Source organism: Bidens hawaiensis, unplaced genomic scaffold (assembly GCF_021521415.1).
Source record: "Bidens hawaiensis isolate Kalapana, Puna unplaced genomic scaffold, B.hawaiensis_p1.1 tig00008036_1, whole genome shotgun sequence".
NCBI classification, from domain to species: domain Eukaryota; kingdom Viridiplantae; phylum Streptophyta; class Magnoliopsida; order Asterales; family Asteraceae; genus Bidens; species Bidens hawaiensis.
In genome coordinates, this window is record NW_027491563.1 from 324,990 (window position 1) to 397,078 (window position 72,089).

The following is a 72,089-nucleotide window of genomic DNA, read 5'->3' on the forward strand; positions in this document are numbered from 1 at the left end:
AAAACCCACAAAAGATAAAATAAAATATTATCCAAAATGCATAGAACAATCTTGTCATAAGAGCATACTACTCGTTTATAATTATATGAATCTCATCATTCAAATAAAAGAAATAAAGTATAAAAACAACTATCTCATGAAATAAATTAAAAACACAAGTCTTAAGTTTATAACTACAGGTTGTGGTCTGCTACTACACTTTGAAGCTGAAAATAGATTTAGAATATATTCATATTAATTAATCGAATTAAATATTAAATATAGATAACTAAATATATGCATTATAAAATATATAACAAAAACTAAAATATATTATCCAATCTTACGGTCCGGTCTGGTTTTATTCGAACGGTTTTTTGTGTAAACCGTAAACCAAACCGTTCATTACGATTTGAAAAATTTCAAACCGACCGACCGAAAGTTAATAACAAAAACCAACCGCGAAACCAAACCGACGACCGGTTTGGGCAGTTTCACGGTTTAAAACCGAACCATGAACACCCCTACTTCATATCCCTAGCTAATTGTAATCCTGCTATTAAGGCTTCATATTCAGCCTCATTATTAGTAGCCTGAAATTCACAAGATATAGATAAAGGTATAATGTCCCCCTATGGCGATTTTAGCAGGATACCTAGACCTGTTCCTCTTATGTTAGAGGCTCCATCTCTATGCAAAGTCCAGCTCTCCTTGACGAGTCTACCTAGACCTGTCCTTGGTTCATACAAAATTTCGTATGCACTAAGTTTCACAGCGCACTTTGCCATCCTACCCGAAATTTCTGGTTTTCTCAAAACAGCCTTAATAGTATAGTTAGTTTTTACATGAATAACATTATTTTCAAAGTAATGTCTTAATATAGTAGAAGCCATTATAAGTGCCAAAATTAATTTTTCAAGATAAGAGTACCTGGATTCAGCATCTAGTAGGCTTTTACTTACATAATATATCGGATGTGGTTGGCCTTCGTGATCTTTCACTAGGACCGCGCTTATTGCACTCCCCGAAACGGCTAAGTACAGAGATAGTGGTTCACCATCAACTGGCTTCATCAAGAGTGGTGCTGAGGAAAAGTATTCTTTCAGAGATACCAACGCCCTTTCTTGCTTATCTCCCCATTCGAACTTCCGATTCTTCCTCAGGATGTCGTAGAAGTCTTTGCACTTCTCTGAAGATCTTGAGATAAACCTGTTGAGAGCTGCTATTCTTCCAGTTACCCTTTAGTCATATTTGTTACTTCTTGGCAATTTGATATCTAGGATAGCTTTGATCTGCTCGGGGCTTTCTTCTATTCCCCTTTTATTGACCATGTACCCTAGGAATTTTCCTGCTTTAACTCCAAAGTGGCACTTGGCAGGATTCAACTTCATGTTGTACTTATCCAAGATATCAAATGATGTTGCCAAGTCTTTGAGGTGATCTTCAGCTCTTCTTGATTTCACCACCATGTCGTCTATGTAGACTTCCATCGTGTCCCCCAATTAGTCTTTGAACATCATGTTCACTAGCCTTTGGGGTGTTGCACCTGCATTTTTTAGTCCAAAAGGCATTGCAATATAACAATATATACCTATGGGAGTCATGAAGGCTGTGTCTTCTTGGTCTGATGGTTCCATTTGAAATTTGTTGAAATCCCGAGGACGCGTCCATGAAGGTTAGTATCTCATGACCAGCAGTTGCATCTATCGTTGAATCGATATGTGGGAGTGGAAAGGGGTCTTTCGGGCAGGCCTTATTCAAGTCTGTGAAGTCCACACACACTCTCCATTTCCCGTTCTTCTTCTGGACTACAACTAGATTGGCCAACCATCTAGGATAATGGACCTTTCTTATCATCTTGGTTTTGAGTAATTTCTCCATTTCTTCTTGTATGATGATGTTTCTTTCAGGAGCAAACTTTCTTCGCTTTTGATGCACCGGACTGAAAGAGTTATCTATACCAAATTTATGAGTAATAATAAATTTAGAGATACCTGTCATATCCTCATGTTTCCAGGCAAAGGTAGAAGCTCTTTTCTTTAAGAAGGATATCAATCCTTGTTCGATATCCTCAGGCATGCTTGATCCCAACATAACTTTGATCTCAGTATCATGAGGATCCAAGGATACTTCCTTCACATCTTGATCCCTATCTTGCAAGACCTCCCCTGGTTGCTTCTGTAATTGCTAAGCTGGAGTAGGCTTTGAGGCCGACTTCATTGATAATGCATAACAATCTTTGGCGTCTTGTTGGTCACTTTCAATCTTGATAACCCCCTAAGGACTTGGAAGTTTTACACACTGATGATAAGTTGAGGGTACTGCCTTCATGTCATGGATCCAAGGCCTGCCTAAGATCTCATTACAACAAGATAATGAGTCAATAACACAAAATTTTTATAAAGAGTTTATTCCCTCTATGTACACTGGAAGTTTAATATCTCCCATTGTATTCTTCGTCTCCCCACTGAATCCTACGAGGACTGAGGATCTCGAGATAATCTCAGATTCTGAGATAATCCACTTTCTTCAAAGCATCAAGTTGGATGATGTTCACAGAGCTCCCGCCATCAATAAGTATCCTGCGCACAAAACAGTTAGCTACACATAAAGTTATTACCAAACCATCATGGTAGGGATCCTGAAGATCACATCGATCCTCCTATTCGAAGGATATAGTATTTTGGGTGGTCAACGTGGAGGTACGGAGAGGTCTTTCTCCATTATCCATCTTTGTCTCTTTGGACTGCTTCTTGGTCGCTGAGTATGAAGTTCCACAGATGTTTGATCCTCCCAAGATAAAGGCAACGACCTTTTCTCCGGGTGGTGGAGAAGGTGCCATTTCAGGTATTTTGGCTGGATCCTGACTGTGACATTTGAACCAAAACAAGATACACCTCAGTACGTATTTACCGATTAAGCAAATAAACGCCTTTTGCGTAACAAACGAACGATTAACCGAACGGGTCGGGTTATGACCCAGATATCTCGGGGGGCCATCTATAAGTGATATACGATCTATAAAAGCTAAAATATTAGAAATATGGTCTTAGTTTGATAGCAAACAAGTTAAACAAAAACATGCTCGTTTAACTACCCGCTATAGATTTAAACGCGAAAGATAGTTACAAACCAAGCATTGTATCATCCGTTAAGCCGAAAAAGACTTACTAAACACTTATTTGAAATGTTTAAGCGATCCGTGAAAATATTTTTGATTTTTACAAACATATAGTATGTTTTTATAATTTTACACAAAACTAGCCGAAAAACACTCGTTTTCGCGCTGTTTAATGCACCCGATAAGTTTTTCGCGCCAAAAACCGAACCCGAACTAAATTTGGACTGGGCTTTTCGTATTTGGGCTTGAGAAATCAGAAACTTGAGCCAAAATGGGCCCAAGGTGGGCCCATGTGAATCCCGATCGCAACAGCAGCCCCCCCTTATAGTTCTTTCACATATAAACTAGATACAAGATATTTCTAACATCATTTTCTTGAAAACTCTGGACACAAGTTCTTCTCCTGCCAAAACCAGAGAGAAACAAGGTAAAGAGGTCTTAAATAATCGATTTTCGGCTTGTTTAAACTCGTTTAATACCATAAAAACATGTCTTGATTACTAAAAATCATTCCTAACCGTTTAAAAAATCCTAAAAATGGTCCATAAACATGTTTTGATCATAAACATGGTAAGGAACCTGTTTTGATAGTTTTTTTGGCCATAAACACGGATTAAAGGGTTGAAACGGCGTTTTTACGGTTCAAAAGTTCGTTTTTTACCTAGCTTTCTTAGAAGCACAAGAACCTGAAAACTTGATTAAAAAGTCGGAAACGAGCCAAACCCGCTAAGGTAATGTCGTAACACTCGCTTACAGGATATTTAGGTTATGGTTATTATGTGCATATTGTTACGCCTTGAAATTTTTCAGGAACATTAGGGACCATGTCAATGAGTCCCTGTTCAAATTTGGTAATTTTTCGACCATCCGAGAATATTTGGCGAATTTATTACCGAATTGGGACGTTTATTTGGGAAAAATTGCTAAAATACTTAAAAAATTATGACATTTTTCTGGGAACTCATATTTGATGTATTTTGATCACATATGAATTTTGGGATCATTTGGAGAAGTTTAAAGGTGTTTTGTGTATATGCGTTCGTGTGGATTTTTATAGCCGAATTTGGGCCGAAAAGAATATCGCAACAGCTTTTTACATTCTGGAATTGATACAGGTTGATTTGGGACATGATTTTAGCATTCAGGAATTTTTGTGGAATTTTTGGAAATTTTTTGGGGTAAACGGACGATTTTCAGGCGAAATATAGCTGATAAAATGAATTTCTATAAATTAATAAATCAGTAAATAATTTCCAGAAATATTTTTATAAAAATCTACATATTTTAATTGATAAGTGGTTAAATTTTTATAATTTAATGATTAACGGTTAATTAATTATGCTAATTTGAATATTAAAAAAATTCAGTTTTTATAAAAACCGGCAAGTTTGCGACTAGCGAACCCGCGGGAATATCAAAACACCAACAGTGATCAAAAATCATATTTTTGGACTAATTAAGTGAAAACGAACTTTTCTATGAGAAACCTGGACAATCCGGGCGGATTGTGCACGTTTCTTCTTAAATCAAACTGAATAAACGGAAACGGGCCACGTGGCTAATCCGGGACCCCAGTATGTGATCTTTCTTTATAACTTAATCATTTTATTAACCAATACATTTACCCAATCTTATTTTCCCATCACTGTTTTCTGAACGCGTAAACGAACAACTTGGCCCAGATGGGAAAACGGGAATCTGAGCCAAGTTCAGTTTTAAGTATTAGAAATTGAACAACATCACAACCTAAGCCTATTGCCACTTTCTGGGCGTTCCAGCTACACCCAGATTAGTTATACAGCCCAGTTTAGTATTAAGATTATAATAATATTAAAATATTAATATTATTATTATATTGATTATAGGAACTACTGATAAACGGACCAAACAAACCATGAGCTGATACAGTACTGATTATCTACTAAACCGTGAGTTTCATGACCCCACTTCTAAACTGTTTTACGAACTTTTGGGGTGAAAAGCATGTTTGCTTATATCTATATACTTATCTGAAACATGTGATGATGTGAATTATCTAAGTGCTAACACATGAAAGTCCCCACTAACACAGTGATTAACTTCGAGCCGGTGGCTTGTGAATAGTACTATTGGTTTGACAAACCCAGGCGGGGCCAGCATGGTTGCTGAGACATTATCCCGTTTGCACATGACCATACATACACGAACCAGCTATGTAGTGTTAGACATAGCTACTGGGGCATGTTGTGGGCGGAAGGGGAGCCACAGTGGTTGATTGAGCGTGGGAAATGGATGCACGCAGCACATACAGTCAAGGCTTCACTGTAGCTTAGCATAATTACATCACATACATCATTTACGTACATACATACTTATTTCATCATTACAAGTGTTGACTTGTGAATACTCATTACTGTTTTCTTGAAACTCGTGAAACTCACCAACTCTAGTAGTTGACCCGTTTTAAACTGTTTTTCAGGTGTACCTAAATCGGAATGATTTGGTGATCTGTTACTTGCCTGATGTGTGTAGTTGATGCTATGTGAATAGAAGCAAAGGCGTTAGTAGTAAGAATGTATAGTTAACGAACTAGTTTTGTTTATATCACCTAGACTGTAAAACAACGATAGAACAATGAGTTGTAATATATTGTAAATTAGTTTGTAATGTTTCTTTATAAACAATGTGTTGATACCAGAGGTGTCTGTTACATTCCCGTTTTACGCTTACGCGTTGTGCTAGTCGGGGTGTGACACTGACTCTTGTTCTTCTTCCTTCCAAACAATTCCTTCAGGTATCCTTTGCTGAGTAGCTACCCTATTTCCTTCCGAAGTGCGATACAATCATCAGTGCGATGGCCAAAGTCTTCGTGGTATGCACACCAGTTGGACCTGTCTTTGCCGGATCCGGAATTGTCATTTTTCTTGGGCCATCTAGCCTTGTCATCTAAATCCTGCATGACACATATCATACCACTTATATCAATGTTAAAACAATATTCAGAAAGTTTAGGATATTCTTCATTATCCTCGTCTTCTTCCACAGCGTTGATTCTGGGGCCATCTTGTTTGGAATAAGGCTTAGTCCTGGAGAACTTTTGTCGAGAGTCTGATTTCCTATTGGTAGGCTCGTATTTTGGAATGACCAAACTTCCATGAGTTCTTTTGTCATCCTCCAGCCGTATGTATCTCAAGGCCCTGTTCCTCACTTCGTCGAAATTTCTGCATGGTGTCATGACAAGATCGTCGTAGAACTGAGAGTCCTTCTTTAGCCCCATCTTGAGAGCTTCAATAGCGGCTGCCATGTCGAGGTTGGGGATTTCCAAAGCTTCCCTGCTAAATCTAGTTATGTAATCCCTTAAGGATTCATAATTATGATGAACTATTCTATACAAATCACCCGTTAGTTTCTCAAAAGATCTACTACAAGAACACTAATTATTAAATAAGTTAATCAAATGAGCAAACGAGGTAATAGTATTAGAAGGAATACTCAATAGCCATTTGAGAGCATGTCCCGTTAGTGTTGAGCCGAACCCCTTGCATAGGTAAGCTTCTTTGATGTCGATGAGGATGGGGTTGATCACCATCCTTTCCCTATGTTGGGCCACGTGTTCCTCAGGATCCGTAGTGCCATCATATAGCATCATGCTAGGAGTTTGGAATTTCTTGGGGATCTCCACGTCGCATATAGGCCTGGTGAATTTTGGATAACCTATGACTGCTTGTGGGAACTTCTGCTATTGGGCGTATTATCCCAGGGATATTGGAAATCATATCCTTCATTCTTTGCAATTCTTTCTCTATCTCAGGGGATATCCCCTTTTCCTGCATAGATCCATGGTTAGTGTATAAATTTGCATTAAGTAAATTGTTACCGAGTTCGTGGTTAGGCATCCGGTATCCTTAGCCTTGACGACTAGTATCTCCAGTGAAAGTAGCTTCAGGATATGGTGGCGTCTGCATAGGGATATCATCCCTAACGTGTACTTCAGATGACACTATGGGAGATCCTGACGAGAACAAGTCGGTTGGCATGGTTGGACGAGGCAGCATGTTGATGGAATCTGGCCTCATAGGTCTGGATAGTTCCGAGGATACCGGAGGATAATTTCCCCAGTATCCTGACTGCTGCTGAGACGAAGCCCTTGTTGGTTGTGCCCCCAAGGATCCGTGATTCTGGAGGATAGATGATCCTGGAGAATCAAAATCAAGAGCTCTAGGCATGATTGGAGTGGCCTCATGTCCTGATTTCTTTTTGATCCCTTCAATCTCTTTAAATAACTTCAAGTTGGTTTTTTCTTGCTGCTCCATGTGAGTTCTGACCTGTTTCATCAAAGAAAATATATCACTGTTAGAAATAACCAGGTCTACCCGTGTAGAGGTTCCCGAGTATGGTGGAATTTCTCCTCTGGGCTGAGTGTTTTTCTTCGGAACTGGCGGAGGACTAGGGTTGACACTTGAAGCAGTGGTGACTACTGGAGCAAAAATGGAACTGGTTTTTGGCTGTGAAGACATGGTGAAGGGATGAAAGTGATGGAAAATGAAATAAACGGTTTTGAAGGATTGATGCACCGATTGCCCCACGGTGGGCGCCAAATTGTTTTGGGTAAAAATCAACAAGTGCAATTTCGTAACCAAATTAGTAAGTGAGGTATGGTGCTTGGTTGAAAATGAATGTAAAATGAAGTGACACAAGGATTTGTTGTGAGGAAAAAACCCGTTATATTGAGGATAACAAGAAAAAAACCCCGGACGGTGAAAACTATCACCACCAGTTTATTAATAATCTAAGGAGGTTACAAGTGCTGGAGCTATTTGGATCGTGCTAAAATGAACGATTACTGCTAAGTATCGAGTGCTAGAGTTGTGTGTCAAATGATCCAAGCTTTAGCTCTATTTAAAAAAATTCGGCTAACAATAATTCCTAAAAATCTGGAAATAGTAGACTACTTCAGATTAGCCGTTTGAGCTCTACGACTTCCATTAAGCATGTTTTCTTTGAAGTAGTTGAGTTGTGGTCCGAGTCTTCAGGGGATCATGTGAACGTTATAAGACATGGTAAACATCAAAGAAAGGCGATTGAATCGTTAGTTAGATAATATATTAAGGATACCTGATGCTTGGGAGGATATTGCATCCTGAAGTTATCCTGAATACGTCGCCTGTTTAGGATACTGAAAATCTGATGCCTAACACCAAAAGAACCTGAAACTTTGAGAATAGATCAATCCAAACGGATGAGTAGACCTCAAGTTATGTTAATTTTTAACGTTTAAACGAGTCGAGTCTGACCAGAATCCGAACAGCGAGTCAGAAGTCGGGTTTTAGTCAGAAGCCTTAAAATTTCATTACGAGAAGAAAAGTCTTCTGGACCGAACATTGAATCTGACCAGAAGTATGAGAAAACGTTAAGTCAAACAAGTTGACTATTTTGCCCTTTATCGGGTTTTAAAGAAATTGACTAGTCAACACCCTTCAATCTCAGAAATCTATTGAAGGTTATTGACTAGCGAATGTTTATGAATGAAAACTCAGTTTACAACTTATCCGGAAAGTGAAAGAATAAGGAGATATGGCGAGTCAATGGTCCACACGCATGCAAAGTCAAACGTTTAAGAGTATGTCTTCAACAAAATAACAAAAATCGAGAGTTATTATGATGGACAGAGGGTATGAAGACTGAGAGATGCTTCTTAGGGTTAGTGTAAAGGTTTGTGGCGGTGATTTAAGTGTTGTTTATATAGGAATAGCAAAAACGAACTAATTATGGACTTAACACTCGTTTAAGCAAGTAAATATGGTTTTTATGACAAAATCAATGAAATAAACCGAAAGATTTGATCTTGGTCAGTAAGAAACAAATAGGGACATGTATTTTGGTCATAATATGTTTTCTTGGTCCTTAATTCACTAAGTAATGCTTAAAATACATGATTTTAATACCAAAAACGAGCTAGAAAGTGAATCGGGTTAAGATTTCTGCACAGTGTTCTCACCGTGGCGCGCGACGACGAGGGAGACCCCATCGCGTGGCGCTCCAGGTGGCAAGGGGTACAACTTTCATTTTTAACGAATTTGGTTCTTGTGTTTTGGTTGTTGATCATTCAATGAACTTTTAAAGAAATAAATAGGAATTAAACATTATTTAAAGTACGAGGGCCTAAAGTGAATATAAGAAAACTTAATAACTCATAAATGCAAAGTATTATTAAAGATGAGGATCCGAATAACGTTCATACAATGATAAAATAAAAATAAAACAAATACGGAAAAACCCGAAATATTACATTATGAAACATGCTGATGTTTGAGATTCAACTTGCAATGTCTTTCATTTTATTTAGAGCTGTACTTATTGGATAAAAAAAATGAAATACTAGATAAATTTGCATCTATTGCCTTGAATTACATTCCCAGCCTGTCTCTCATTCACATCTCTATAATTACACTAAAAAACATTGCATTTCTCTCTTCTGTTCAATTAAATAATATTTTTATACCTTTATCATTACAGTTTTCTCCCTCCACCCTATAATTTATTAAAAATCACTACCTTTTCTGTAAATTTACAAAAAAATCACTACATTTTCTCTCCCTACCATTTTGTTTTGTTATGTTCACCATCTCTGATAGCAAGAAGTTTAAATCATTTAAGCATTATGTTGAAAGAGATTTTGTATAGGGCTTGATATGTTGCTCGGGTCCTTTATTCGTTATATGATCATGATTTTGGATGAAGAAGATTATTTTGATTTGGATGAGTATGCACATGAATGTGCAAGGACTCACACACACACAAAGAAATAAAATACACACACTATATTATTATTATTATTATTATTATTATTACATTTGGTTATGTAAATTTGACTGAGTTATGTTGGTGTTATGTTTTGTTGCTTGAAACTAGTACTTCGCATATATTATTATGAAACGAATACATTTGATGGTTGAGATAATGATATCTATTTTAACGGGTATTGACAATTGTACTACATATAAAATATATTATTGAAGATGATCGGGTGAGTTAGTGGCCCGTTAGTGATCCAATTAGCCGTTCAACAAAAAAAAGTTGGCGTTACTCATATGAATATGAGTATCCCTATAACCTTTTGAGCCTTTGGTCTTATTATATTTATCATCTTTGCTAGCAAGATGGTTAACTCTTTTAAGCGTTATGTTGAATCTTTGAGAGAGGTTTGGTTTAGGGGCTAATAAGTAGAACCCAAGTGAATCCAGAAACCACCCGCCTCTTTCCCTAAACCCTACAATATGGCCTTCATTTGTCAATAAATTAAAGGGTGTTCCTTCTTCAACCCCAAATGGCTCAAATGCCCTTTTGCTGGTCTTGAAAGTGAGTGACCGGATCACAGGGCTACCTCCATAGACCACACGACAATAGTACCCGCTAATAGTTACTAAGATCTCCTCAGGATACTGTAGCTTAATCTGAAATTAGTCAATAAGAAATTCCATAAATCAGTTTCCAACTTTGAATATAGTGCAAGGAAATTTAGTGAAAATGTATTTACCTAAGCCGATTACGTTCCACCAAAGCCACCATGTTTTTCAGCCAGAAAGGGTTTACCATTGTTATCATATGTTACATGAATTGAGTCGATGCATCTGCCATATACAATAGTTATTTCTCTTACTCCGGTGTGTACTCCATCATTCCATTCAACTCCTCTATGTCCTCCCCAAGGTCCCAATAGTTAACTACCGTCCTGCAATATTCAATTATAAGTAAGACGAAGTTCATAATTTAGATAAAAAGTTTAAAGATTAAAATAAGTATAAAAAGATAACAAGAGATTAGGAATCAATACCATTATGAACTCAAGAAATTACTTGAAAGAGAAGTCTCTACAAAGAAAGATGTGATAATTGTGTATCTTGCTCTTGCTATTGCACACTAATTATAGACTACATATATAGAGCAATCAAAGCACTACGATGCTAAGCTCCTTATTCCTATTTTGATTCCATATTCCAACAAAGAGGTCATTCACATTTCATAATCACAATTCATTCACATGCATAAAGAATTTTATGCACTAATTCTTTCATCCAAGTTTTTTTTTCTTTTTTTAGGTTCACATATATAGAACATGTTTTTATTTTTTATTTTTTATTTTTATTTTTTTTATTATGATCGCATATGTAGAACATGAACTCTAGTTAGTGGGGAAAAAGTGATAATGCTTTCCCGAAATACCTCTTGGCATTCCCTTCTGCTTTTTCTTTGAATATATGCCATTGCTCTCGTTAGCTTGGCCGGATATTGAACTAAAAGGAATGATGTAGGAAAGTAGATTCATTTCTTATATGCTAGTTGTAACATTATTGTAATTATGAAATAATCACATTCGTATATATATACACGTACACACCATATATTATTGTACTAATGAATATACTAGTATATCATATTGGATATATAAAACGCTATAATGTTAAATGGTATATATGCATGTCTTTAGAAGCGTCTCGATATGTATAGAGGCAGAAAACAAAATGAAAATTCAGGACATTTTTTCAATTTTTTGTTCTTTATCTAGAATTAGAATGGGCAATATATAAACTAAAAATGGTATACTGCCCTTTAACCGTGGGTGTGCACAACCAAACCAAACCAAAAAAAGAAAAAAAATGAGAAAAGAAAGGTAAAAATGTGGAAAAAAAAACCCATTAATTTGTCTACAAGACTTGGGGTTTACCTTTGAACTCTAACCGTCTTTCTTTTGATTTGCCAAAGCAAAACCCAATAAGTTTGTGCAAAAAATGGGTAATTTTGACATATATAAAAGAAGCAAAATGAGAATTGTTTAAATTTACAATTGTAGGAGAAATTGTTACTCTCTAAAACAAGATGTCACAAAGGGTATTACTAAACGTACTCCCTTCTATACTATTTTTACTAAATGCACATCCCCTTTAAACTTATTAATCAATTACTATTAGCTCTTGACAATATTTACGTACATATTAGCCCATACAACATTCTTTTCACTTACTAGTCTTCACTAAATATATCAAATTAAAAACAATTACGCTATTATTAATATTATTATATTATTTTTATTAGTGTTAAAATTGTAAATATTTACAATATGTATTTTTTAATTTTAATAGTATCAAAACACACACACACGTATATATATATATATATATATATATATATATTGTTTTATAAATATAATAATGCATCGAAACTGATAATTATTATTATTGTGATTAAGGACAATAAATACAAAAAGAACGAAAAAAACTTTATAGTTTTTAATTTAATATTTTAAAGTGGACCATAAAATACAAAAAATAATGTCACAATGGAGTAACATGTCAAATAAAATTTTCAACGGAAACGAAGATTTTTGGGAAATAAATAAAAAACTTTATATTTATAGTTTTTACTTTATATTATTTTAAAAGGGAGACCATAAAATACAATAAAATGTTACAGGGGAGTAACATGTCAAAAAAAATTCTTGAAGGAAATAAAAGTTTAGGAAAAGGAGCATGACAAGTATAAGAGGGGGGGGGGGGGTAAGGTACGTTTAGCATATCCTTGCCAAAAATTGTTATTAAAGAAAGGTCAAGCAATCTGACAAAAATCTAGCATGTTACAAGCTTGAATAAGCAATCACACTTAATTATGAACCAATTGCACAATGGAAACACATGAAGTGAATGACTAGACACTTAATTGTGAACCAATTAACAGAATGTTTTGTTGAGGCGAGTATCATGCCTGTTCAAGAACTCACTACAAGAATTTTACCCTATGCTCACAATGTCTATAGTGACGACAAGTACTATCGTTGGCATAAATAGACTTGTAGCGACAACATGCCGTAGCTATAGCGTTTCTCAAAATTGTGACTAGTCAAACTCTATAGCTATGATATGTCATCAATTTAGAGGTTTGGGGAGGTGGGAAAGTTTAGCATAGTAAAGAAGATTGGGGCTGACGACATATCTGTCACACCCCGACCATGACGGAAATGTCGGGGCGCAACCGATTATTCATCGCACACGACACTATTAAGTGACAATATTTAATCAACTCATTTAAATTCATAAAAACACAAAGAGTCACATAACTTGTTCATACAATAACCAAATTCAAATCATAGTAAATAATATAATGTTCGTTTTGCTAATATCCTAATAGTCTCGAAAACGTTTTTTTCTTCAAGTCCTCGAGTCAACCTAAAGTCAAACCTGTAACATTGCATAAATAGATTTTGTCAACACAAAGGTTGGTGAGCCATTTCATAGTTTTTGAACAATAGATATATAATATGAAATTCCACAACTTGTATACAAAACAATAAATAATAGCAACAATTTAGATAAATGAAATCGTTAATAAGAATACATTAACGACACCTTTCTATAAGGGGATACCAAATATACTCAGATTTTGTAAGAAATCGCTAATAAGAATACATTAACGACACCTTTCTATAAGGGGATGCCAGATATACTCGGATTTATGAATCAACCATCCAAAAGCGGTAAACACATTAGCATTCAAGCATATAAGCATATAATCACCAAATCGAGCATTTATTTAAGTAAAGTATACAATAAAGTTTGTGGTTTAAGACTCAAGTATAAATCATTTGGATTTGAATAAGTTTGCAATGTCACCCCCAAAATATAAAGAGTGAAAACGGGGGATGAAAGTACTCACATTCAAGTAATAAACTTGAAAGATTTGATGATTTGGAGATTAACCGGAATGATGAGTTTAACGAACGAAGCCTAAAGGAGAAGAAGTCTTGTATTAGAAAAGTTGTCTTGGAAGTCTTTAAACAAAAATAAATGATAAGAAATGTAAACAATTTAAAGTTTAAGGTTTAAAATGTAAATATTTAAGAAATTATAATAATAGTCCTTTAAAAATGTAAGTTTGCTCGAAACCGGGTTAAAGTATCTAGCCCTTAATTTTATTCAACCTATGTTAAGTAATAAGGTGGGTAAAAATGCAAGAAAGCAAGTCCCTTTATAATATAGATACTAAAACGGGTTTTAACGAGTGTTCGGGTGGTCGGTTCGGGTCTTGGTGACTTGACCAAACCCAAAGTCAACTTTCCCAAAATAATAAATGTACGAGATAACTCAATAAATCTTAAAGAGACTTAACCAAATATGTAGTTCTATTGTTTTAGAACTAACAACGTCCGTTAAGCGAGTGTTCGGTTTAATCGGTCCAAACTTTGTTATAAAATCAAGTTGGATTCAACATTCCGAGTACTTTGTGAAAATAATTAAAATCAGTTTATAAAGTATTTTTAAAGAAATATATAAGCTTTAATAGTTAAAAACACACTTGTGTGTCTTAAGCGAGTAAACTTGGTTTAGTTCGGTTTGGTTCGGTTTTTATCTTGGAATAAGGCCAAGAATGGTTACCACATGTCCAAACATCATAGAACTTGTAAAATAATTTATAAATAATAATACCAAAGTTTTACATACAAAAAGTCAACAACAAAGTCTTTAAACGAAAGTTCGGTTTCCGGTTCGGATCTTGTTTCGGGATAAGACCGAGGTTAGATTCTACAAACCCATAACCATGGAACTAATTAAAATGATTTTAGAAACTCAAATCTTACATAAAACATGTTTATACAACTATTTAAACAAACTAGTAAACAAGAGTTCGGCTTCCGGTTTGGAGCTATTTACGGAATAACCGAGACTAGTCTTTACAAACCCATAACCATGGAACTCAAAATGTAAAATAGAACAAAGATGAGCAGAAGTTAAACAAGTATAACAAGTTTGATAGTTAGATATGGAAAATATATATAATCAAGGACTACTACGAGTCCTCCATGTAGCTTTGTCTTATGGGCCGGACACTTAACCGACCGAGACCGGAGAAATTCCCACCGAAGGTACAAAGGGTGCTATTATATATGTGTTGTATAACAATCTTCAAGTATAAATAAGTGTTAACAAGTTGATTATAATGTAAGACTATGGTCAGTTTGACTTTGGAAAGTTAAACTGCCAAAAAAATATGAAGAACACCTTTGAATGCTTGAGAATTGGATGAGAAAGAGATGAATGAGCAAGGATTAATGAAGGGGATAGGGGTGTATATATAGGGTGGGTTGAAAGGGTCAAGCATGGGGTGTGATATCAAGGTTTGCATGCAAAAGGGGTCAAGACAAGTCACAAAACAACAAAAAAAAACAAAAATGGGGCTGCTGCTGGTCAGCACATCTGTTCGCGTCCGGAAGTTCGTTTTTTATGTATCTTGAGCGTTTTAAGTCCGTTTTCGAATCCGTAAAACGGGTTTTTCAAATTAGACAAGCGGGAATGTTTTAGTAACATAAAATCCAATATTTTATATATTTGAAATGTTCGGGATATAAATCGGGTCGGTTTACAACATAAAAACAAATACAAAATAAATACCATTTGACCCGAAATTGAGGGATGTCACAATATCGTTGGCATAAACAAAATATATTTTTTCTTTGGGAAAATTCCCAATATGTCCTATTATTAGAGAGAAATTTCAAATAAGTCATTATAAAATTCAAATTCCCTCTTTGTCCCTTTAATAACTTGTCGCTGCCTCTACGTTAGAAGTTCTAGACGATATGTTTTTAACTCGTCCCCTCCCCGCCTTATTAGCTCAAAGCTCCTCGCCTCCTCGCCATGTTAGCTCAAAACTCGTCACTTCCCTATTGTGTTGGCTTAAAAATTAAATCTAGTAAATCTTGTTATTTAAAAAATTGTATCTAAACAAGGCACACATAAAATGATTTTGATGGTTATGAGTTTTCTTAATCATATTATTATCCAAAATCGAATATACAAGAACTTAAAAACCAATAAAATTTAAAATATTCAAATATTTTTTAAATTAGTTTAGGATCCATGTTTTTAGTAAAGATAAGGTAGAATTTTTTTTTTATCTAACATAATGAAGAGGCGACGAGTTTTGAGCTAACATGGAGGGTAGACGATTGGTTTTGAGCTAACACGGTGGGGAGGCGAAGGTTTTCAGCTAATATGGTGGAGAGGCGGAAAATTAAGAAACATGCATATCGTCTCGAACTTCTAACGTAAAGACGGCGATGAGTTAAGGGACAGAGGAAATTTGAATTTTGAAGGGACATGTTTAGAATCTATTTCTAAAGATGAGGCATTTTGGGAATTTCCCCCTTTTCTTTTATTCTTTTTCATGCCTTTTTTATATTATGTAAATATAAAAAGCCTTTATATTGTTTTTTCTTTAAATAACTTTTTTAATTCTGATTTGTGACAATGGCTAATCGTCGCTATAAATTTTTATTTTCTTTTTTTCCCCAAATTAAACAATAAGCTTAACGGTGATGTATGCTCCACCCCATACCGACGCCATGTCGTCACCATAGTCTATAGGGTTTGACGGGCCTTAAATCCAAAACATGTCAAAAGCATTCCTTTTAACTGAAACTAGTACTTTGCATATCTTAATATGAAACAAATACATGCAAGGTTTGAGATAATGAGATTCAACTGGTAATGTCATTCATGTTAATTAGAATTGTAACTATTGAATGGACAAGAACGAAATACTAGATAAATTTGCATCTCTTGCAACGAATCTTACTATTCTAATAAAAGGCTACTTTATTTTGTCACTTGTCAAACTCTCATCACTTTTCACTTTTTTAACCCATATTCAATAAAATGGTATTTATTTCGGGTCTACCCGCCCAAATAGTGATTTTCGGATCCATATATTATTCAATCCATTTCTTTTCATTCAACACCCCCCCCCCCAATAACAAACCCTAAGTTCCCAACCCTGCTATTAGTTCGCCCCCGTTCATTCCCACCGCTGCTATCGATTCAGAACGCTACTATCGATTCAGACCTACGGGACCGTTCATCCCCACCGTCGTCTCTTGTTTTCCATTGTTCCTTATTATTATGTAATTTTACAATTCCCTGTTTTAGATCTATCAATTTGCAAGTTTTATTAGTTTTAAATTGTTTTGATGGTTGAATAGTTTTAGGTCAGATATAGGTTAAGTGAACGGCGGCGAAATCTAACTCAATGAAGCATATTAGGATTTTAAGGTTTTAAATATGTAAAATTGTTATTTTGTTCTGTTTAGTAGTTTCTAACTGAGTAGATATTTATTTATTTATTTATTTAATTAAGCTACTAGGTGCCACCGTTAATTTCAAGCAATAATCCTGTAGTTATAAGTACACTCAGATTTGGGACAATGCTGGGTCAACATTTGCTATTACTCCATTGATGTTAGGTGAGTACTTACAATTATTATATTTGTTCTACAACTAAGACGTTATTTCTTTACTTCTTTTTGTCAAAATTAACATTTTTTAGGTTAATCTGTAATTTCGTCTATAATAAGAATATCCCGTTGTTGGCCATTCTAATTGTGTTCAACGAGAGATTTGACTTTGTTTCGGATTAATTTTTGTACACGATTGATTAATTTTGAGGTAGACAAAGTTTACATATATCTAGGGTGAGTAGATTAGGATTTTAAGGTTTTAGAAGATGTAAAATTGTTACTTTGTTGTGTTTAGAAGTTTTCAACTAACTCGATTTATCTTTTTTTTAATTAAGCGAACAGGTTTCTCCATTAATTTCAAACGAAACTTGCAATCACTCACGAATAATCTTTGTTATACGTATGTTCGTTTAAATTTTCCGTTCACAATATTTATACTTTTATGTTTTTTAGTTTTCTGATTTTATAACTTTGTATTCTTTTATATTCTTCACTTAACAGATATGCTAGATGCACAAGATCAGTTTCCATTGGTGAGTTTATTGTTATACTTGCATATAGTGAATGAAAAGTAATCGTCGACGTGGTGCTATTTGTGAATTTCTTTTATTCATGTATATATGTGTCATATAAAAGCACACCTCTCAATAGCAAGCAATGGTGTGAAAAGTGGTTGAGTGTTGTCTGATTGTTTTTGGACTTTTTTGATTAATATAGATTATATATATTATTATGTTTTTTTAAAAAAAATCAACCCGTGTGTCACACGGGCATATAAACTATTGAGAGGTGTGCTTTTTTTTTTGGCATTTTAATATGTCTGTATGTAGGGCTCGGTCTGGTTTGGTTTTGGTTCAAACCGAGCTATTAACCAAAAATTTGGTTTTCGAGCTCCCTTTTTAAAGGAAAAAACAAGAATCTCGTTTAGGGATTTTGAAAATGTTTGGTTTCGGTTTTTAAAGCGGGTTCAGCTGGTGTTTATTTTTCTGCAGTTACTATTTGTACTTGAAAATTTTGGGTCGAAAATAAAAGGGTATAAAATAATGAACTTTGGGCATGATACTTTGGGACTGATTATTTTTGTTAGTTAATGATTAATTCACTATCACATGTTTGCAACTAAATTTTTGGGCATGCCATTTATTGATTTCTTATAAATTACTTAGAATCGACTTTTTTTTTTCACTTTGGTTCGGTTTCAGCCGGCCGGTTCAGTTTTTCCAGTTTTTGGCTGACGGAAAAACCAAATCGAGACTTTGTCTTTTAAAATTTCAAAACCAAAATTGTCGTTTGTTATTGGATTTGGTTATTTTGTTTCAGTTATATCAGTATTCCGGTTAGGTTTGGCTATTTAAGTTTCCTTCAAACCCTATTTGTGTATATGCTATAACATTACTACCTTCTTCACTATCACATGTTTGGAACTAAAATTTTGTGCATACCATTTATTAATTTCTTAAAAATTACTTAAAATCCACCTTTTTTCACTTTGGTTCGGTTTTTCCAGTTTTTGGCTTACGGAAAAACTGAATCGAGACTTTGCCTTTTAAAATAGCATATAAATTTCAAAGATGACAGTTTCCCTTGTAATATGTTTTGCGATGATCATAAACAAAAGCCAAAGTCAATCATTATCTAGGGTTGGTTTGTAGTTACAAGAACCCGTGTTCTCGCATGGACATCTATACGTCACATTGTCAAGAGCTACAAGCAGGTGTGGCTAGAGATTCTGATTCTTGATAAACAAAGTAATTTGATCAATACAACCACAAATGTAGTGTACAAAGAAATTTTTTCTTATTTGTAAAACACTTGCATAATGTTTGTTTTGTAATTCCTGTAATTTTAATGTATGTTTTAATTGTATTAACAATATATAATAATTGTGTTACTGATTGTATTTTGTTTAATATTTAAATATTATAATTTTCATTAATTCTCAATGTAATACACGGGTCTCAAACTAGTTACAATATAATATTATACTTAGGGATCATCATATGCCCCACCTATAACCTTTTTAGCCTTTGCTTATGTTGTGTTCACCATCTCCAATAGCAAGAGGATTAAATCCGTGAAACATCTTATGGAATCTTTGAAAGAGGTTTGGTTTAGCACTTGATAAGTAGAACCGAAGTGAGTCCAGAAACCACCTGCCTCTTCCAATAAACCTGACAATATGGCCTCCATTTGTCAAGAAGTTAAAGGGTGTTCCTTCTTTAACCCCAGATGGCCCAAATGTCCTTTTGTTGGTCTTCAAAGCGAGTGACCGAATCACAGGACTGCCTCCATAGACGACCGGACAATAGTGACTACTAACACTTATCAAAATCTCATCTGGAAATTGCAGTTTAATATGTAATTAATCCATTAGAAATTATTTTAACATAATCCCATATAATTAAGATACACTTAGATTTGGTGAAAACATACCTGAGCAGATTTGGATCCACCAACGCCACCATGTTTTTAGCCAAGAAAGGTTTACCATTGTTATCATATGTTACACGAATTGAGTCGATGCAGCTTCCGTATACAAGAGTTATTTCTCTAACTCCACTATGTACTCCGTCGTCCCATTCGTTTCCACCATTTCCTCCCCATGGTCCCAAAAGTATACTACCATCCTGCAATATTTAAGACCATTTTCATGATTTAGGAAAGAAGGGATTCAAGCAACTCTATAAACATAATAAAGGGATTGGGATTCCATACCATGATGAGCTCAATAAATTGCTGGAAAGAAAAGTCTCTACAAACAAAGATGCAGTGATAATTGTGTGTAATGCTCTTGCTCTTGCTCTTGCACTTGCACACTAACTATAGACTACTTATATAGAGGAAACAAGTGCCCCTGGTTCCATTCCAACAAAGAGGCCATTCACATTTCAAAATCAAAAGCATATATAAAACATGTACTGATTCCCATTCCATGCCAGGTTTTTTTTAGTGGGAAAAAAGGGGAATGCCTTTTAAAAACACTGGTCATAACTTTCTGCATTTTCTTTGAATATATCCCATATCTTGCCAAAGATTGCACCAGAAGGAATAATGTACAAAAGTGCCACCAAATCACCAATACTCAATTTTTCACCGTCTAAAGTCATTTAAATGGAAAAGTAAATTAATTTTTATATATATGTAGCTGTATTGCTGTAACATTATATATTACTATATTGTATTCTTGGATTAAAAAAAACGTGCCTAGGCATGCACAACACAATGCTCTTAGGCTGCTACACGAGTAATTTACATACCCAAGTTGTGCAATATAGTTTTCAATTGGGCTGGCCTTGAGTATTCACGTGGCCTGGCCAAGCCGGAAAAAATATGTCCCTTAAGTCTTAACGTATTAAATAATGTGAACAAATTTGTTTATACGTTGATTAAAGTTATGACATTAATAAACATAGCAATTAGCAAAAATGAGTTTGTGATATACTGAATAGGCTAATAGCTAACTGAGGATTTGTGAAGCTCTCCTAGCATTCTTGATATGAAATTGGTGAATCAACTTTTCGCAGCTTATGCACTCTAATATTCCATTCTCGATAGCTATAATTGCCAACTCGCTAAGTATTTCTTGGGGCATTGTGGATCGTAAATAATATTTCAATAGCTATAATTTTGAAAAAACTCCTTTATGAAGATGCTATCGTGAATGCTGATGTTCGGAGGCGACTTTGTTGTTATCCCGTCTATTCGTTTCTCTTTTTTTTATTCAACCTTTATTGATTAATAAGTAATGAGTCTTTTTCTATTTTCAATGAGCATATAAGTCTTTGAGTAATCTAAAAAAGTGGGTTTTAATGGTGTATGTGTATTATAAAATAGTGAGATTATAAGCATTCGGGGTATCATATATAAATAACGTCGGGAATTTTTAAAAATTTATGTGCCCTAAAAAAAAGCACCCTGGCCGGACGCCCACATCGCACACCCTTAGAGCCGCCCATGACTTATCAATCCGACTGGACAATATATCGTAGAATTGGAGTTCCTATGATACTGTTGGTATTATCCCGGGGAGTTAGTATCAGTTACTAATGTTAAGGATTAAATTTGTAATCTTCAGTTTTAGTAGGTTTAATAAGTAATTTATTTTTATTTTTTTACCAAAGCTTGCATTGATCCGAAAATCATTGTTCCGGTTCAAGAATAATTGTCGGCGTTGTATTTGTATAAATAGGAACAATGCATTGATCAATTTCAGTTCAGTCAGATTCAAAGTTAATGGAATACATATGTTGCAATTCATGGTTTCTTCTCTATAATTCAATTTTGTTTTCAGTAGGAATCGGTTTTGCCATTCAAAAGGGGGGTGACGGCGCAGCTTGCTGGAGGTAATTGGATCCTTTTATTAAATCGAATTCCAGGAAAATTCAATACAACATAATGCTGCTGGAGGTTCAACTGATAATGTACTACGTACTCATTTTATTGAGTCATTGCTCTAGTTTTGACGATTCGACGGCCATGAAAACTTAGTTTCTAGATTTCGGTTTATTGCATAATATAGATGAAAATTCGACAACTTGTCATGCAACAAATTGCAACGCTGCGAGAGATCCTTTATATAGCATACATGTCTGATAAGAAAATAACTTGCAACATGAAACAACACAATGACTCAACTAAATGCGCACATAACAATCTAAAGATACTCAAATGCCCCAACTATGACCTTTTGAGCCCTTGGGTTTCCAATCTTCATCATCTTCGACAACACGGCGGTTATATCTTTTAATCATCATTTGGATCCTTTGGAATAGCTTTGGTTTATGGGTTGATAACCGGAACCCGATTGAATCCAACAACCACCCACTTCTTCCATAAAAACCTACAATGTGGCCTCTTTTAACAGGCATTTGCCATGGCCAAATCCGTAGCAAATTGGTAGCAAACACCCTGTTTGCTACGGATTTGCTACAGATTTGATCCGTAGGTACAAGTTTCGTTTCGTAACTAACTTATTTGCTACGGAATTTTGCTACCAAATCAAAATTTTGCAATGATTTTAGCTACAAAAAGAGACGTAGTTATTGTAGTTACATTAGCTATGAATTTTGCTATAGAAATGTTTTGCTACGGTTTTTTGGCTACGTATTATTTGCTATAGAATTTTGCTACGTTTTTTTAGCTACTAATTATTAGCTATGAAACTTTGCTACAATTTTATAACTATGTAATTTCGCTACGACTTTTTTAGCTACGAAGTTTGCTACGAAATTTTGGCTACACCTTTGGCTACGGATTTCATCTAAAGCTTTTGCTACAGACTAGCTACGAAAATTTGCTATAGTTGCTATGAAATTTAGCTATAGATGTAGCTACATAAATTCACATATAAGCTATATATTTTTCCAATGGAATATTTCAAATTATTTTTTTACACATTATATTCAAATTTATAAAATATCATACTAAAGTTAAAATATCCAAACCATATAGCATAAAATATTCAAATGTAATACAAAGATCTAAATCATTTAAAAATTAATACAATAAAAATTAAAACTTAGTTTACTAACATAAACCCGTATATCTTAACTTGGTGGAAAGTTTTGTAGCTGGTTATGACAACAAATGTAACTCCTCAATTCATTTCAGCTTACAATCTTGCATAGCCTTCGATTTTCTCCAACATAGCATGTTTTCTTTACTTTTTCTCGTTCTGACTGTGCTATTTTCCCCCTTCCAATCCATATATTTTTTCCTTCAAATGTTGAGCCTGCAATTATATTAAATCTGCACATCATCTTTAATAACAACACATAAATGTTCAGTTTTGTATACAAAATAAAAAAAAGCCTCTGTTACAAATATAATTTACTAGTTTGTAAATGTGTTTAACCAATTTGTAAGCTAGCCGTTTTGTTCTGTATTAAGCCTGAAATTAATTATATAAAGTGCTATATACCGTCGATTTCCAATATAAACTGCAAACAAAACTCTTCGTGACGGTTTGAAATTTTTAACACCTACAGACCAAAGGTAAAAATGAAAAAATGGCCATGAAATCAAGCCAAAAGTAAATGAAAAACTGAATCATAAACACTCCTAATTGAAATATTCTAGAGAGTGTAAGTTTAGGGGTGGAGTTCAACACTGAACTCCAACTTTTCTTGCTAAATTATCTTTTCAAATCACAATTCACAAATTCAACATTGGGCCCAAAGAAGACCAAACTCTATGTTTTTTTTTCCTATAATAGAATACAAACCTTATCACTTCTACCTGATAAAAATGAACCACCGGTACTCAGCTTTGTTGGTGCACTCGTCACCGTGGCATACGGGTCAACGATGTTGTTAGACCCGAAAACCCGATCTTCTCTATTTTCCTAGCAATACGTGACCATAATCTCGTATCAAATTCTAGGTGTAATTAAGCTAGCGTCATCTCCATACATTTTTTATAACCAGTTCCTTATATGATTCCTAATATGGGAACATTAAAAATTAGTACATTAACATTGTATAATTAAGCAGTAAAAACTTACATTTACAAATAATGAGACTTACATAAGCTTCGCACGCCCTCGTTTCAACTCTATCCACATTGTGTCAACTAAATCCACATTTTACTCCTCAATAATGTCTTCCGCATCAACGGAATCTCTCAAATCAACATCTGCCAACTCGCTATAAACCAGCAATTTATCTGGTGGTCTTGAGTCTTGACCCTTTCTTTGCATGCGTTTGTAAACAGAATTCATCAAACATAGCACGTCGCTTCATTGTTGTGTCCTACAAAGTACACGCATATATATAAGTGAAGAGGTAGGTCCCAGCAGAGCCCAGTTGGACCCGCAAGACTCACCTTGAACAGGGACGTCTGCGCAATGACCAACTGCTCCAGCAGGACACCATGCTCAAAGAACCTTACGCGCAGTACGCCAGCTGTACCCGCAGGGAAAGCCTCCCAATGGTGAAGTACCCCGCCTGTTCCCGCAGCTGCGGATACACGCCATCAGGGAAGGCTACCCGCACTACCAGCAAGGCTACACGCACAAGGCATTCGTTACTTCAGTAGTCACATGAAGGAATGAGCAAGGCGGGAACACTCCCGCCTAAATGAGCCAGTCCGTATGCTTCTGGAAGGTCTTTCATACTATACCTACTAAGGTATGGGCGGAACAGACAGTTTGACCAGAGCAGCCCATGAACTAATCACAGGGTGACAGCTCACCGACAACAATACGAGGAGGAGCACCCTCTAGTACTGTTTGTCACTATTAGCCGCTGCCTACTCACCAACCCTTACAATGGGACGTGCGCAGCCTACAGTTGGTGGAACAGTGCGTAGCCGGCAGTAAAGGAACAGTATACAGCCGACCTTATTACTGTTGGCCGTAACCTATCCACCAACCAGCATGGCCTGTGCGTAGTCCACTGTTGGTAGAACAGGAATACTATTCAGCCGGCTGTACCTGCTTGGAAACCTACCTTCGGCTATAAATACTCCAACACCTTGGAATGGTAAGGACATCATCTGTTATCTCAATCTTATCTAGCAATCTCTTAATATACACTTATATTCAGAGCAATCTAGTCTGATTCTCACGCCGGAGGGTGGTCACAAGGAGGAACCCCCCCCTTCTCAGTGACGAGCTTACGGTGTCTGTTTTGCAGGTCCCCTGAAGAACAACCTTCTCTGCTGGACCTCATTCGTGGGAAACATTACTTAACCCCCAGATTATCTATAATCTGCCTGTGGGTTCACTTAGTGTTTCTTCATTGGCGCTATCCGTGCATAAAAGCTAGAACTATTTTAGTTTTTTCAAAATTTCTGAAGAAATGGTTAACGTTACTCCGGTCCCAAGGCCAGTAACCGACCAAGAAACCCCGGTAACCACAACCCCAGCAACTGGGGGGAACACCGGCGGTTATACAAATCTTACGAACACTACCCCGACTACCCAAGCCGGGGCAAGTGCAGTAAATATTCCACTGGGGTTCATTGATGCCCAGTTGGAAAAACGAACGAGGGCCCCTCGCCAAACACTAGATCAAGTGAAGGCGTGGGCCGAAGCACGTCAAAGAGAATTCCAAGCTGAATTGGATGAACGCTTGCGTTCAGTTCAACAGGCTGACGAATTCGGCAGTACTCGCCAACAGCTCAATATGAACAGCGAGTGCGAGTACTCAGACGAGGAGAGAGAAGAATCCGACACCGACGCAAACCCTCGCCATAAGGCGAAAGGGAAGCGTAAGGAAACGGACTTCCAGCCAAAAAGGAATTTTGGGGAAGCTTTTAAACCAACAAATGCGGAGAGAAACCCGCGTGACTTCTCAAAAACCTTTAGGCCAACTGCTACAAATGCAGGAAAGTCAAAGTTTGCAAGGGACATTGCGGAAGCAATCGCCCCGAGAAGTGCCAAACAAATGTCTAACATCGGCACTTATGATGGTCTATCCGACCCAGACGACCACTTGAACAGATTCATTGCGGGGGCAACCGTAAGTAACTGGACGGAACCCACGTGGTGTTATATGTTCCAGATGACTCTGGTTGGAGCGGCCAGGGCATGGTTCGATCGTTTACCGGTCCACCACATATATGACTGGGCGGACTTTCAGAACAAGTTCAGCCAGCACTTCAGCCAACAGAGGAAATACACCGAGGAACAGTGGACAATCCTCAACTGCGTTAGAGAGGAGGATGAATCTTTATTAGACTTCATCACCCGCTTCAACTCCAAAAAGCTAAGTCTCGGCAACGTAAGTGAAGATCTTGTTCGCGCCACTTTCATCCAAGGCGCCGAATACCCGGAGCTTATCCGCACATTGACGGGTAAGGATGGCATGCCATCAACATGGGATGCCATCATGACGGCGGCCAAGCGCTTTGCCGAGACAGAGAAGCAACTGGGAAGGGACCTCCCCCAGAGTACACACCTCTACACGCAGAGGACAAGAGAGAACAATGTCCGGATCGCCCGGCAGAACAAAAAAAGGAAGCTAGGTATCTGGTAGTCAAGGGTAAACTTTGACACCTCATCCAGCTCTCGCCCTCTTGTTGGCGGAAGAAATCACACACACCCTTCAAGCCAAAAGCACCGGTGGACGCCACTCACCAAAAGCGTCACGGAGATATTTGCCACTGAAAAGCTACCGTGGCCAAAAGCTCCAGTGATCCGGCACCGACCTAATGCGGATCAGAGCAAATCCTGTGACTTCCACGGGACAAAAGGTCATGGTACGGAAGAGTGTACATCCTTGAAAGATATTGTTGAAGCATTCGTCAAGGATGGAAGATTGGCACACCTGGTGGCATCAATCAAGAAGGGAGGACGGAACGACAACCGGTACCGGGGCAACGGAATAAAGCCCGTTGACATCAGCATCAACATGGTTCATGGCAACATCAGAGGAAGAAAAAGGCGAACGCCAGAACCATGCGCGTGGAAGGAAGCTGAGGTGCGCTTCCCGCGAGTGCCAGGAGGACCCAGCAAAGAAGGCCCTATCGTCATAAAAAGCCAGCTGGGGCACTACATCACTTCTCGCACTCTTGCTGACAACGGCGCCTCGTCAACGGTGATGTACAGGCAGTTCTTCGACAAGCTAGATGACGAAGACAAGGAGCGCCTGGAAACGATCTGCGCCTCGATGGAAGGGTTTGATGGCAGCACAAGCACCTCCCTGGGTATCCTATCTTTCCCCGTCACTCTTACAGATGGAAAACACTCCCGCACAGAAGATGTGGACTTTGTCGTGATGAGGAAGCCACACCACACGTACGACATTCTCTTCGGGAGAGACGGGATGGCAAGATTCAACGCCGTGGTATCCTCAGTCCACGGCATGATGGGATGGCCAACAGCTGAGGGTGTAGCGATGATCACCGGCATTCCCCAGGTATGCATCGCATCTGTCTCATCTAAACCCAAACCAAAGATGGCTAAACCAACCATCACCGAACCAGAAAGATGGGCCTTCAATGGCAAGTACCCTGACCAGGCCGTAACCATTGGCCCAACAATTGTTGATCCCACACGCACCTTACTTAAGCGCTTATTACAAAGGAACGCCGACATCTTCGCGTGGACACCAGCTGACATGACTGGTGTACCCCGGAGTAAGGCAGAGTATAAGCTCAAATGCGATCCGGCTGTCACACCGATCGTACAAAAGCGCAGAGTAATGGGGCCAGAACAAACTAACGCGTGTAGAACCCAAGTCAAGGAACTTCTTGACGCAGGCATCTTACGCGTTAGTAGATATCAAACTTGGGTTGCAAATCCCGTTATGGTACCGAAGAATGACAAACAATGGCGCATGTGCATAGATTTCAAAGATTTGAACAAAGCATGCCCCAAAGATTGTTATCCGTTACCTGAAATTGATCTTAAGGTGGATTCGTTGGCACCATTCCGCCTTAAATGCTTCCTGGACGCGTATAAGGGGTACCATCAAATCCACATGGCCGTTGATGATCAGGACAAAACCGCTTTTCGGACGCCCGATGGCACATTTTGTTATCAAATGATGCTATTCGGACTTAAGAATGTCGGGTCCACATACCAACGCCTGATGGACAAAGAGTTTCATTCCCAAATTGGGAGGAACTTGGAAGTCTACATGGATGACTTGGTCATCAAAAGCCCTGACCCAGAAGCGATGTTGAAAGACATCGAAGAAACTTTCAACACGCTCAGGAAGATAAACATGAAGCTCAACCCGAGCAAGTGTGCCTTTGGAATGGAAGAAGGGAAGTTCTTGGGGGTCATCGTCACTAAAGATGGCTTCAGAGCGAACCCTGAAAAGGTCGAAGCCATTATCAAAATGGAATCACCTACTACCATCAAACAGGCTCAGACACTGAATGGACGACTAGTGGCACTTAATCGCTTTTTGGCAAACCACGCGGATAAGTCGTTTCCCTTCGTGTCAACGTTGAGAAACTGTTTGAAGAAAACGCACTTCCGCTGGACACCAGAAGCGGAAGCAGCTTTTCAGGAGATTCGGTCACGCTTGATCGAACTCCCAACACTCACAGCACCAGAAGCGGGAGAGGAGTTAATCCTATACCTTTCCGCAACTGATAGAGCAACCGGGGCAGTCCTGCTAGTAGAGCGAAAAGGCATCCAGATGCCAATCTATTATGTCAGCCGTATCTTAACAGACGTAGAAACCCGGTACTCTACCCTCGAAAAATTAGTCTTAGCACTTATACACGCTTCACGCAGGTTAAGACGATATTTCCAGGGTCACCCAATCACCATTCTCTCCAACTTCAAACTTGCAAACGTTCTAGGCAAACCCGAGTTATCGGGACGCCTAGCCAAATGGGCAATTGAGTTGGGAGAGTACGCGATAAAGTATAAGCCAAGACCAGCCATAAAAGGCCAGGTTCTGGCCGACTTTATTACAGAAGTGCCTGCATCACGGGAAAAAGAGTGCCAGGAAGAGGCTCAACCCTCTCCAGCACAAGACATCAATGATGTCTGGTGACTCTACACTGACGAGGCAGCCAATAACGAGGGTTCAGGCGCAGGGCTAAAGCTAACCAACCCAGCGGGCCAAGAATACACTTACGCTATTCGACTGGATTTTCCAAGTACGAATAACGAAGCCGAGTATGAGGCATTCCTGGCTGGGCTGAGAATTGCGCGTAAGATGGGAGTGAAAAACTTGGAAGCCCACGTGGATTCCATGTTAGTAGCCAATCAAATCAACGGGACGTACACGGCCGTGAACGACACAATGGCCCTGTACCTCGCACAAGCAAAATCCCTTATGCGCGATTTCAATGACTGCAAAGTCATACACGTCAAGCGAAGTGAAAACAAATCTGCGGATGCGTTAAGCAAGCTTGCATCATTAGCCTTTACCCACTTAGGAAAGGATATCCGCATTGAACTCCTCGAGACACCATCGGTCCCGCATAAGGAAATTTGTGTCATCCAAACCAGCACGGAAACGTGGATGACACCAATAATAAAATACCTTGCGGCAGGTACACTACCGGAATCCAAAACACAGGCAAGAAAACTACGCTGTAAAGCATTGAATTATCAACTGATAGATGACATCCTTTACAGACGTAACTTTCTTGGCCCACTCTTAAGATGCGTGGACAACCAAGAGCATCGTCGAAGGCATCTGTGGAGTACACGCAGGTCCCCGCGCTGTTGTAGCTAAGCTAAACAACGCGGGATACTTTTGGCCGGGGATGCATACGGATGCGCTGGCATACATCAGAAAATGCAGGTCTTGCCAGCTTTACGCACCCAACACGCACCGCCCGAAGAATGAACTTGTTCCAGTCACTTCTTCATGGCCATTTCAGAAGTGGGCCATCGATGTGACAGGCCTATTTCCTACAGCAGCAGGAAATGTTCAGTTCCTAGTGGTAGCCATCGACTACTTCACCAAGTGGATAGAAGCAAAACCTTTAGCCCAAACAACCGCGAAACATATCAAAAAATTTATTTGGGAATTTATTATTTGTCGTTTTGGACTTCCACAGAATTTGGTGAGCGATAACGGCACCAACTTTGCTGACAAGAAGCTACAACAGTGGCTGAAAGAACTTCAAATCACCCACACCTTTACCTCAGTGGCACACCCGCAAGGTAATGGTGAGGTGGAAAGAGCAAATAAGAGCATCGTCGAAGGCATCAAGAAAAGACTATTACCGCAAGGTAATGGGGTTCAGGAAACTCAGGCTCGAGAGACTCGAGCATGAACTTCCTGATGACATACCGGTACAGATCGCCGGGCAGAGCACACTGGCACTCGCCAGCAGTACTCTTGTCATCGGCTGTGGATTCAACATCACGAGACATCTTGTGAAGGAAAGAAAACGATTTCGGGAGAATGCTTGCCTGAAAAGGTGAGTATTCGCCGGAAATCGCAAAGAAGATGAAGAGAAGAGTGAAAGTGTGGATTACAAATAACTCTCTCCCCCTTTATATACTAATCGCAATTAATGCGATGAAATTAATGCGGAAGAGAGAGAAAACGAAGGTGCAATGAAACTATGACACGTGGCAAAAAGCAAGCTGGCAACAGCTGTTGACAGGACGCATACCATTAATTTCGCGGCCACGCGCCCGAAAAATCGCGCCCACGCGCCTGAAAAAGCGTCTGGAATGACCATGTACTGTCACGTCACCATAACTTCCTGCACGTCCTGACACAGTCAGAAGAAACCGTCGCACGACGTTTCAGATGTTTGGACTGTTCCTATCTTTCCACCAACTCTTCGAATTTCAAAATTCAAAATTCAAAACGATTCAAAAGTGAGCGGGAAAATACCCCTTACCTTGGCAACCAAGTAACCGTAAGACGGATGCGGGTACAGTGTTAAGGCAAAACCCTTCACATACCTAGCACCCGCAGGGAATTGAAGCCGAGAATAACTTGGCAACCAAGTAACCGTCAGACGGATGCGGGTACAGTGTCAAGGCAAAACCCTTCACATACTTAGCACCCGCAGGGAATTGACGCCAGGAATACCTTGGAAGTGAAGTAACCGTAAGACGAGTGCGGGTACAGTGTCAAGGCAAAACCCTTCACGTACTTAGCACTCTGCAGGGAATTCAAACCAAGAAGGATCTTCTGGGCCATGCTTGCGGAAACGTGAATAACATTCCCGCACGACGGGAACGTCGAGAACTATATTGTTTGAAACTCCAAGATGGAATTGGTGGTTTTAACATAAATGATCACTATGTCGAAAACCACCAAGACCCCATGGAGAATCCACACAAGTGGGACTCAACGCTCCTGACGTGCGAGGTTACAAACCTACCCGCTTCACACCCAAAGATCAAGCAGAAAAGTCGGGAATTTCTGCGTGACATCAGGAAAACCGCGGGATGAATCACCACGGAAAACCGAAAAACTATACCCTTTTCAAAACCCCTTGCTAAGTCCAAAAGTTCACCTCACTTTATTAAACATTCATGAGAAGAACATTGGACTGGGGGACTTGAAGAGGTAGGTCCCAGCAGAGCCCAGTTGGACCCGCAAGACTCACCTTGAACAGGGACGTCTGCGCAATGACCAACTGCTCCAGCAGGACACCATGCTCAAAGAACCTTACGCGCAGTACGCCAGCTGTACCCGCAGGGAAAGCCTCCCAATGGTGAAGTACCCCGCCTGTTCCCGCAGCTGCGGATACAAGCCATCAGGGAAGGCTACCCGCACTACCAGCAAGGCTACACGCACAAGGCATTCGTTACTTCAGTAGTCACATGAAGGAATGAGCAAGGCGGGAACACTCCCGCCTAAATGAGCCAGTCCGTATGCTTCTGGAAGGTCTTTCGTACTATACCTACTAAGGTATGGGCGGAACAGACAGTTTGACCAGAGCAGCCCATGAACTAATCACAGGGTGACAGCTCACCGACAACAATACGAGGAGGAGCACCCTCTAGTACTGTTTGTCACTATTAGCCGCTGCCTACTCACCAACCCTTACAATGGGACGTGCGCAGCCTACAGTTGGTGGAACAGTGCGTAGCCGGCAGTAAAGGAACAGTATACAGCCGACCTTATTACTGTTGGCCGTAACCTATCCACCAACCAGCATGGCCTGTGCGTAGTCCACTGTTGGTAGAACAGGAATACTATTCAGCCGGCTGTACCTGCTTGGAAACCTACCTTCGGCTATAAATACTCCAACACCTTGGAATGGTAAGGACATCATCTGTTATCTCAATCTTATCTAGCAATCTCTTAATATACACTTATATTCAGAGCAATCTAGTCTGATTCTCACGCCGGAGGGTGGTCACAAGGAGGAACCCCCCCCTTCTCAGTGACGAGCTTACGGTGTCTGTTTTGCAGGTCCCCTGAAGAACAACCTTCTCTGCTGGACCTCATTCGTGGGAAACATTACTTAACCCCCAGATTATCTATAATCTGCCTGTGGGTTCACTTAGTGTTTCTTCAATAAGAATAAGAAAATGTATTACTGATGTATTGTATACTGGGGCAGGCCAACGTTTTCATATGCCTAAAAGCAAAACATTTAAGACTTTTTTTTAAACTTTAAAAGGTTTAATACAACAATCCGTAAGGTTCTTATACAAATTAATGTTATAATATAGTTGCAAATAGCAAACTAATTTTCTAAACTTCTAATACAATAGCAAATAGTAATATGCAATCATTTGTTCTAAATTCTAATACAAATAAATGTTCAAATACAGTAGCAAATAGCAAATTAATTTTCTAAACTTCTAATAAAAGTAGCAAATTGTAATTTGTAATGTTCTATTATAGTAGCAAATGGTGTATCTAAAACATATAATTAGGTACACTAATCGGATTTGCAAATTCGCACAAGCAAAAGAGTGAATGCTCAATTCACATAAAACAGATAAACGGATGAACATGCACCAGAACCAGATTCGCATTCCAAATATTGAATCCCTTTTAAAATCGCACAAGCAATGAAGCATAAGAGGGACAAAGTCAAATTTTAATCGGAAACTGAATCAATTTGAGTTCGCAGCTTGCAAATCGCACACTTCGCAGATCACACGCTCCACAAATCTCATAACGAAAACAAAGGCGCGTATTCAAATCTCGGATTCGATTTTGGGGTGCGATTAAGGAGAGAATGTGTGGGGAAGAGAAACGGACGGGCTTTGGGGGCCGATTAGGGTTTGGCGTTTATGAGAAAAGAATAAGCGGGATTAATTGATTTAAACGGGTTTTTCATTTTGGATAGCGTCCAATTTTGAGGCTACTTTTATGGATGGTTCGCCATATAGTCTATATGTTGTTTTGAGGTTTTGGTTTCATCTATTCATCAGCCGTCACAAAAAAATATGATTGCCTGCATGTAAAATCGAGCTTGACCTTTTTTTAGATAAAAGCAAATCAAAGTGCATACTAAACTCTCACATGTACCATATTATTTGATGTCTCACTACGAGCTATATGATTATAAAAAAAAGAGAGAAAAGTGGTTGTTATGGCCTTATTGGTGTAAACGAGCCGAGTCCAAGCTCGACTAGCCTCCAACTCGGCCATAACAATTCTTTTTCTAAAGTTTGAGGTCGGCTCGTAAGTTGTGTTCTCAAGCACGGACTCGCCTCTTTTATTATACTATTAACTAGTTTTTCTACTCGGCGTGTTGCGCCGGGCAGCTGGCAAAACCCAGTGTTGAAACATGGGCGTTGGTACAACCTGAGCGTCACGACGATGAGTCGACACGAATTCGATCAGTATCGGTTGCGTTAAAACCCAAAAATATTAATTCGTCAAATTAACATAAAAGAAATCAAAATATTTAATACGATGCTTATTTGGTTGGCAAACCCAGGCAGTGGTAAAACCCAAGCGTTGGTCCCCAACATTGAGACAGAAACTTGACAGAAATTCGGTAGGTTTTGATTACGTACATTACGGTACCGGAACTAAAAAACAAAAAAAAATATATAAAAATTCAGGTGGACCAACGAACAATTTTATTTATTTATTTATTTATTTTGAGGGGGGGGGGGGTCGGTCTGTAAACTTGAGCATCGGGAAAACCCTAGCACTGTCGGTCATGGGTTTTAAATAAGGCCGCGAGTCTGCGTGAACCCGGTCGGTTTCTTTCAGGTTTGTTATGGTACCAGAACTAAAACAAAAAAATATTGACGTTTGGTCGATTCCCGTTACATTTATTATGATAACTGAACTAAAAAAACAAACTAATTGAACAATACGGTGTCGCCCACTTGTGGCACCAAAGTTCTTGTTTATATTATATAATAATTAGTTTAGCTACATTATTATTATTATGTTTGAGAAAAACCTTAAACGAACTCAAACGGAGCTCATTTAATGTATACTCTATTGCAACTAATTTAAAACTTGGTTTTATTATGTTGTACTATGTTGTAACAGGTTATGTTTTGTAATGAGTCATATTATATGTAATGAGCATTAACATAACAGGTGCGTTAACGGCTATATTGGGACTTGATGAACTATAAAAGGTTTTTTATGTCATATTGGGTTTTAAACGGTTATATTAGGTTGTAGTGCATTATATTAGATGTAACAAGCAATAACAGGACATATGTGTCTTAAATGGCCATATTGTGGCCTGATAAAACTCGATAGGCTATATTAGGCCTTGATAGATCTTAGTCGATCATGATGAGTTTTATTATTCCATATTGGGTTTTAATAGATTGTAGTAAGTCATATTAAATCTAATGAGTAATAACTAACATACATACACACACATACATACATACATACATCATGGGCCCTGTTTAGTTCTAGCTAGACATTATGCACTAACAGTCATGATAGCTCTTAAGGGCTCATGATCGGCTTTATTATGTCATATCTTCTTTTATAGGTCACAAAAGTCCTGGTAGGTCATAACAGAGATTATAACAGATAATAGTATACCATAAAGACATTGTTCGAGCCATGTTTGGTGCCAATGTTCTTAACTATTTTCGTTTTTTTCAGGATCCAACTTGACTAACTATTTGGTTACTATTTCTTTCAAATTCCAGCCATAAATATATATACAGCTAATATATAAAAATTAATAAGTTACAATATTAGTTTTAAAATGTTAAATTTAATTCATGGATTAGCCACTACAGAATAATAAAACAATAAATCGTTTTAGTTTTGCCCTTATTAGGTGCCTATTATCTCTAATTAGTAACTTTTTTGAAAGTATATAAGTTTGTATTTTTTTTTTGTTTCGGAAGTATTTTTTTCATGATTTTGCTATGTAATTTGCTAATTGGTACCGGTTTAAAAAATACATATTTTCTTGAGTTTGCTATGAATCTTGCTATTGATTCGTGTAAGTTTTTTAAATATTTATTTTCTCGATTTTGCTACGAGTTTTGCAACGAATTTTTTCAAGTTTTTTTAAATACCTATTTCTTAACGTTTGCTAAGGATTTTGTTACGAACTTATTCAAGTTTTTTTTAAATAGTTATGTCTATTGATTTTGCTACGCATTTTGCTATGAATTTGATCAAGTTTTTTTTTTAACTTATTTTTCGCTTTAGCTACGAATTTTGCTCCGGATTTAATTTGTGACGAAATATCTGTAGCTAAACCATAGCAAAAAAATTCAATAGCTAATCCGTAGCTAATTCGTAGCAAAAGTTGCTACCATTTTCGTTCGTAGCAAAAAATTGGTGGCAAATATGTGTTTGTGTAGTAGTTTGTGAAGAAATTAAATGGTGTTCTGTCTTCCACACCAAATGGCCCAAACGTTCTTCGGTTACTCTTAAAAGTAAGCGATCTAATCATTGGGAAACCTCCATAGACAACGGGGCAAAAATGCCCGCTGACGCCTACCAAGATTTCCTCAGGAAATTGCAGCTTAATCTGAAATTCGTCCAAGAAAAGTTTCAGAAAATATATATAATAAATACAACTAAATCCAGCTAAGAATATTTTACCTGAGCACTTTTGGTTCCGCCCATGCCACCATGCCTTACCGCTTGAAAAGATTTACCATCGTTATCATATGTTACACCGATCGAGTCGATGCAACTACCGTATACAATTATGATTCCTCTAACTCCACCGCGTACTCCATCATCCCAATATTTGCCAACATTTCCTGTCCCAACTGTATGCTTGTATCCTGTTGCATGTATTTCATATATCAGTGGATCATTATGAATACATAGTAGCTAGCTAGGGAGGCTTGCTTGGGTTAAAACAAATTTAAAAAATATTACTCCGTAACATGTTAAATAAACCCAATGACTTGTTAGAAAGATTAACTCTTAGGAAGATGCAATGACAATTGTGTATAAATGTTGTGCAGACAAATTGGTCTTTTAAAGAGCAAACATAGTAATACATCGATTCTATTTGAGTTTTTATTTTTATTTTTTATATTTTACATACGTAAAACGTGTTCCGACTTCTTTTTTCATTCTGATTCCGTTTCAGTCCCATCCCAACTTTCACTACTTGAGATCGGATCGTTAAAAAGTTCGATCGAGCCGAGCTTAATCGAGCCCGAGCCCGAGCTCGAGCCTAAAAATAAGCTCGTTTAATAAACGAGCCCGAGCCCGAGCTTCACTTGTCGAGCTCGAGCCGGCTCGCGAGCCTAAACGAGTCTGTCATTTTTATAATTTATTAAAATATATATTTAATAATTATTAATTAATATATATAATGCTATGAAAAAATAAATAGAAATAACTAAATAATATATATTATTTTATACATACAGTTATAATAGGAAAAAAATTATATAAAAATAATTATAATTATATTAAAAATAGTTGATATATAGTAAACGAGCCGAGCCCGAGCCGAGCTCGAGCTTGAAAATCTGCTCACGAGCCGAGCTCGAGCTTTGAAAATAGAGCTCGAATCGAGCCGAGCTCGAGCTCTGTATAAGCTAAACGAGCCGAGCTCGAGCCTAGTCGAGCTCGGGATCGGCTCGGCTCGTTTGCACCCCTAGCTGTGTGTATGATAGAATATGTTGTACACAAATTACCGTTGATATAAAGAACAGACAAAGATCTTAGTTCTATACTGTGCATATATAAAACATTCACAATTTGTGATTCCATTCTAAGACATTTGTGTACGTAAAACACAATCTATTTTATTATTAATTTGTCTGAAAAATACAGCTAAAAAGTTATACTAGTTCAATTTTATATATGAAAAATAAATGTTGAATGATCTTAGGTTATTGTCAAGGTTCGACGATCGTCACACGGCTCGATACGTAGGTGAAGATGACAACGATTAGTAAGCCGATGCGCTCAATCGACTTGGTCAAGTCGCTTGAGTCAATGCTAGCGAGTTTGTGAACATGGAGGTGCAAGCGGAGTTTATAGAGTGGCAGCGGATTAATGATGAATGAATTAGATTTGGGTATAGTTTGGTATGAGAATAAAGTGCAGAATAACAATTAATAATTATCAGGGCCGTCTCCAAGAATTTATATGCCTCGGTCGAGCCGAAATAAAAAGACCTGTACACCCTAATGAGTAACGAAATATAAGCAAAAAAAAAGTAGGCCTTATGTAAATGATTTTTTGTTTGGTTTAAACAATTAAATTTTTAGATGAGCTTTTACTTGGTTATGATTTAGGTTGTGTAAAAAAAATTTTGTATAAAAATAAACTTAAAACTGTCTCAAGTACAACCTTTTGGTTAGGAGTCATACCCCTTTGCCACTATACCAAGATAGTTATTGTATAATTAGGGTAAAACATTAAATATACATATTTTTTTTCATAAAAAAATTTTATATAAAAAAAATATATATGTGTGTGTGCTAGTGTGTGTGTATAATATTCTCAAAATTCGTTTCATGTAACATTCGTTAATTTCTGTTTTTATTCGAATTTGAATTTGCATTTGCATTCGTTAAACAGACCCGATTTGTCGTTTCAATGTATTCCTGTTTGTCGTGCATCATTAATTTCAATCTTGATGATTTACGTTTATCGATGGTTCATTTTCTATTCGTTTGTCAAATTCACGAAACTACGGGATTTAATTTCTTAATTAAACGATCTTCAAACAATACGAGTATAATATAATAAAATATCCAAGTCTATAACTTATTATTACATTTTTATAATATTTCAAAGTGCAAGGTTCAAATTGTAATTTTACTTTAATTTTTTTTAAAACAAATTGATTTTGCAAGGGCCTTAAGTGTAAAATATTTAAAATAATATATAATATTTGTTTTCGCGCAAACCCACCCGTCGCCCCCTACCTCGATTTTCCGGCGGCAGCCGGAATCCGGCGAGCAAAATCCGGCGAACATCAAAACACCTTAAAACGTACGTTATAAATCAATTAAATCTCGTAAAACATTTAGACTATAACGGAGAAACATTAATCATCGTTCATTACGCGTTATAACAACATCTTATGTGTGTTTCGGTCCCAAACCCGTCGGAATTTTTATAAAATTGCAATAATGATTTTTAAACCTTATACGTTTCAATTAATTTTGTGCCCCTGAAAATTAAGTGCCCCGGCCGGTCGCCCGCATTGCCCTATGCTCCGGCCGGCCCTGATAATTATAATCAGGGGAAGGTTCATGTACATTTTAATCTTAACATGAGAAGGCAGGAAATAATACCAATTTATAAAAAAATGAGAACATAAGAAACAATACCTACTACAATATTAATTTACATAAACAATGATTTATAATAACAAAGAAAAAAAACCTAAAAATTACAATAAAAGCATCAAAATCAAGAACAAAATAATAACAGCAGCAAAAGAAAAATCTAATAATAACAACAAAATATAAATCATCAAATACTTTTAACGTCTCATAATAAAAAATTCGCAAATACGAACAAAAAATAACAGCAAACACCTATAAAAATAAGCCTAATAATAACAGCAAGTTGGTTCTCACTGTTTTCATGTAAAGAATAAAATGTATTTAATTCTGTTTCATTATAATCACATTTTCCCTTATACTAATCCTAATAATAATAAGAGTAATATAGTACGTAGCTTAAAATTACAAACGATGATAACAAATATTGTGTTTAATATTCTAATAGTTTATGGAGAGTTCGATGGAGGGAGTACGCGCTTTCGACTCCGGAAGGTGAAGTGAATAGTTTGATGCAGCAAGTGGCGGATGATTATGGTCTCGAGGAAGATGACCTCACTAGGCGCCTACCCGAGCTTAAAGTGCATGGATAATGGGTAATTGAAGGCTTACAATGTGGATTCTAGTATTTTGTTTCATCGTAATTTGCCAGATAGAATATATAAATTGGACCGGCATATGTTTGCGGTATGTTCTCCTGTTTGAAACTAGATTATATTATTATGAAACACATATGAAGAGGTATGCACCCGCCTTAACATCGAGCGGGGCGGGTCAACCCACAAGATATAGACAAGAGGCTTGAAATCAGGATGTCATGAAGACACAAAGCCAAAACCTATGCGCGTGGCGCATATCACTTATGCTCACGCATCACATATGCTCACGCATCACATATGCTCACGCATATCACATCTGCGCGTGGCGCATCTGCGCGTGGCGCATATCACATATGCTCACACATATTACATATGCTTGCGCATATCACATCTGCGCATAAACATCTGCGCGTGAGAATAAAGAGAAGACCTCGCGCATCCCCAGGATAGGCGCATATCACACATGCACACAATCAACCACGTCCTTATCCAAATCAGGATAAGGACAACCATGATTGTGCTCATCAGACAACCTTCCAGAAGGTATCCTTTAAGGAAGAAAGAATATGCTGATGTTGACAGCTGCCAATGAAGGGTGGACAACTCAGCAAAGCCCATGTGCTACCACGTGATTGCACATGGGTCAGGTGAAATACCTTGGTCAGAGAATAATCAATGAAAAAGCACCAGGTGTCCTAAGGACACGTGGCGCGAAGCAATAGGAGGAGGCCAAAAAGGCCCTAATTGGGTCTGAGCCCAATCATTGGAAACCCTAATACTATAAATACCACACCACCTCCACAGTGGGAGGTAAGCAAGAAAATATATTCTAAGTCCTTACTCACTTTCACATTCTTATTATCTTCTCCTACAATATCTTATTCTCACACCGGAGGGTTACCCCAAAGAGGACCCCTCTGTCCCTTTCTGAGGGGTAAGTTTACGGTGCTGTTCATTTTGTAGGTGGAAGAACTCATATTCCGGAAAACCATCGGTGATATAGCACACTCATACCCGAGGAACGTTGATCGTATACTAGTAAGTCGATCCACGCTTCTTCATTGGCGCCATCCGTGGGACATTTGTGTCCGAGGAACATTTGTGTATCTTTCATGGGTCCAGAGCTGCTCCCTCCCGCTCCACTCTGGAATGCCGTAGCATCCACGCCTGCACGAAGACAAGATATATAAGTATAATAGCGGAAAGATATGAAGTTAAAGTTATGTACACTTACGGGTCCTTTTGAGCTTGAAGGTGCGAACAGGCGGGGACGAACCCGATGGAGCTGGTCTCTTCGTACCGGTCACCGTCGTCGTCCTGGGCTGCTCGGAGGTGACAGCCGTTTCAACCTCCGGAGCAGTGGTCTCAACACCACCTGGGTTCCCCGCCGCTTCTTCACTCTCGGTCTCTGACTCAGACCGGTTCCCCTGATCGGCAGTGGAGGCAACCTTCGCCTTACCCTTCCCGCCGACATCCTTCTTCTTCCGCGCAAAGAAAGGACCATCTGCGGATTCCTCATCAGAAGATGACAAGATTAGAGGAATTCCAGCAGAGGTTTGAGCATTGAGAGGGCGAGGGTTAAATAGTCTTTTACCTGGCCGCGTGGCGCTCAGTATCTCGTGGCCTGGCGGGTAGGCCTCCACAAACCGATCCGCCGTCTGTTCGAGGATGGGCAACTCGTTCTCGTCAAGAGCACGAGTACCCAGCCGAGCAGGACCACCAGCTTCCCGCGGATGCAAGAGCGACTGCAAGTCATTCCCCTCTGAAATAAAAAGAGTTAGAATAAAACCCTAAATCAACAAAGAAGATGGAGCATACCGTAAGGGATAAAGTTCAAACCGTATTCAAGGACGATGGGAATCTGTGGCGCCTCCGCCCCAGCATCCTTCCACACCCGGCTCATACCGAGCATCACCATCCCGGACTCCGCAAAGCGGTAAACCGGAGACTGGATCCGGGAAATCTTGGCAAACCATTCCGCCTCCTGGTAGTTGGAGGCGTGAAGGCTGGGGAGTGCTTTCCCGTTCTTGAATGTCATCGCAATAGGAACGACACGGGCAGAGATGTAAAAGAACTCCCGCTTCCAAGACCGAAGACTGCGCTCGATAGCGCAGATCTTCAAACCCTTGATCCGGGTGACCAGGGTGTACCAGCCTTGGATGTACCTCCAGGAGTAGAAGGTCATCAGGCGGTCAACATGGGGCTCCACACCAAGAATGAGGCACACCCATTCAAAATGGCGTATCTTGGCGATCGCCATTGGGTGTACCTCCGTCAGGTGTACACCGTGTCTCTCCAAGACACGGTATACAAACTTCGTCAATGGGAACCTGAGATTCCCATAGACGAAGAAGGCGGCATATACCCCTATTTTGCCCTTGGGGGCATCATACACGGTCTGGTGAGGCTCAGGAAACTCAGGCTCGAATGGCTCGAGCATGAACTTCCTGATGATATACTGGTAAAGCTCGATGGGAAGAGCACACTGGCATTCGCCAGCAGTGCTCTTATCGTCCTTATCAGACGTAGACGTCGGGTTCTCGACGTACACGTCAGACTCTTCGGCGGTAGCTTCAAGATCGTGAGCATATATGATATGCGTGAGCATATGTGATATGCGTGAGCATATGTGATATGCGCCACGCGCATAGGTTTTGGCTTTGTGTCTTCATGACATCCTGATTTCAAGCCTCTTGTCTATATCTTGTGGGTTGACCCGCCCCGCTTGATGTTAAGGCGGGTGCATACCTCTTCAAGCCCTCCAGTCTAATGTGTGTCTTGTCTCGCGCGAGCGAGGTAAGATAGATATTAGACTTAATAGTTGCTCTTTTAATAGATGTCTTTTCTTTTTCATTTCTCATATGTGCGTTGCGCGAAATTCTATCCTTTTGGTTGAAATGAATCGTCCATGTACGTCACCAGTTGGTGCTGACATGCGTCAGAGATGGAGACGTTATGTGTCAGACTTTTCGTGTGCTCGAGGTGCTACAGTGGCCTTTCATGTCTCCTCATACAGTGTCAGGAACACGTGTCGCGCTCACGCGCCCCCACTCGCAGGTGCAGGCCAACATGAGCGCGACACGTGTTCCTGACACTGTATGAGGAGACATGAAAGGCCACTGTAGCACCTCGAGCACACGAAAAGTCTGACACATAACGTCTCAATCTCTCACGCATGTCAGCACCAACCAACCACGTACATGGACGATTCATTTCAACCAAAAGGATAGAATTTCGCGCAACGCACATATGAGAAATGAAAAAGAAAAGACAAACCCTATTAAAAGAGCAAACTATTAAGTCTAATATCTATCTTACCTCGCTCGCGCGAGACAAGACACACATTAGACTGGGGGGCTTGAAGAGGTATGCACCCGCCTTAACATCGAGCGGGGCGGGTCAACCCACAAGATATAGACAAGAGGCTTGAAATCAGGATGTCATGAAGACACAAAGCCAAAACCTATGCGCGTGGCGCATATCACATATGCTCACGCATCACATATGCTCACGCATCACATATGCTCACGCATATCACATCTGCGCGTGGCGCATCTGCGCGTGGCGCATATCACATATGCTCACGCATATTACATATGCTTGCGCATATCACATCTGCGCATAAACATCTGCGCGTGAGAATAAAGAGAAGACCTCGCGCATCCCCAGGATAGGCGCATATCACACATGCACACAATCAACCACGTCCTTATCCAAATCAGGATAAGGACAACCATGATTGTGCTCATCAGACAACCTTCCAGAAGGTATCCTTTAAGGAAGAAAGAATATGCTGATGTTGATAGCTGCCAATGAAGGGTGGACAACTCAGCAAAGCCCATGTGCTACCACGTGATTGCACATGGGTCAGGTGAAATACCTTGGTCAGAGAATAATCAATGAAAAAGCACCAGGTGTCCTAAGGACACGTGGCGCGAAGCAATAGGAGGAGGCCAAAAAGGCCCTAATTGGGTCTGAGCCCAATCATTGGAAACCCTAATACTATAAATACCACACCACCTCCACAGTGGGAGGTAAGCAAGAAAATATATTCTAAGTCCTTACTCACTTTCACATTCTTATTATCTTCTCCTACAATATCTTATTCTCACACCGGAGGGTTACCCCAAAGAGGACCCCTCTGTCCCTTTCTGAGGGGTAAGTTTACGGTGCTGTTCATTTTGTAGGTGGAAGAACTCATATTCCGGAAAACCATCGGTGATATAGCACACTCATACCCGAGGAACGTTGATCGTATACTAGTAAGTCGATCCACGCTTCTTCATTGGCGCCATCCGTGGGACATTTGTGTCCGAGGAACATTTGTGTATCTTTCATGGGTCCAGAGCTGCTCCCTCCCGCTCCACTCTGGAATGCCGTAGCATCCACGCCTGCACGAAGACAAGATATATAAGTATAATAGCGGAAAGATATGAAGTTAAAGTTATGTACACTTACGGGTCCTTTTGAGCTTGAAGGTGCGAACAGGCGGGGACGAACCCGATGGAGCTGGTCTCTTCGTACCGGTCACCGTCGTCGTCCTGGGCTGCTCGGAGGTGACAGCCGTTTCAACCTCCGGAGCAGTGGTCTCAACACCACCTGGGTTCCCCGCCGCTTCTTCACTCTCGGTCTCTGACTCAGACCGGTTCCCCTGATCGGCAGTGGAGGCAACCTTCGCCTTACCCTTCCCGCCGACATCCTTCTTCTTCCGCGCAAAGAAAGGACCATCTGCGGATTCCTCATCAGAAGATGACAAGATTAGAGGAATTCCAGCAGAGGTTTGAGCATTGAGAGGGCGAGGGTTAAATAGTCTTTTACCTGGCCGCGTGGCGCTCAGTATCTCGTGGCCTGGCGGGTAGGCCTCCACAAACCGATCCGCCGTCTGTTCGAGGATGGGCAACTCGTTCTCGTCAAGAGCACGAGTACCCAGCCGAGCAGGACCACCAGCTTCCCGCGGATGCAAGAGCGACTGCAAGTCATTCCCCTCTGAAATAAAAAGAGTTAGAATAAAACCCTAAATCAACAAAGAAGATGGAGCATACCGTAAGGGATAAAGTTCAAACCGTATTCAAGGACGATGGGAATCTGTGGCGCCTCCGCCCCAGCATCCTTCCACACCCGGCTCATACCGAGCATCACCATCCCGGACTCCGCAAAGCGGTAAACCGGAGACTGGATCCGGGAAATCTTGGCAAACCATTCCGCCTCCTGGTAGTTGGAGGCGTGAAGGCTGGGGAGTGCTTTCCCGTTCTTGAATGTCATCGCAATAGGAACGACACGGGCAGAGATGTAAAAGAACTCCCGCTTCCAAGACCGAAGACTGCGCTCGATAGCGCAGATCTTCAAACCCTTGATCCGGGTGACCAGGGTGTACCAGCCTTGGATGTACCTCCAGGAGTAGAAGGTCATCAGGCGGTCAACATGGGGCTCCACACCAAGAATGAGGCACACCCATTCAAAATGGCGTATCTTGGCGATCGCCATTGGGTGTACCTCCGTCAGGTGTACACCGTGTCTCTCCAAGACACGGTATACAAACTTCGTCAATGGGAACCTGAGATTCCCATAGACGAAGAAGGCGGCATATACCCCTATTTTGCCCTTGGGGGCATCATACACGGTCTGGTGAGGCTCAGGAAACTCAGGCTCGAATGGCTCGAGCATGAACTTCCTGATGATATACTGGTAAAGCTCGATGGGAAGAGCACACTGGCATTCGCCAGCAGTGCTCTTATCGTCCTTATCAGACGTAGACGTCGGGTTCTCGACGTACACGTCAGACTCTTCGGCGGTAGCTTCAAGATCGTGAGCATATATGATATGCGTGAGCATATGTGATATGCGTGAGCATATGTGATATGCGCCACGCGCATAGGTTTTGGCTTTGTGTCTTCATGACATCCTGATTTCAAGCCTCTTGTCTATATCTTGTGGGTTGACCCGCCCCGCTTGATGTTAAGGCGGGTGCATACCTCTTCAAGCCCTCCAGTCTAATGTGTGTCTTGTCTCGCGCGAGCGAGGTAAGATAGATATTAGACTTAATAGTTGCTCTTTTAATAGATGTCTTTTCTTTTTCATTTCTCATATGTGCGTTGCGCGAAATTCTATCCTTTTGGTTGAAATGAATCGTCCATGTACGTCACCAGTTGGTGCTGACATGCGTCAGAGATGGAGACGTTATGTGTCAGACTTTTCGTGTGCTCGAGGTGCTACAGTGGCCTTTCATGTCTCCTCATACAGTGTCAGGAACACGTGTCGCGCTCACGCGCCCCCACTCGCAGGTGCAGGCCAACATGAGCGCGACACGTGTTCCTGACACTGTATGAGGAGACATGAAAGGCCACTGTAGCACCTCGAGCACACGAAAAGTCTGACACATAACGTCTCAATCTCTCACGCATGTCAGCACCAACCAACCACGTACATGGACGATTCATTTCAACCAAAAGGATAGAATTTCGCGCAACGCACATATGAGAAATGAAAAAGAAAAGACAAACCCTATTAAAAGAGCAAACTATTAAGTCTAATATCTATCTTACCTCGCTCGCGCGAGACAAGACACACATTAGACTGGGGGGCTTGAAGAGGTATGCACCCGCCTTAACATCGAGCGGGGCGGGTCAACCCACAAGATATAGACAAGAGGCTTGAAATCAGGATGTCATGAAGACACAAAGCCAAATCCTATGCGCGTGGCGCATATCACATATGCTCACGCATATCACATATGCTCACGCATCACATATGCTCACGCATCACATATGCTCACGCATATCACATCTGCGCGTGGCGCATCTGCGCGTGGCGCATATCACATATGCTCACGCATATTACATATGCTTGCGCATATCACATCTGCGCATAAACATCTGCGCGTGAGAATAAAGAGAAGACCTCGCGCATCCCCAGGATAGGCGCATATCACACATGCACACAATCAACCACGTCCTTATCCAAATCAGGATAAGGACAACCATGATTGTGCTCATCAGACAACCTTCCAGAAGGTATCCTTTAAGGAAGAAAGAATATGCTGATGTTGACAGCTGCCAATGAAGGGTGGACAACTCAGCAAAGCCCATGTGCTACCACGTGATTGCACATGGGTCAGGTGAAATACCTTGGTCAGAGAATAATCAATGAAAAAGCACCAGGTGTCCTAAGGACACGTGGCGCGAAGCAATAGGAGGAGGCCAAAAAGGCCCTAATTGGGTCTGAGCCCAATCATTGGAAACCCTAATACTATAAATACCACACCACCTCCACAGTGGGAGGTAAGCAAGAAAATATATTCTAAGTCCTTACTCACTTTCACATTCTTATTATCTTCTCCTACAATATCTTATTCTCACACCGGAGGGTTACCCCAAAGAGGACCCCTCTGTCCCTTTCTGAGGGGTAAGTTTACGGTGCTGTTCATTTTGTAGGTGGAAGAACTCATATTCCGGAAAACCATCGGTGATATAGCACACTCATACCCGAGGAACGTTGATCGTATACTAGTAAGTCGATCCACGCTTCTTCAACATAAGTAATGTCATTTTTTTTAATTAGAATTGCATGTACCATCTTGTTGGTTGGATAACAATGAAATACAAGATGAAAGACTGACTGCATCTCTTGCAATTATGAATTACAATGAAATTACTCTATGCGAGGATTACTCATATGCATATGAGTATCCCCTGTAGCCTTTTGAGCCTTTGGTCTTGTTATGTTTACCATCTCCCATAGCAAGATGGTTAAATCCTTTTAACATTATGTAGAATCTTCAAGAGAGGTTTGGTTTAGGTCTTGATAAGTAGAAGCTGAGTGAATCTAGAAACCACCCGCCTCTTCCTGTAAACCCTACAATATGGTCTCCATTGGTCAAGAATTTAAAGGGTGTTCCTTCCTCAACCCCATATGGCCCAAATGTTCTTTTGTTGGTCTTGAAAGTGAGTGACCGAATCACAGGGCTGCCTCCATAGACCACACGGCAATAGTGCCCGCTAACACGTACTAAGATCTCCTCGGGATATTACAGATTAATCTGAAATTAATCCACAAAAAATTCCAAAAATCAGTTTCCAACTTTAAATATAGAGCGTGGAAATTTAGTAAAAATGTATTTACCTGAATGGATTTCGTTCCACCAAAGCCACCATGTTTTTCCGCCAGAAAGGGTTTACCATTGTTATCATATGTTACACGAATTGAGTCGATGCAGCTGCTGTATACAAGAGTTATTTCTCTTACTCCGGTGTGTACTCCATCATTCCATTCAACTCCTCCATGTCCTCCCCATGGTCCCAATAGTTTACTACCATCCTGCAATATTCAAATATCAGTGAGAACATGTTCATAATTAAGATAAAAAGTATAGAGATTGAAACAAGTATAAAGATAATAAGGGATTGGGATTTCATGCCATGATGAGTCCAAGAAGTTGATGGAAAGAGAAGTCTACAAAGAAAGATGTAGTGATAATTGTTTATAAATTATCTTGATCTTGCTCCTGCAAACTGATTATAGACTACGTACATTTATATAGAGCAAACACATTTAGTGCTATAATGCTAAGCTCCTTATTCCCATTCTGATTCCATTCTAACAAAGAGGCTATTCACATTTCATAATCTAATTCACAATTCACAATTCACAATTCACATGCATAATTGCATAAAGCATATTATGCACTAATTCTTAGTGAGCAAAGTGTCATTTTCGTCCTCGTGGTTTGGCAAATAATGCGAATTTAGTCGAAAAAGTTTATTTTTTGCATATGAATCATCCACGTTTTCCAATTCTTCCAATTATATCCAAATCACTAACCACGTTAAATTGAATCATTAAGTCAGTGGTAGACATGTCTTTTCACTCTTTTTTTTATTATATGAGTAAAGTGCCAAAATCATCCCTGAAGTTTGGTCATATTTACGAATTTCGTCCAAAAATATTTTTTTCGCAATTAGACCCTCGATTTGTCCCAACCGTTGTCAATTTTATCCAAATTGATAACTCAATCTAAATTCAACGTTAACTCAGGGTGTTACTGTCCTTTTACATTATTATTATTATTATTATTATTATTATTATTATTATGTGTTTGTTCCGTGACATATATAACATCTCACGATTCCTATGTTTGGATCCAATATATTATCCGTTTGTTTATTCTTTTTTTTTAGTCATATAAAGGGTTTAACTCAGTTTAATAATAATAATAATAATAATAATAATAATAATAATAATAATAATAATGTAAACAAACATGTAAAAGGGTAGTAAAACCCCTAAGTTAATGTTGAATTTAGATTGAAGTTAACAATTTGAACAAAATTGGTAACGGTTGGGAAACATCAAGGGTCTAATTGCAAAAAAAAATATTTTTAGAAGAAATTCGCAAATGCGACCAAACTTCAGGGACGATTTTGGCACTGTACTCATATAATAAAGAAAGAGTGAAAAGACATGTCTACCCTTGACTTAACGATTCAATTTAACGGGTTTAGTGATTTGGATGTAATTGGCAAGAATTGAGAAATGTTGATGGTCCATATGCAAAAAATAAACTTTTTTTGACTAAATTCGCATTATTTGTCAAATCACAAGGACGAAAATGACACTTTACTCATTCTTGTTTCATTCAAGTAGTTTTTTTTTCAATATCATTTTCACATATATAGAACGTGTTTTTTTTATGCCTCAGATGTTCCCCTCTACTTTTTCTTTGAATATATGCATATAAAGATTGAACTACAAGGAATAATATAGAAAAGGGCCACTAATAGGGACGATTTTGGCACTGTACTCATATAATAAAGAAAGAGTGAAAAGACATGTCTACCTTTGACTTAACGATTCAATTTAACGAGTTTAGTGATTTGGATGTAATTGACAAGAATTGAGAAATGTTGATGGTCCATATGCAAAAAATAAACTTTTTAAGACTAAATTCGCATTATTTGTCAAATCACAAGAACGAAAATGACACTTTACTCATTCTTGTTTCATTCAAGTAGTTTTTTTTTTCAATATCATTTTCACATATATAGAACGTGTTTTTTTTATGCCTCAGATATTCCCCTCTACTTTTTCTTTGAATATATGCATATAAAGATTGAACTACAAGGAATAATATAGAAAAGGGCCACTAATATTCAACTTTGGGCCATCGAAACTAATTGTAATGGAAAGTAGATTCATTTCTTATATATATGCTAGCTGTAACTGTGAAATAGTCACGTTCGTATGCGCGTTATATATATGTTATGGAGTAATGAATATATTACCGTGTCGTATTGGATGAATAAAATGTTATGATGTTAAATGGTTTAAAGGCATAACAAAATGAAAATTCATGGAGCTTCCTTCAATTCTATTGTTCTTTATCCAGGATTAGAACCGAAAATAACAAACAAAAAATAGTATACTCGACTTGAACAGCGTGTGTTAATATAACCAGGCCGGCTCAACGATTTAGAGGCCTAAATCGAAATGAGATTTTATGACAATTGTTTTAAAAACAAAAACAAAGTGCTAATAATAAGCCTCATAACTCGTGACTTGCAAGTTTGAAACATATAAGCTTACCACCAGACTAGTAGACATATTTGTTTCTCACTTGCCGATTAAATATAAATCTGTATATAATGTTTTTTTTTATTAATTTGGAGGTCTTAACTAAGTGTCTAAGTGTGAATTTAAAGCCCTATCTTTATTTTGCTGGCCAACGGGCCTCTGAATATAACCAAACCAAATTATTATCTTACAGTTTCACTTGCACATTTGTAACGCATCATTTTCCTTTCCTTTTGACAGATAGCAAAATGAAATAAAAAATCACCAGAATTTGTTAACAAGACTAATGTTAACTTTTCGAACACTAACCGTCTTTCTTTTGATTTCCCAAGCAAAACCTAGTAATTTAACGCAAAAACGGGTAATTTGAACAAGTTAAAGAAATGGCAAATTGCAAAATGAATAGCTGTATTTCATCGACCCAACCATTTTGGTAGCCCTAACACTGCATTCTTGAGTTTTTTATTTAAGGGTTTGGAAAAGAAAAGATAGGAAAATTTTTCTTGTTTCATTCTTGAGTTTTTTTGTTAAAAGAAAGGAAAGAGAATGGAAAGAAAAAATAGGCATTTTTTCCTCCAAAACTTTCCTACCAAATATGGCCGGATTGTGAAGAAAAGTTTATATGTTACTAATTTACCCATATTTTCCTTCCTATCTAACTCAAGAATGAGAGCATAATTGTAAAGTTACAATTTTTTTTCCTATCTTTTCCTTCCTATCTAACTCAAAAATGTAATTAACACTTTCTTTTTTTTTTCTTTTATTTTAACTCGAGAATGTCTTTTAAGTATATAATTTCTTTTTATTTCTTCCCTTATCCAATCTTATCATTTTTTTTCCTTGTGTTTTAAACCCGAGAATACAGTGTAAGTGAATAAAAATTTGAGGCCTTTTAAAAAATAACAGAATTCGTACTTTTCAAATTTTTTATTGCAATTTTGCTTCACATATAATAAAATAAATAGGTTAAATATAAAACCAAATTAGTCTCGCTAACTCATTATAACATAAGCTTCACAGTATTTGATTTTCTTTCTTAAAATAGCCAACCAAAATAGAAATGTGCTGGGACACGACATGAAAATTATTTGATTGGAGATATTCCAAAAGATAGTGGGCAACACAAGGATAATTTAAACATGGACATTTACAAGTATAATGTAAATATATCATCCTAATTTTCAAAAATAATGAGAATTTTTTTTTCAAAAATTTCTAAAGGTTGAAATAGTTTCTAGGAGAGAGAAAGAGCGGTAATGGTTTCTCAAATAGCGGATCTCTGGTTATATATAAGGTCTGTTAGTTTCTGACGGACGAGTTGGACAACCAGCTGATGTTCCGTCATTTGAAATGTTGAATGTGCTACATTGTTTGTGTGATCCGTCATTCGAAATGACAGATGTCACTTCTCCTAGTCCGCCACTTTAACTGGCGGTTCACAATACCCAAAGTAGCCCACCCCTATAAGTCAAAATGTCTTTTTAATAAACATGTGTCATTTGAAATTTTCAAATAACAGATCTCCTAGAAACCATTGTCACTCTGTCTCTTTCCTAGAAACCATGTCAACCTTCAAAAATATCCAATTGTGAAAAAAAAAATCTAATCTAACTATTATATTAAAGCAACACATAGTTTTCACATGGCCTTTAATTAAGCTATCTATATGGGATTCCACCTCAACAATTTTTAAAATTATAATTTACACCTAATAAGTTATTTAATTTTATTCTACCTATTTATACTATTAAAACAAAATTATTCTTCCATAAGGTATGTTATTATGAATGCATGAGATAAAAATATGGTGTATTAAACATATTTTTAGACATATAAATATATTTTAATATGCTTTTGAGACGGCAAGGTATGTTATTACGTATATTATTAAATTTAACTTTTTTGTTGTATTTTTAACCACCCGTGTATTATACGGGCTATATCCTAGTTCCTAATATAGTGTCTTCTAAAGTTTCTTTTTTTTTTTTCTTTTTCTTTTTTTTGTTTTTTTTTTGCTACAATTGGAAACATTATGTTCATGTTATTAATTTAATCCTTATTTGAAGATAAATGAAATGTACTCGAATTACTACAAAATAATTAGTGAAATACTCAAAAAGTGAAATTGTATAGAGAAAGGGAGATTTAATCACTTGTTTGCCAAAAACAAGCATCTAAGTTCTACCACTACACCAAAGCGGAATTTATTGTAACCCTAATTAACTTAATATTTATACTATTATATATATGGCATATGATTTTTTAAAGACGTTGGGGCTCAAAATTTTTGGAAGCCCAAAGACTTAGATTTGTTATACTAGGGGGCCGACCCTATTCATGTTGACAAGTGAATTGTTTAGATTCACATTTGTAGGAGAAATTGCCACTTCTCTCGTTCACAAGCAAATGACCAAAAACTATGGGGGTTAACAATATTGGCAATCGCTAATCAGGTTTGGAGTTTCATATGCTTATGGTGCAATATTCCTCCTATTCTTGTTTTACCAGTTTGCAATCTCCTTGGTATACATATATAAAACTGCCTTGTTAAGCAATAAAAAGTAGAAGGCTCTACATGGAATTATAATGACGACTTGTTGGTTTATCTGGGAGGCGAGAAACAAGGCAATCTTTGAAGATAAACGCATTACACTGCATAAAGTTATGAAAGACATTAAATCTTTGGGCTTATTTTGGAAGAAAAGCATGTCCTCATTTATAATTAAATCGGAAAGATTGCTGTAGTTTTTCTTTGTAATTCGTTTGTAAGTTGTTTTTTTTGTTGTTGCTCTAGCGTCTTCCTAGTTTGTTGGTTTAACGTAAGTTGCCGTTTGGAAAAAAGAAAGCTTATTAACCAATTTCACAATGGAAACACAACTAAATGAATATTAGACAACTTGAATAAGAAATTAACATAATGCTTTGTTGAGATTCAATTGGTAATGTCATTCATTTTATTTAGAATTGTACACATTTATTGGATAGACAACAATGAAATACTAGATGAAATTTGCATCTCCCGCAATGAATTACAATATATTATTATACTTAGGGATAATCATATGCCCCACCAATAACCTTTTGAGCCTTTGCTTCTGTTGTGTTCACCATCTCTAATAGCAAGAGGGTTAAATCCGTGAAACATCTTATGAAATCTTTGAAAGAGGTTTGGTTTAGCACTTGATAAGTAGAACCCAAGTGAATCCAGAAACCACCCGCCTCTTCCAGTAAACCCGACAATATGGCCTCCATTTGTCAAGAAGTTAAAGGGCGTTCCTTCTTCAACTCCAAATGGCCCAAATGTCCTCTTGTTGGTCTTCAAAGTGAGTGACCGAATCACGGGACTGCCTCCATAGACGACTGGACAATAATGCCCACTAACAATTATCAAGATCTCATCTGGAAATTGCAGCTTAATCTGCAATTAATTGATTAGAAATTATTTTAGCATAATCCCATATAATTAAGATGCACTTAGATTTGGTGAAAATATACCTGAGCAGTTTTGGATCCACCAACGCCACCATGTTTTTTAGCCAAAAAGGGTTTACCATTGTTATCATATGTTACACGGATTGAGTCGATGCAGCTTCCGTATACAAGAGTTATTTCTCTAACTCCAGTGTGAACTCCATCATCCCATTCATCTCCTCCATGTCCTCCCCATGGTCCCAATAGTATACTACCATCCTGCAAAATTAAATACCGTGTTTTCATGATTTAGAACAAAAAGAGGGATTAAATTAACAATTAACACAATAAGGGACTGGGATTCCATGCCATGATGAGTTCAAGAAATTGCTGGAAAGAGAAGTCTCTATAAAGAAAGATGTAGTGATAATTGTGTATAATGCTCTTGCACACTAATTATGGACTACATATAGAGAGCAAATAAAGTGCCCCTAATTCCATTCCCACAAAAACAAGATTCTGATTCCATTCTTACAAATTGGTCATTCATATATCATAATCACAATTCACAATTCGCATGGATTCCAGGTGTTTTTAACGCTCACATGAACATGAACTGTAGCTAGTGGGAATAACAATGACAATGCCTTCTATAAAAGCATCCCTGATATTTCCTTTGCTTTTTCTTTGAATATATACCATCTTTCCAAAGATTGAACTAGAAGGAAAGATGTAGAAAAGTACCACCAATACTCAGTTTTGCCCCGTTGAAAGTCATTGAAATGAAAAGTGCAATAATTTCTTATATGCTAGCTGCAACTTTATATATTCTGGTAGTAATTAATATACTACTACATTGTATTTTTGGATTAAAAAAGTGTGCCTAGGCAGACGGTGACACAAGGCTTCAAGGATGGCTCTTCAGGCTACACCAGTAGTCCAGTATTTATCTGATAGTGGTCATTTTTTGTCCTGAAAGAATCTTGATAGGCGTTAGCAGACACTTTTGTCCCGAAGAATCTACCGTCCAAATTTCAGCAAAAATTCCCACTAACGCCTATCAAAATTTTCTTAGGAGATTTAGATAACACAAGTTGTGCAATATAGTTTTTCAATCTGACAGGACAAGATATTGTAGAATTGGAGTTCTTATGGTGCTGTTGGTATTAATTCGGATCAGTTAGTATTAGTTAGTAAAGTTAAGAGTTAAACTTGTAATCGTTAATTTTAGTTGGATTAAGATGTAAGGTTGTATCATTCTGATAATCATCATGTTAGTTCAAGAACAACTGCGGGCATTGTATAAACAGGAACTATGTATCAATCAATTTTAGTTCAGACAGATTCATAGTTTATCAAATACATATTTAATTTGCAAATTATGATCTCTTCTTTACAACTCATTTTATATAGATCGGATCGTTTTAGTTTGGATGGTTTGACGATCATGAAAAGTTAGTTTCTGGATTTTGGTTTATTGCCTAATATAGATGAAAATTTGACGATTTGTCATGCAACAAACTACAACAGATTCTTTTATTTAGCATATATGTCCTTTTACAAGAAAATAACTTGCAAGAGACATGACATAACACAATGATTCAACAAGATACACACAAAACAATGTAAAGATACTCAAATGCCCCAACTATGACCCTTTGAGCCCTTGGTTTTCCAATCTTCATCTTCATCCGCAACATGGCGGTTATATCTTTTAATCATCATCTGGATCCTTTGGAACAGCTTTGGTTTATGGGTTGATAACCGAAACCCGATTGAATCCAACAACCACCCACTTCTTCCATAAAAACCTACAATGTGGCCTCTATTTGTGAAGAAATTAAATGGTGTTCCGTCTTCCACACCAAATGGCCCAAACGTTCTTCGGTTACTCTTAAAAGTAAGCGATCTAATCATTGGGAAACCTCCATAGACCACGGGGCAAAAATGCCCATTGACGCCTATCAAGATTTCCTCAGGAAATTGAAGCTTAATCTAAAATTCACCCAAGAAAAGTTTCAGGAATTTATATAATAAATACACCTAAACAATTCAGCTGAGAATGTACCTGAGCACTTTTGGTTCCTCCCATGCCACCATGTTTCACCGCCCGAAAAGATTTACCATCATTATCATACGTTACACAGATCGAGTCGATGCAACTACCGTATACAACAGTGATTCCTCTAACTCCACTGTGTACTCCATCATCCCAATAGTTCCCAACATTTCCTCCCCATGGTCCCAATTGTATGCTTGTATCCTGTTGCATGTATTTCAAATATCGATCAGTGAGATCATTATTAAAATACATATAAGCTAGCTAAGGAGCTTAGCTTGGGTTAAAACAAATTTGAAAAATATTATAATTAAGCATATATTAAGGATTTGTATACCATGTTGAACCCGATGACTTGTTAGAAAGATTAACTCCAAGGAAGTTGTAATGATAATCACACATAAATGTCTTATAAAGAGCAAACAATATAGTAATACAATATGTTAGGCATCCTGTTTGAGTTTTGATTCCATCCCAAAGAGTCTTCATTTTATATTTTAAATACGTAAAACATGTTCCAACTCCTATTTTTTATTATGATTCCGTTTCCGGTCCCTACACAGTTTTTCATACCATGAAGAGTCCAAGAATTTTCTTGAAAAACTAAAATAAAATGACAAATTAATGATTTGTGTGTGATAGAATACGTTGTACACAAATTACCGTTGATATAAAGAGCGAACAAAGTACTACCCTGCTAAGTATCTGATTCTGCTTTCATTCACAATTCCATTCCATTCCATTCCATCCCAAAGGTCTTAGTTCTGTACTGTGCATATGCGAAACATTCACAATTTGTTATTCCGTTCTAAGATAGTTTTTGTACATAAAACGTGTACCTTAGCTATCGGTTTCAGATATTACATGTACATATGCGGGTATATACTAGTAGGTGTGCCCGCGCGTTGCGGCGGAGACCCAATGGGAATGCAATCAGTATGAGTTTGCTTTGAGATGCGGAGGCGATGCAACAAGGATTCAATCAGTAACTGTTTAGCACATCGTGGAGGGCCGAGATGGGCATTTGATCAGGCTTAGTTAGACTCGTGGGCCATTTAAATGAATAAATTATTAATATATTAGAGAGCTAGAATAACGGGTTCATATGTCTATTTATCCATGTTGAAATGGCACAAGCATAAATTTTCGCATTTCAGTAGATGTTCTACCTAAGTATCATTGGCATATGTCTATCATGAATTCCAACATTAGTAAATGTTCTACCTAAGTATCATTGGCATATGTCTATCATAAATTTTCGCATTTCATATGTCTATCATGAATTCCAACATTAGTTTCAACTCAAAAATTTTCCATCAGAAAACAAAAAAAATGGCCACATTAAACAAATACGAAAAACAAAAAATAATTGAAACCATAAACTGCTATTAGTTTAGTATCATTGGCAAATGTGCCCTAACTTAGAAGCATGTGTTGCTATATGAGATGAAAATTCATACTCTTTATTTAGGATCATTACAACTTTAATGATGTTTAATAACCTGTATCATTCATTTTTAATAATTTAATGCAATTTTGCTTAAAAAAACCTGGCTCTAATGAAAAAAAAATTCAACACGATCTGTTGCACATAATTCTATTTAAAAGGTAAGTCTATGCTGCATAGATGGGTATCATTAAAATCGTGTAACATATTTACAGTAATACAAATGATGTGAAGCAAAATCAAGGATGTGTAGCCACTCACATCAGCCTAAAAACTAAACAAAATAATTAGTAATCTTGATTGGCACCTTCCTTTCTCGACATCATTTTATTTGCCCCCTTTAGATTATTCTTCTTCATCATGTTTGCTTGACATGTCAAATCGGCTTATGTTCTATGTGGATCATTTATGTGCAAAACATAATATGAGTTCAACTTGTTCAACTGCATATCATGTTTGACATTGCAGTTGATGTTTGGTCTAGATGCTTAACATGCTACTATTGACCTTGTATTGCGATTTCTTGGTTGCAAGTAATGGTTTAGCATAAATCAAATGAAAACGCCAACAAACATATAAGAGCTTCTATATATTAAAACCATAAAGAGAGTGGGCTACCTAGTCAACTATCAAAGATCTTGAGTATCTTTTGCAACACGAACATCTGAAGGCAACATTTCCTCAATTATGTTAGCCACTGTCGCTGCAAAAAAATAAAAAGTTTCATTAGCTAAAGCTACTAATTAGTAATGTTTGTATAAACAAAACTTTTATGTTAATTAAGTTTGCATGGGGTTTTTGTGATCAGGTTTGGTTAAGATGGCCACAAAAATATTTAGGTGTTAAACAAGTCGTGTTCGCAACAAGAGGGGTGCAACCTGACACGAATACAAAAAGTTGATGTAAACCAGAACTGGAATTCGTGTTAGACATGTGAACCCAAACATGAAACACATATTCGTGGGTTGACCCGAACACGGCGCGTTTGACCCAAAAGGTATTATATCTTTGATGGTCCATTTCAAATTCTGAATAACTTCTCCTCAATTATACATATCAGACAAACAACAATAATAATAAAGTATAAATATATGTTCTACTGGTGATGGATTTATGTATATATGTGTACATTAAAAAAACTTGGCCCGTCACAACTGAGTCTAGATTTAATAACTTTGTAGGAACAAAGTATTTAACACAACAAACAAAATTCTTTTGACACAGCAAGAAGAAAAATAACATACTTTCTAAGTTTTTTTACAAGATTATAATATGCTGCAATTTGTAGTAATTATAACAATTTCATCATCTTCAAGTCACCATAATAACAAATAAATGTTACTAATTTCATATTATAGACTCGAATGAAAATCCCCTTGACAAAATCCACTTACAACAAAAGTAGATATTCAGTCAAATAATCTTACCGGATCTCATCGAAATCTGAAAACACCCACTACTTGAAGTTCGATATAGACGCCTTCACCTGAACCGCCATTAAGTTGCTGGCACACACGATTATCAATCTCAGATCTAAAAAGCTCAGATCGTCTTCTCCGACAACAATCTATTAAAAATTATAATCATTAACAGAAGCTTCATTGTAGTTGTATACTTGTATGAATACTTAAGAACTAATTATTGAGAAGATTGCAAAAACAGTAATGAACCGTTTCAACTATCCAAACTAAGTATGTTTAGGTGTTCTGAAATCTACAATGGAATTAAAATAATCCAGAAAATCAAATTGAGAAAAATCAAAATTAAATTGAAAATTTTAACAAAAACTGAAAAAGGAAAGACATATTCATAAATTAAGAGATTAACATTTTCACCCAAACAAACGTTAAATGAAAACAAGCGACTTACTAAGTTCATTATAATCATTATAACCCTTTTAAGATTCGACTCATTTATTTAAAACAATAATCATGTCTTTTTATAAAAAAAGCCTGTTAACAGAACTCTTTGGCCTAACTATCGATGTAAGATTCATTTAAGTATATGCACCTTTGCTTCAAAAAACACCATCTATCCAAGCCAAGTTATATCTAGAACCTCCAACGAAACTTGAGACCCAACTATTATACTTGAACTGCACTTGAAAGAAAATAAGATTAAAAAAGGATAATAAAACTCCCCTCTATTAGGATAATAAAACTTTCAACTTTGTCAAGTTCTACACTGTGAATTTGAAATGTCAAATTAGTAAGAAAACATTAAGAAAAGCTATTAAGTTAAATAAGTGGTTTCAAGCATCATTTTCTTCAGAAACGAACTTGAGTAAGAGAATCTGTTCGTTTGATTAGTCTTATTCGTAATCGATTAAGTTAAATGAACAAACACGAATGCCTGGCTTGTGTGCGTTTGGTTCATTTACAAGCCTATATAGAATTAACCAAATGATAAACCGTCAAACTACAAGTACCTTTGTTAAGAGAGATCTGACATAATCATCTGCCACATCCCAAAGCTTTGAAATCAACCCCGATGCTAATATGTATCTCCAACATACATATCTGTAGGAAAACTAAGCCCAGTTCTATTCTCCAAAACCACAGCCCATGATGAACCTACATATATAGATCATTTTTTTAGTCCAAAGTTGTAAATTCTACATGAAATACTCATGGTTAATCATCAGTAAAATATACCTGAATCAAACCAAACATCCATTGTATCGGTTCCTTTCACTATAATCTAATTTTTATCATGATACACGAAAGATCATAGTCGTGCTTGTATCTGGCATCAATTTCATTGCTTCCAAAAGCACAACAATTAGTTTTTTGAAAGTATCCAAAAGATCCACTTACCTTTATCTTTTTAATGAAGTAATGTGCATAAATGAGCACGTATTATGAAACTTATAAGTCATAATGTACCCTTCCAATCAAGCCTTTATCATGTGATTACATAAGTCTTTCTTCAACAAAAATCTGTATAAGATCAAACCAACAGAACCATATCAAAGGTCTTCTTTTATAAGCAATAAACATGTTATCAAATGTAGATTAAAGAGAAAGCATACGAGCATAGAAACAGCTTCCTAGAAACGCATTGGTTATTGGCTCTTGTGGCTACAAGCTCTTGATGGCAAGAGCAGAAGAAAATGAGCAAACCTCAATTTAGATAGTAAACTTGTAATTTGAGTATAAAACATTGAAGGCTGTGAAACATGAAAAAAATTGTTAATAACCAAATTAGAATGTGACAACCCTGTACCCAATCATAGTAGTATGATTGTATTCAATATTTTTAACTCTTGAGTAGCAATACAGATTCAGAAAAAATTTTCACATAATTGATTAATTTATGGATAACTAATGCAACTGATTCAGTTGAGATCATGATAACCTTGTGATTTATTATAAAATAGGCCATGCATCTCCAAGTAAAGCAGCATGGCAGCATCAATAGCAAAATCCCAGTCAGTAGTTCCACCTTTCTGAAACTGTTTCAAGTCCCAAGTCCACAAAACCCAGTTGAGATATTCGATAAAATTAGGTGGGAGATGTAAAAGATTCCCCAAAATACATGAATAATCACACCTACAAAAGAAACCCAAATTAGATTGGATTGAGAGCATACACACCAATTAAACGAAACCCTAGAATCAATTAGGAGGAAACGGATGAAGATGAATACTTACCTAGTTTCGTGATGCGATGATGAAACCTATTAGCTCATACTTATAGCAGAAGGGTGCTAACCTACTACATCTTGCAGAGCAATTGAACATCTCATCATCTTCCTAGAATCAAACTTCATCCTGAATCAGGCTAGCTTTCTTCCTAATCTAGTTTTCCATGTTTTGCCCTAGTTACAAACATCTGATGATATATATTCAAGTTATCGAATTAATATAATTTTATCTAATTGACATAGAATGCAGCATCAAGTTTTTAAATCTTTCATGGTATATGTTTGTTGTTGGTGAATCTTTATTCGTATGTCAAAATAATTAAAAACAATGTATTAGATGTGAACAGAAGAGATGGATAATAAAGTGTTCCAGAAGCTCATTTATGTATTAAATTGACATAGTGCTATGCATTAAATTGGCATTTATATATTAAACCATATGAACATAAGGGATGGATAATAGCATTCTGTGTATTACATTGACATAGAATGCTTCCAAGGTCTATGAACAGAAGCTCAGTTGTTCCAAAAGTGAATGAAGCATGAATGTATTAGAAATAAAGAGTGAAACGAGTCAAGCTCGAGCTCTATGTAAGTTAAACGAGCCGAGCTTGAGCTCTATGTAAGTTAAACGAGTCGAGCTCGGTGTCAGTTCGGATTTTGCATCCCTAGTAATATTGGCAACAGCTTGGTATAAAATGTGCAGATGCAGCTTGTGGTTTAGAATGTACAGCATCTTAAAATGTATTTTAGGTTCTAAAAGTTATGAATATATATATATATATATATATATATATATTGTGTTATATATAAAATTACAACTGCAAAATAAAATATATAAATAGTTATAAATATGAAAATTAAATAATAAACAGTAAACGAGCTGAGCCCGAGCCGAGCTCGAGCTTAAACAACTCCTCACGAGTCAAGCTCGGGCTTTAGAAATAAAAATCGAAACGAGCCATGCTCGAGCTCTATGTAAGTTAAACGAGCCGAGATCGAGCTCTATGTAAGTTAAACGAGTCGAGCTCGGTGTCAGTTCGGATTTTGCATCCCTATTAATATTGACAGCAGCTTTGGTATAAAATGTGCAGACGCAGTTAAACCAACAGAACATATCCGACTCATTTAATAGTTTTAAATATTTACGACCCGTTTAACCGTATAAATCTTTAACCTTTAACTCTAAACTAAAAGAATACATCTTTGGTGCTTTTATGGTTATCCATGTGTGGTGGGATGGCTTATTTTTGTTCAGATAACTCTTCAAAAAGCTTCCTGTGCAGGTTTTTATTTTCTTCGCTGACTACCAATATATGAGAATATTTGTTTTGTGGGACTTGAAGTTAATGTGAAATACTTGATTGAGGAAAAATTATGAAGTTGCCAGACTTGAGTTATGCTCAAAAGTGAGATACTGTAATTTGATCAAAGTGTCATTTGATTGACCAAATTTTGTTAACGAGAAGAGCCAACGAATGTTATCCCATGTTGTTTCTATTTTAGTTTTATTTAAAGGGTATAATAGTAAAATTATAACTTTCTTTTCTTTTCCTCTCAACTCAGGAACACATAAAATATTTAAATTCCTTGGTTTTCCTTTCCATCCCATTAAACTCGGGAACACAAAATAAAACCTTTCATCTCATTTCTTTTCTCTCATACTTTCTTTTCCTTTCCCTTCCCTTATTAAATTAGACTCGGGAACACAGTGTTAATTTAACGGGGTCTGAAGGAAAGAGAATGAAGGAGATGAAAGGTTGTCTATATGTTTTATAACGTAATATAGATAATATAGATATACATAATAAACAAGACTAGGTTTATTTATTGGGGACTAAGAAATATATAAATGGCTAATATAATAATATTAGAAAAACGGCCACATCTAACTTGTAATTCTTGGTCTAAGCTAATAAAGAAAAAATCCTATGAGTGTAGGAAATCATAACTGAACTGTCTTTACTGCATAATATTCGTCTGTGTTAAGTGTGTGACACTTTCTACTGCGTTCCACTCTGTTCCTAACATGTGTGTGTAGTGTTGGTAATCATGTATTAGAACAAATGATAACAGTGAACCGGGCTTGTGTTTGACACAATTCCCTTAAACAGATTCGCGGTTTGTTCCCAGGGTACTCCGGTTCGAAGCAGTAGCGGACTGCCGGACTTGATTACTTGTCTGAAACGAAACCGTAATGTTGTTGCAGTAGAGAGGAATAGGAATAAAGCTTCAAATGAGTAGTAAAGGTTGCACCTTATAAACCACTCTTCATTTTGTTCCCAAACCGATGTGGGATAAGTTTTACCACTTTCATTTTTAAGACATTCATTCATACACACACATATACCCAAACTTCCAACATGTAGATGGTCAACTATTGTTTGAGAAATATCGAATCAATAGATTTTATTGAATGAGTACATGCAAAGGAGTTAATAACCACATAAATAAATGTTGATCAAATAATCAAGGATTGCACTAAAATGGCAGAGGATTGTTAGTGATTTTAGTGTAATTAGGGATTAACTTGCTGATCAAGTTAATTCTAATATGAATCTAAAGAAGCCGGGTGTGGGGTGCTGATAGACACAGAACTTATGAAGATGAAAATCGGCTAGGTTTTTTATTAGAAACAAAGGATAATGCCCGATTCGAGATGGGTGGTCTCCAATTACAAGAACAAGGAAATGTAAACAATCTAAATGAATACTAATCACCAACTAGCATCTTATTTATACTATTATAATACTAAAATTTAGGCCAGAAATCTTTGCCCTAATTCCTGGAAATCATTAATTAAATTGATTGCATATAATCATCCAGTGATTTGACCAAGGGATTCAGCCAATTTCCAAAGATTCAACTGACCCACTTTTGCAGTTGTGACTCGATCTTTCCTTCTTGAGTACATTTTCAATGGTGGACCTTTATCATTACTTCCCTCTCGGTAAAACGTCTTGTCCTCAAGGCGGAATGCAGGAAATTGCTTAGCTACTAGATCATAGGTTTCCCACGTAGATTCTTCTATAGGGTGATTATACCATGAAATCAACAATTCCAGGACAGGTTGGCCAGCTTCATGTAACATCCGCTTTTCTGAGAATTATAAATAACAGAAAGTTCTATAATTAACTGTGTGTCGTTAACTTAATTGGGTGTGTTAATGTGCGGTGGGTTAATGTTATCGGGTTGAAACACAGGTGGAACCGGGTATGGGTTATCTTCTTGATGATTCATGTCTTCTTCTTTCAGTCTTGAAGTCTCGCCCCTTCTTTGTTTTGCTCGGTTCCTTCTCGCGGCTTTCTCAATCTCGGGATCAAACTGCAACACCTCCTTGTCTCGAGAAAACCTCGTATGCATCAACCTAGACAATTAACTGCACACCACAAACAAACACACCCCGCATAAAATCAACGAAGAAAAGAAATTAAACTAAAACTAAATTACGCTAATTTAAACTAAACTAAACTAGCACTAAGCATGTTGAGTCCCCGGCAACGGCGCCATTTTGACGTAGGCTGTCGTGGTCTACTCAAAAACAATTAGTTAAAGACTTAAATACATGTAATAAGTACGGGTAAGTAAGGTCGTCTCCACAGGGACTCAAGGAAAGTGCAAGTTTATTATAATTAAATTAATTATTAAACTAAGGCGGACAGACGATGTCAAGCGGTTTTTAGAAAAAGGATTAATTAAAAACTAACAATTACTTAAAAACGATTTGTGAATAATATTAATAAAAACATTCATTCTAGGTTCGGTTAATGTGACATTCAACTTAATTCCAGATTCGATTATATTGATTACGCAGTAATTACTAAACCTAGTAGTTGGATTGTGATGTCAAACAATACCCTAACCGAATTGATGACACAATGAAACTTGGTTTACCTAATTACCAACTTATGTTTGTTAAAACCAATTAAGAGACAATATTTGATGATAACTAGTCAATGACACAAAAGTTCACACCCTAAATGTTGATAAACACAACCAAACAAATAATGCATCAATCAATAATCTCAAACACAAGTTGTTTAAATAATCAATCATAATTTAAGCAAGACTAAAGAAATAACTCAATCAAGCTCATAAACATTAAGCATACAAATCTGGTCAGAAGTTAAAATACACAAAAACCTAGCCTAGAATGAACAAAGCACTTAGCCAAACATGATCATAACGTAAATACACTTATCTTGGATGAACATGCAAACCCGACACGAACCGGAAGCCTTGGAATGATGGAAGATCGTCCTAAGCAGTTTCTTTTGCCTCTGGAAGTCGATGATAAACGAATTGGGAGGTTAAGGGGTTTATATAAGGAGAAAACTAAATTTTAGGCCGAGATAAGCATCTTCGCGTATCGCGAAGATGTCCAGTTATGCTTCTTCGCGTATCGCGAAGGACAAATAGTCGCATCCGCCATTATGCAACTTCGCGTATCGCGAAGTTGCCCTTCATTGCATCTTCGCGTATCGTGAAGATGTAAAATTTCAGATTTTATTTTTTTCTTTTCTTGAATGCCTCGTGATGCGTGCACTTCCAATCTTTCACTTCTTGATCTTCATTCCAAGCCCGTAAATATCCTTGTTAAGCTCCATAGCCTCCAATGTCCTGAAACACGTAAACAACGCTTGAAGTACCAATGTTCATTCGTTTATTAACCTAAATATAACTAATTAATATATAAAACTAACTAACTTTTACCCAACCATCAAGCTTTGGCCAAAGGGTTAAGTTTTATGGTTAGAATCAACATGCAAACCGATGTAATGATAGATCGGGTTGTGAGATGTAAGAAAAGCATGAACTTGGTGAGTTTAGCCTCACGGGTGTATTATAGAACAAAAAAAAAAGAAAAAAGGGTGACGTCTGGACTATGAGAAACACGGGTATACAAAGTTGCTACAACCCAAAACCCATAAAAAGAGTAGAATCGGGTCCTAAGGAGGAAACAAGGAGAAAAATGGCTTTAAAATGGTAAAAACGACGAAAGGCAGGACTTTCGCATCGCACAGCCATGCGAAGCGAAATCAATATTTTCACATCGCACAGTCATGCGAAGCGAAAAAGTCATGCGAAGCGAAATTCCATGCGAAGCGAAAAAGTCATGCGAAGCGAAATTCTTCCATGCGAAATTCTTCCATGCAAAATTTCATGAAATTCATTTTCTGATGCATTTTTGTTAAAGGACTGTTAGTGAAAATAAAATTTTTTCCAAGCTGACCTGGCAGCTCGACCCCAACCAGGGGCTCTGCTAGGGGCTGCCGCCCCTAGACCCCGCTACCAGGGGCGCTGCCCCCGCACCCCCGTTAGTTGAGGGTTTCACTAACTTAGATGTAGGAAGTAGTAGTAATGGGTAATTGACACGCATAATGTGTTGTACAGTTAGTCGTGCGCAACTAAGGAAGGGAATTACCATCAACAGCGAGAGAAACCGACTCCAGGTGAGTTCTAGCCCCTATATCTGTTATGTTTCCGGTGCTGTGTGCATACTCCTATGTAGTAGATAATACACTTACTTGATTGGTAAGTGTACGATACGTGTATGATTGTGTATTGAATGTATTGTTACATAATGATAGCATGAACGAGTACGTATATATATTTATAACTAGAAGATATGTAAAGTATGCACGCATGATAAAGGTATGGTTATTCGAGACAAAAGGGACCAGACCTTATAATATCTGTGATGATAGGGACCAGACCCTTATAATATCTGTGATGTTAGGGACCAGACCCTTATAATATCTATGATGTTAGGGACCAGACCCTTATAATATCTGTGATGTTTAAGATAGAATAGCTTATGGTATACCAAAGGGTTTCATGAAAGAAAGTATGTAAGAACGTATGCATATATGTAAAGTATGTACGAAAGAAGTGATAGTAAATAAGGTATAAATACGTATCTCCGGACACGTATGAGTATGGTATGAACGTAATGTATGTTAATTGATTAACTAGAACTCACTCAGCGTAGCTGACTTTTAGTATGCACGCAGGTGAGTAGGATGAGGCATGTTGCTTGAGGTGGGACACGTGGCAAACGGATGGAGACTGGCATCAAAGACGGAAGATTCACGTGTCGTTTATGTTATTGTTTAAGACTTAATGTATTTTGTTAAGACAAGTATTTATGTTATGTAAGAATGTTTAAAATTAAGTATTCCGCGAAAAGTTTTTAATTAACTCTGATTTTAGAACTGTGTTTATGAGTAAATCCAACACCAAAGTAGGGTTACCAGGTACGGGACCTTACACTTCATAGACCCATCGATGAGTGATGACTGAGTTAGGTTGGAGATCAATTTCCTAGTCTTTGGTAATGGGTAATGGAGTAGTTGGTGCTGAGGAAAAAGAGCCATGGGCAGGCTTAAGCATCGAAATGTGAAATACCAGGTGGATTCTAGCTTCGGGTGGTAATTCCAGCTCATAAGCGACTGGGCCAACTACTCGTTTAACACGATATGGCCCAAAAAACCTTGGAGACAGCTTCTCATATCGCAGTTTAGCCAAGGTCTTTTGGCGATAAGGTTGAATATTCAAAAATACATATTCACCAACCAGGAATGTGAGTTCCCTTCGTTTATGATTTGCCTGGTTTCTCATTCTATCTTGGGCCTTTTGGAGGTTTTGACAAAGAAGCTTTATCATATCATCCCGATCAACTAATTGTTTTTCCAGTTCTGCATATTTTGTTTCTCCTACAACATAGGGGAACAACGAAGGGGATTCCCGGCCATACACCACAGAGAATGGAGTAGTGCCGGTGGTTGTGTGGTACCTAGTGTTATATGAATATTCAGCCCATGGTAAGAACGTACACCATTTGGTTGGTTGTTCACTAGCAAAGCAGCGTAAGTAAGCTTCTAGGCAGCGATTCAGAACTTCGGTTCGGCCATCCGTCTGAGGGTGGTAATTTGTACTCAACTTTAATTTTGTCTGGCTTAATCAGAACATTTCTTGCCAAAAGTTGCTGAGGAAGACAACATCTCGATCAGAAACGATGGATCGGGGAAAGCCATGCGACCTGATTATTTCCTTACAAAAAACCGCCGCTACTCCTTTAGCTATGTAAGGATGGGATAAACGATCCACCACGACTAAAATAGTATCGAAATGACTAGATGGCGGTAAACCGGCAATAAAGTCCACGGAGACATCCTCCCAAATTTGATCAGGTATGGGTAGGGGTTGTGTAACATCCCAGAAAATCCCATATTTATTTTTGGCTAAAGTTGTCAATTTTGAAAGATGAGGGATTAAAAATAATCTCAAAGACAAGTAATGAGAAAAATGAGATAAGAAAAATAAAGATATCTCATGTAAATGAAGTAAGAAAATCCATCCCACATGGAAAGATGGAAGAAAAATGGAAACATTCCACATGGGTATAAATAAGGAAGAAAACTTTCATCCCACAGGGAAACAAGAAAAGAAATGGAAACTCTTTATAAAGAAGAAAGTTTCCATAATAATGTTCTTATGCAGCTAAGCACTCTCCATAGTTCTAGCGGAGGGTGCGAAGCACCCAACGAGCACGCACACGGACTCGGACTCGGGCGATGGGCGTAATGTGGTGTTTTGATGGCGCACTTTGGAAAATGAAAGCATGATCAAGAAGTGACAAGTTATCAAAGACAAGGGACTAAAAGTAAAAAAATTTGAATTCAAGAGCCCATCGCGCTATGCGATGAGCCCAGAACAAGACCATCGCGCTACATGATGGAGCAGTATGACTCATCAACACGTGTCGCGGAGGAATGACACATGGCAGACGCTAGGGCTGAGTCAGCATGCCACGCGTCATTCTCCTGACATCGCGCTACGCGACGGGCTAAGAGAAGGGACCATCGCGCTACGCGATGGAACCCAAAGTCAGCTATAAATAGGTGGGGGTACGGCACTTCCCATCTCACACACAAAACACGCTACCTTCACACACACTAGTCTCGTTTTGCATGCCACATCTCGTAGTACGTGCTAAGCTCTGAAGCTCTGGCGGTTTAAGCTCTAGAACGCGAAGTAGAGTAGAAGTGTTGCTCGATCAATCATAGGCATTTAACTCCAAATACCCGTGCACGGTAGGGGTTCTGATTAAGTTATTATTTTATTATTATAATAGCTTAAACCATAGTCGGGAGTATAGCCCGAACCTTGATTACTGATAAGCATAATATAACTTTTCATAAGCAAAGGTTATGGTTAAATATTGTTTTGTTCATTATTAAGAAACGTAAGCATTCATATACAAGGGATATAGTTAAAACAATAATTTCTTTATGATTAAGAAATATTCATTCACAATGATTATAGTTAAAGTAATGTTTCTTCTTGAAGAAACCTGATATAAATGTTTCTTCCTAAAGAGGAAACCTAGCACAAAACTGGTAAACAAACAAAGGACTAAATGTCCAAATGTTTTATACAAACAAATGATTTGTCAAGGTTAAAGCTATATAAAACAGACTACAGGGTCTGAAGCTAGATCATTGATCCAGAAATTTATATAAATGTTATTCTCGTACTATAGGTCCGAGATAACAATCAATCAGTCAATCAGAAATCAGAAACAGGAATTAGTAATAGAAACTGATTACAGACAGGGGTCAGTAACCAAAACTGATCATAAACATGAATCAGTGTAAGAAACTAATTACAATCATAAAAGGTGAATACGCCCTAAACTTTTATAACTCTTTTAGAGTCTGAATGTTTGCATGGGATTTACGAATCCTTAAAACTTTGTGTTACAATAATAAGAAACGGGCATACTCAGATTAAGAGTATACATGTGTCTGGATCCATTCATACATGGTGACTCAGAGTTCCCTAAGGCCATGCATATCATCAAACATGCCTCTGGAAGTCTACGGGACTGTTCAAAGAAATGATATTGTGTATATGATTAATTGTACATGTACTTAGGGTAATTTTATCCCAATTAAGTTGGGTGCCTAATGAGTGTAGTCACAAAGGTATTATTATTGATATTCACAATGGTATTGAATTTAAGTCAGCGTCATTCACCGGCTGTGTGCTGACGTATTTTTCCCCACATTTAAGGGAAACAATAAAGAATTGAACAGACAGACAAGGCAAATTAGAAGATTGGAGATATAGTCATTAGAAGCTATCTGATGGCTCAGATATTTTATTTGGAATATTGTAAAAAACATATTTTCAAAATACAGGTATTTGAAATTATCAAACGGGTATTCAAACCCCAAGTTTTCAATATAATAATATTTCAAAAGACTTCTGCTCATATTTTATCATAAAATATCCAACGAGTATTTTAACCTGACATTTTATAAATGAATATTATATTTTAAAGACTTCCGCTAAAACAAACCCGCAACTCTGATATATTTTCAAAACAGATACCAACTAACGGGTGTCGCACCCAGGCCCTAAGTCAGGGTGTGACATGTTGAAGTAATCCTGCGGGAGCCAAAGTCTAGTACTTTTGTTGCTGACATATTACACATTGCTGAACAAACTCCTTGACATCATGTTTCATCTGTAGTCAATAGTAACGAGAAGTGAGTCATTTATAGGTTTTTAAAAAACCTCCATGGCCACCAATTGGGGTGTTATGTGCTTCTTGTAAAAGCTTGAGCCTGAGAGTGCGTGTCTCCGGAATTACCATCCGTCCATGATGAAACAAAAATTGATCCACCAGCGAGAAATCAGGGACGGATGAAGGATCTTTTTGCAACTTTGTGATCACTCACTCGTGAATGGATCAGGTTGCAACCCTGCTTTGATATCAACTGCCTCAACACAAAAAGGGATGACGAGTGTTAATAATTCTCCCTAGTGGGGTCGGCGACACAAGGCATCTGCCCCCTTGTTCTCTTTCCCAGCCTTATGAACAATTGAAAAATCATAAGGCATGAGTTTTAATAGAAGCCTTTGCTGCTCTGTAGTGGTGATGCGTTGTTCTAACAAGAACTTAAGGGTATAGTGATCAGTGCGACTGATAAAGTGCCGACCAAGCAACTAATGGCTCCATTTTTGGACAGCAAGGACTAGTGCCAGTAACTCCCTATCATAGGCCGATTTAAATCGGTTAAATGGGGAGAATCCCTTACTAAAATAGACCACAGGATGGTCCTCCTGTGATAGTATCGCCCCTACCCCATCTGATGATGCATCACATTCTATAACAATGGGTTTAGAGAAATATGGCAACCTCAAAACTGGTGTAGTTAGCAGCGCTTGTTTCAGGTCATTAAAGGCCCTAAGGGATGCCTCTGACCAAGTAAACCCATCTTTCTTGGTTAAAGCAGTGAGTGGTCGCGCTATAAGTCCATAATTACGGACAAAACGCCTATAATACCCGGTTAGCCCGAGAAAACCCCTCACCTGTTTTACTATCGAGGGTATGTGCCATAACTTCACTACTGAAATCTTTTCTTCTTCCACACTAACTCCTTCCGAACTAATTACAAGACCCAAAAACAAAACTTGTTCTTGCCCAAAGTAACACTTCTAAAATTTGGCAAATAATTGGTTGTCATGGAGTAATTTTAAGGCCTGTTCTAGATGGGATCTGTGTTGCTCCATACTTAAGCTGTAAATTAAAATGTCATCAAAGAACACAAGTATAAAACGTCATAAATAAGGATGAAACAAATCATTCATAACAGCCTAAAATGTGGAAGGAGCGTTAGTTAAGCCAAAAGGCATAACCTTGAAGTCGTAGTGGCCCGAATGGTTTCTAAAACCTGTTTTTTCGATATCCTGTGATGTCACCCTGATTTGATAATACCCTGATCGTAAATCGAGTTTCAAAAATACCTTTGCCCCGTATAATTCATCAAGTAACTCGTCAATATTAGGTATTGGGTATTTGTCGACTACAGTTATCTTGTTAAGGGCCTGGTAATCGATGCACATTCGCCACGTATTGTCCTTCTTTTTCACTAGTAAGACTGGACTCGAGAAAGGACTGGTACTTGGCTGTATAAAGCGGCTGCCATCAACTGTTCTACTTGCTTCTCGATCTCAGTTTTTTGGGAATGGGGGTATCGGTAAGGACGAATATTAGGTGGAGTTGAGTTTGGTCATAGCGGAATTGAATGGTCTTGTGATCTAACCGGGGGTAGGTCCTGAGGCTCTTCAAAAACAGCCATATAATGTGTGACAACAGGCTGTAGTGGGGCTGGTATACAGGGTATATTGTCTGGGTCAATGGCTAGGTGTTGGAAACTGGTTTATTTTTGGGGACCGGAAGCGACACCTTGTAACTTATATTGCTTCCCATCTATCATAAAGATCATGACCATCTCTTTCCAATTAGCCCGGACCGTACTTAATGTAGCTATCCATTGGACACCCAAAACAAGGTCAGCACCACCAAGCGAAAAATGATATAAATCTTGAGTAATCTTGAGTTCATGGACCTGTACTGGAAGATTTTTGCAAATGTTGTTGCACTGAATCATATCCCCATTACCGATTTGGACACCAAATGTTGCCACTGGCTGTGGCGCCAATTTCAGATCACTCACCAAGACATCCGAAATGAAATTATGCGTAGAACCTCCATCAATTAAAATTAAAACTTCAGTAGAATGCAAGTTATCTTTGACCTTCATTGTAATAGGATGTGGTTTCCCAAAGATAGCGTGTAGGCTGATTTCAGTTGTTTCTTCCTGGTTAGAATCAGCATTAGGAAACTCTGTTACATGATGCTCCCCCATATCCTCCTCCGCCTCTAACACCTTGAGGGTACCAATCTTACATCGATGACCCGGTGCGTATTTGTCGCCGCATCTGAAGCATTCTCCTTTCAAGATTCGTTTTGTCTTTCCGGGTCGGAAATCTGAAGGGTATTTTTTGGTTGGGCTGATGTTGGGACCGGGGTAAAGGATGTCGATTTGTGATCTGATTGAGAGTTTCTTGAACTTGAAGTCCAGAA

At 37.9% G+C, this 72,089-nt stretch overlaps 3 pseudogenes across 2 annotated transcripts; all 3 read right to left on the bottom strand.

Annotated features, from left to right (window-relative positions):
• Positions 1-19,383: 19,383 nt before the first annotated feature.
• On the bottom strand, positions 19,384-20,140 carry LOC143636615 (jacalin-related lectin 19 pseudogene; annotated as a pseudogene). The gene is made up of 3 exons (XR_013154269.1): positions 20,079-20,140; positions 19,797-19,990; positions 19,384-19,719 (listed from the first exon to the last, which is right to left on the bottom strand). The product of XR_013154269.1 is annotated as a jacalin-related lectin 19 pseudogene (transcript).
• A 26,543-nt stretch (positions 20,141-46,683) lies between these two features.
• On the bottom strand, positions 46,684-47,342 carry LOC143636617 (jacalin-related lectin 19 pseudogene; annotated as a pseudogene).
• Positions 47,343-52,565: 5,223 nt separating this feature from the next.
• On the bottom strand, positions 52,566-53,303 carry LOC143636618 (jacalin-related lectin 19 pseudogene; annotated as a pseudogene). The gene is made up of 2 exons (XR_013154270.1): positions 53,082-53,303; positions 52,566-53,004 (listed from the first exon to the last, which is right to left on the bottom strand). The product of XR_013154270.1 is annotated as a jacalin-related lectin 19 pseudogene (transcript).
• Positions 53,304-72,089: the final 18,786 nt, after the last annotated feature.